At 42.7% G+C, this 72089-nt stretch overlaps 1 protein-coding gene across 2 annotated transcripts; it reads right to left on the bottom strand.

Annotated features, from left to right (window-relative positions):
- Positions 1-11843: 11843 nt before the first annotated feature.
- OLFML3 (olfactomedin like 3) lies at positions 11844-59382 on the bottom strand. Of its 2 annotated transcripts, XM_069761775.1 has the most exons (4): positions 59140-59382; positions 23464-23743; positions 13748-13822; positions 11844-12688 (listed from the first exon to the last, which is right to left on the bottom strand). In XM_069761775.1, the coding sequence occupies exons 1-4, from the start codon at positions 59245-59247 to the stop codon at positions 11901-11903; spliced, it is 1251 nt and encodes a 416-aa protein (XP_069617876.1). In that variant the 5' UTR covers positions 59248-59382; the 3' UTR covers positions 11844-11900. The 2 variants fall into 2 exon arrangements, with proteins under 2 accessions (XP_069617876.1, XP_069617877.1); XM_069761776.1 differs by lacking the exon at positions 13748-13822 and having other exon boundaries at positions 59140-59380.
- Positions 59383-72089: the final 12707 nt, after the last annotated feature.

Raw genomic sequence — 72089 nt, 5'->3', positions numbered from 1 at the left:
TTTGGTTTATTCCTCTACCTTCACACCCTGGTGCATTCCTTTGTTATATGTGAGTGAATATTTTGTATGCCTGGAGTTTTCTGTTAACCCTTGTTTGTGTTGCCCTTTGTATCGTACTGTGTATAATGCACTGTAGTCACTTACAGATTGGAGGCCTCCGCGATATCCACATCCTTTGATCAAGGAACAGCCACACACAAATAAGGGGACACTCGCTTCTTAACAGTGATTTCAATTTTACTTAACATTCTGAGTTTAATTGATGACAAACCAAAGTACGTTTCCATGTTCTTTGTTTGTTCAGCTTGAATTATCACTTAATTTACAGTAATCGTTCCTTCAGCCCCTGGCATCTTCCATTCGGCCCCACAGTATTTTCAAGACCCGTCTCCCTCACACATTTTCCCAGTGGACTTCAACTTGTTGAAATGGTATAAGGCACTCATCTTCGTGCCTAGTTTGTGCCATAGGCCCCGGACATTACAGAAATGCTTTCTGAAGAAATTTGCAGATTTTCTTATTCTGTCAGAAAAATACTTAATCCTCGTGCTTCATCCCTCTGCCTTGAACTTTCATGAACAGTATATCTGATCTAATCAGGAATTGCTCCCCTTTTGTATTACCTTTTCACCTCCCATGCTGGGTTGGTCCCTAACAAATTAACTGTATCTTAATTTGTGCACTACTTCTTCCAACAAAAGTGACCACTGATGCATGTTTCCATTCCTGAGTCTAACCTCTAAGCCCTATACTAAATCTTATGTCCTAAACCTTACTGTATACTTTCTCTATACACTACACATTGCTCAAGTTATACAATATGTAAAAATAAGAAATGTTTAATGTGGCTTGTTAATAACTGATGTCATGGATCTTGCAGAATAAGGCTACTTTCACACTGGCGTCGGAATCTCCCCGTCGCAATGCGTCGGGCAGAGATTCCGACGCTAGCGTTTGACGCACTGCACAACGGGGGCAGCGGATGCATTTCTCCGGCGCATCCGCTGCCCCATTGTGAGGTGCGGGGAGGTGGGGGCGGAGTTCCGGCTGCGCATGCACGGTCGGAAAAAGCGGTCTGTCAGGAGCAAAAAACGTTACATGTAACGTTTTTTGCTCCCGGCGGTCCGCCACAACACGGCGCAACCGTCGCACGACGGTTGCGACGTGTGGCAAAGCGTCGCAATGCGTCGCTAATGTTAATCTATGGGGCAAAAACGCATCCTGCAAACAACTTTGCAGGATGCGTTTTTTGCCATAAACGACGCATTGCGACGTCTGGCAAAAAATGCCAGTGTGAAAGTAGCCTAAGCCAACTGATTAGAGAATATCTCTTGTACTTCTTAAAATAAAAAAGACCACTAGGTTTACAGAGGTTACCTTCCATGTCAGGAAAACCTAGTCAAGACATATACTTTGGTCCCTCTGTACCCAGTAGGGAACCACTCAAAAAATTGAAAATACGTCTGCAAGACTGCAACCATAAATGTTCTGTGCCTTCCTTCGTGATTTTCAACCATCAAGCATGTTGTTCCACTGTTGTAAAAACAGAAAGTTATTGCAATGTTATAGGAATGTGATAGCCCTTGCGCACAATAAGACCACAGAATATAATACATATAATTATCATATAGAAATGAATCTGTTTATTAATAACTCAATGAAAGTAATCCAGAGAGAAGCAGACTGAATAATTGGCTTTGAACACATTGTATATTTAGGACAATTCTTTACACTCAAGCTGTAGACACACAAAGGACTGAACTGCAAAGTTTTCATTTAGCAGCATGACTTCTTTCACACATCACATAAACTGGTACTTCACAGCTTTTATAGGTCACAATAGAAATAAACCTACAATTAGGAGTGACGGCAGCAGAGAATAAATCAGCAAAGGTCATCATCAGTGCATACGAGAAAGCTGGAAAAGAAGAGGAGCTCACAAGGCGTGTAATGAAGTTAGATTTATCAGTGTCGAGGTATAACATATCTTCTATTTTAGATAACTATATCTCTATATGGTTTTTAGGACAAAGTGTGCTTATACTATCTCAGGAGTCCCCAATATTGTCTTAGTATGACAATCTCCTAGTAGAAAAGCTTAGTACACGCAAAGCCAAACTACCAAGCTCGATAGTAATGTCCTCTAATTAATCGAAACATGTTCATCCATTCCAGTGATGACCCTATCTATCAGGGATTGAAGCCTTGTGGTCACCAATGAATACTATTATATCCAGAAATCTATATACCGTAGATGCCTAAATAACATAAATATGAATATATTGCATAAAGAATTTTTACCTGTTATGAGTATAAGACTATATTAGAATCCAGAGCTACATTCACAGTTCAGCAGGTTGCCTTTGCATTATTAGTTTTTAATATTATTGTACAGTACCGGAAGTCCTAAAATCACAGAGCAAGATAACAGACTGAACAAGCAAGGAAGCTGCTAGATTTCAGCTTTGAAGTCTGCACAATTGTGAAGGTCCCAATGTTTTATAGAACAGACTTTGGCTGGGTTGAGATGGCCGTACTAAAGCTGGACATGGAGCAGTCGTGACTCCATGTGTCAACTTGCACGGTAGACGAGTTCATGAACTGCCTGCTATTTACATGGCATAAGGCCATGTGCACACATTCAGTATTTGGTCAGTATTTTACCTCAGTATTTGTAAGCCAAAACCAGGAGTGGGTGATAAATACAGAAGTGGAGCATATGTTTCTATTATACTTTTCCTCTGATTGTTCCACTCCTGGTTTTGGCTTACAAATACTGAGGTAAAATACTGACCAAATACTGAACACGTGAACGTAGCCTAATACTGAATGCTGACTTTTTTTTTCTCCTTGCACACCATTGGTCCGTGTGGACGTTTGACCATGTGCACTGACAGTCTGGGTATAATATGTCTGTGTGCAGTATGTGGTGACACTGGCAGCGCACAGACATACGATATGTTTTGGACTCATTCAAATGAATATACATATCACTTGTACCCATGATATTTTATGTACAAGTTCACATGTCAATTTTATTTCCCTGACTGAAACCATAAAAAAGAAACATGTCCGTTTTTTATCCTATTTGCAGATTGATCTTGCCCATTCAAGTGAATGTGTCCATTAAAAAAAAAAAAAAGATGGCATATCGATGCCCTAAGTCTGTCTGCCAAGTGCTGTGTTTTTTTTAACTGTTTGGTAGCTTGGAAATTATTTTTTTGTGAAAAAAGAAAACAGATGCCACACTGATGGTAAAAACAGACCAAAAAAATGGATGAAAATCAGAAGTAGTACGGATGAGAAGCAGTACGTACTCTCTTCTGCGGACATTTGAATGAGGACTTGGGTCTAGAAGACAAGTAAAGCAATATATTTACAAAGTTATTTACTATGTCCTAGATTAATATAATACATAAAAAGGAAAGATCAGAGCAGATTTTGAGAGGTTGAACATCTTAGGCCCAAAAATTAATTCTTATGGTTGACATTTTAAGACAATTTTCTAATGGTGATGCAGGAGTTTAGAAGAGCATGGATGTCTTTTTTTCAGAAGTAAGGTAACTGTCTACCTCTGTCGGGTAGTTAGCATTTCTGTTTGTTTTTTAAGGGGGTTTCTGTGGGACTTCTTGTGCAAATTGGGGATAGGGCAATTGGACATTCAGTATTGCAAGATATGATTGGGCCAAGGTTGTCTCATGTGAGCAATTGTGGGCACAAGGGTGATGTAGTGGATGAGCTGTCAATCAGGGAGAAAAGGGTGGCACAGTTCAGAGAGGAAAAAATCCAAATGTATTGCCCCTATCCAAATGCACTCCCAGCCTGATTTGCATATGGTGTTTAAAGGCAATCTGTCTTCAGGTTCTTTGCTATTTCATCTGAATGCCGCATGATGTAGGTGCAGAGAGTCTGATTCCAGGGATTTATCACTAGATCAATAGCTTGCAGTATTTTCAATACAATCAGTGTTTTATCAGCAGGACATTATCACTGCCGGATTAGGTGTGACATGCCAGCTCGTTAGGCTAATTTGTGTAACCACACCCCCACCACTGATTGGCAGCTTGTGGACAATGCATAGTGCACATAAAAAACTGCCAATTAGTGGTGTGAGTGAAGTTATACAAGGCTCAGCACTCAGAGCACTGCTACATCTACAGCAGAGAAAACAGGGATCCTATCCAAAATACACCAAGCAATTCAGTAAGTGACACATCGCTGGAATCAGAATCTCAGGTCCTAGATTGTGCTGCTCTCAGATTTCATAGCACATCGGAACTCTGCAAGACAAAGGTATCATTTTAGTGATGGATAAGTGTCTATACAACCATACTGTTTCCATATGTAAAACATGCTGATGGGTTCCCTTTAAATTTATATTACTAGAAGCTCTATGACCCCATTAAAATTGCTCACTAGAATAATATTTATTTATGTTTTCTGAGAATAAAAATCCCATCTGTACATGTAATGGGTTTGTGTTTTCTATGAGCCCCATTCAAATGAAATAGAGTCAGAGAAATCTCTGCAGAAAATGACATGAGTGAATATACTGATAGGATCAAAGACCACATCTGAGGCCTCGGTTTAAGGAGTTATCTCTATTCAGAAAACTTTTGCTATATGTATTACTAGTTCGCCCGTGCAAAATTTTTGCACATTAATTGTTGGGGGTGCAGGCAAATTCAGGAAAATCAAGCTGGTCAAATGTAAATGTATTTAATGAGATGATGAACACAGAGAGATATGTGTTTCACTGATATATTATACATATACTGTATATATATATATATATATATATATATATATATATGTGTTTTCGCGAATATTTGGCTGGCGACAAAATCTCGCCATACGGATGTCACACTGATTCTTACATGCGAGAAAATCGCATCCTCGCACTGCACACGGATGACACACGGATCACTGTTCAGGGGACATTTCTATGATTGTCGTCCGTGTAAAATGGACCAATTTTTTTTTTATACATTGTGTGTGACTCCAGCCTAAAGGAGATCCCCCAACATTAAACATAATGGTAGTTTACTTACTGATCAGAATTTTTTTCCCCTCCACAGCAGCACTGCCATCTAGCTGCAGTGTAGGGAAGTGCAACACAGCCCTATGTATGTGAACGGAGCAGCTCCCTGTACAGCAGTGCCACTTTGAGAGTAAAAATGATGAAGGAGAATTGACCCCGTAACTGAGCGTATTTACACCATTGTATACTAATTGGGAATATCTTTTTAAAAAAAAAAGTAATATCTGAAGATTATTTTACCTTTTTTTTCCCTACGGTTGGATTTTTGTTTTTATTTTTTGCAAGGTTGTTTCCACCATTCTCTCCCATCGGGAAACGATGTTCAGTCTGAGTTATGTCAACGCTCAGTTTTTTACTTGTAACTAGAGGTGCATCCAGGTCACCAATAAGCTGCAGTCTTAGAAGGAAGATAGACTTTTCAATGACTGTCCAGTAATATGGAAAATCTGATGGTTCAGAACCTGTCCTGTCCCTTTTAGGCTGCATTCATTTATATCTTCAGTTTTAAAGCTGAAGTCTTAAACAGGTAAAGTTTAACTTTTATTCTACTTCCACATATGTAGCAAATATTTTATATGTACCTGCCTAAAATTGGATGGGCAAGAAGTTTGGCAAGATGGAAAGCCCCCAAGGCAAATGTTAGGATTTGTTTCAGCTTTGTATTGGTATGCTTGGGGGTAGTGTGGTGCCACCTGTAGGTCATTTTTCCTAACTGCAGTTTAATGAAAATCAATGTTTAAAATGTATTTTGTGATAACATCGTGGATGTGTGATTTGTTTGGTTATTTTCTTGCTGAAGGGGGCAAGTTTACCTTTCAAATGGTGTATCATTTGTGTGTGTCGATGCAGTATACAAAAAAATCACCGAAAAAGAGTGTTTTGAAATAATATAGAAGGATTTGCTGTTAATAAAATAAACCAAGCATTACTTACCCTCTCTGGGTCCACTGCTGCTCCAGTCTGTTGTTTGGCTGCAGCGGTGAAGTCATCTCAATATCACTGCAGCCAATCCTTCAGCTCAGCGGATCTGCTAATGTAGATAGAACGAGCCACTGAACTGACTGTCTGCAGCGTTATCAACATGATATTACAGGTACAGCCAAAAAATAGAAACCAGTCCAGCAGTAGAGACCCATGAAGGATAAATAAAGAACAGTTTGGGTTTTATCAACTAACTGCATATAGGGAAAGTTTTCTCAAAAGGAACTATGCCTTTAAGGCCGGCGTCACACACAGCGTAAAACAATACGGTCCGTATATTACGGCCGTAATACGCTGAAAAGTCCCGAAAAAAGTGGTCCGTAGCTCCTCCGTAGGCAGGGTGTGTCAGCGTTTTTTGCGCATGGCATCCTCCGTATGTAATCCGTATGGCATCCGTACTGCGTGGTTTTCTCGCAGGCTAGCAAAACCAACATACCGCTATAGAAGTGATCCATGTGTCCCAAAAAGAAAAGAAAATATATATATACTGTCTATACATATATATATATATATATATATATATATATATATATATATATATATGTGTGTCAGTAGACACATATATTAGAGAGAAAAGCCGGTAATTCAGAGCGGTGTACAGTAAAATCACACTGACAGCTTACAGTAGAATAGGTAGAATAAATGTGTACACATAGAATAGGTATATATATATATATGTCAGTGAGACACATATATGTATATATATTAATATTTATTCCAGCGCTAGACAGCTTGAAAGCCGGTAATTCAATTACCGGCTTTTTCCTTCTCCTTCCTAAAACCCGACATGATTTGAGACATGGTTTACATACAGTAAACCATGTCTTCTCTCCATTTTTTTTGCAGATTCCACACTACTAATGTCAGTAGTGTGTATCTGCAAAATTTGGCCGTTCTAGCTCTTAAAATAAAGGGTTAAATGGCGGAAAAAATTGGCGTGGGCTCCCGCGCAATTTTCTCCGCCAGAGTAGTAAAGCCAGTGACTGAGGGCAGATATTAATAGTCTGGAGAGGGTCCATGGTTATTGGCCCTCCCCTGGCTAAAAATATCTGCCCCCAGCCACCCCAGAAAAGGCACATCTGGAAGATGCGCCTATTCTGGCACTTGGCCACTCTCTTCCCATTCCCGTGTAGCGGTGGGATATGGGGTAATGAAGGGTTAATGCCACCTTGCTCCCTGGCTTTCTAGGTAATTTCCCACGATCTATGAACAGCCAGCAGAGGGCGCCTCACCGCAAATGATGCTAAATATAGATCATTGATCTATTTTTAGCCTCATTCCCTGGGGTTTTGCAGCGAGGAGCAGCGTGCATTAGCACAGCTCCTTGCTGCAAAATGTTTTAACCCCTTCAGAAGGATTTACATCGTTGGACGTTACAGATCTGCGGAGGGTAAGTATATTGTTGGTTTATTATGTTTTTTTACTCACAGAACGAGGGTCTTCAGTGACTGGATTGGGCGTTGAATAAAATACTGCAACAACCATTGTTTTTATTTCATTAAAATAATTTTAAATAATGTGTTTGTGTTTTATTTAACCCTTTACTAGTATTGGATTAATAATGGATAGGTGTCATAATTGACGCCTCTCCATTATTAATTAGGCTTAATGTCACCTTACAATAGCAAGGTGGCATTAACCCTTCATTACCCCATATCCCACCGCTACACGGGAATGGGAAGAGAGTGGCCAAGTGCCAGAATAGGCGCATCTTCCAGATGTGCCTTTTCTGGCGTGGCTGGGGGCAGATATTTTTAGCTAGGGGGGGGGGCCAATAACCATGGATCCTCTCCAGGCTATTAATATCTGCCCTCAGTCACTGGCTTTACTACTCTGGCGGAGAAAATTGCGCGGGAGCCCACGCCAATTTTTTCCGCCATTTAACCCTTTATTTTAAGAGCTAGAACGGCCAAATTTTGCAGATACACACTACTGACATTAGTAGTGTGGAATCTGCAAAAAAAATGGAGAGAAGACATGGTTTACTGTATGTAAACCATGTCTCAAATCATGTCGGGTTTTAGGAAGGAGAAGGAAAAAGCCGGTAATTGAATTACCGGCTTTCAAGCTGTCTAGCGCTGGAATAAATATTAATATATATACATATATGTGTCTCACTGACATATATATATATATATACCTATTCTATGTGTACACATTTATTCTACCTATTCTACTGTAAGCTGTCAGTGTGATTTTACTGTACACCGCTCTGAATTACCGGCTTTTCTCTCTAACAGCGCAGCGTATTTCTCGCAAGTCACACTGCTTGTCCGTGTGTAATCCGTATTTTTCACGCTTCCATAGACTTTCATTGGCGTATTTCTTGCGCAGTACGGTGACAAACGCAGCATGCTGCGATTTTGTACGGCCGTAGAAAGCCGTATAATACTGATCAGTAAAATACGGCAAATAGGAGCAGGGGCATAGAGAATAATTGTGCCGTATTTTTTGCGAGTTTTACGGACGTAGATTCTGCGCTCTTACGTCCGTAAAACTCGCATGTGTGACGGCGGCCTAATAGTTGTTCAGTCACGAATAACTTCACCATTTATCATCTGTCTAAAACACACATACAGTATTAATCTCAGATGGATTTGTGGTAAATATCATTTTCTCATTCAGTTTGTCAAGAGCAATGTAATATTCTCCGAAATAACAGTCCATACTATTACACACAACTCATGTTATAATCAGGGAAAGATCTCCAGGAGTTCTTATTAGCCCACGGTCACACGTTCAGTATTTGGTCAGTATTTTACCTCAGTATTTGTAAGCCAAAACCAGGAGTGGGTGATAAATACAGAAGTGGTGCAAATGTTTCTATTATACTTTTCCTCTAATTGTTCCACTCCTGGTTTTGGCTTACAGTTACTGAGGTAAAAAACTGATCAAATACTGCTAGTGTGAACATGGCCTGACCGTGAATCTACTGGAGATCGCAAATACTCCATACAGCTGTGTCCACAATTACCTTCTTTCGAATTTGGTTAAAGAGTTATTCCAATCTTCATAGATGGATATTGTCAAATAGCGCGTGAAAGAGGCAGTTTTGCAATTTAACCCCTTAGTAACTGGGCCAAATTTTTTTTACATCTGACCAGTGTCACTTTATGTGGTAATAACTATGGAACGCTTCGATGTAACCCAGTGATTTTGAGATTTTTTTTTTACTTGGCACATTATAATGTATAATGATAGTAAATTTAGGTTGGTATGTTTTGTGCTCATTTTTAAAAAAAATATCAAAAATTTGACAAAAATGTAAAAAAAAGTGCAATTTTCAAACTTTGAATGATTATCCCTTTAATCCAGATAGTCATACCATAGAAAAACATTAATAAATAACATGTCCCACATGTCTGCTTTACATCAGCACCATTTGTAAAATGTTAATTTATTTTGTCAGCATTTTAGGATGGTTAAAAATGTAGAAGTAATTTTTCATTTTTTCAAGGAAATTTACAACTTTTTTTAAAAAAACCTATACAGGTTTGAAGTGACTTTGGGGGTCCTACATATTGGAAAAAAAAAGCATACCATTTTAAAAGCAGCACCCCCTGACATATTAAAAACTGCTGTCGGGTAGTTTATTAACCCTTCGGGTGATTTTCAGGAATTAATGCAAAGAGGCACAACAGAAATTGAAAATTGTATTTTTACCACTTAAATGTCGCTAACTTCTGAGCATGCCGCTATAGCCGGCAGACTCTAAGGCCGCTATATGGCCTGAATTGCCATGACAACCATCAGGACCACACAATCGTGACCTCTGGGTGCCGATGACGTTAAATCGGAAGCACCCACACTCATGGCGGATAGGGATGGTGCCAACACTGATCGTGGCTAATGCAGCAAGTTGTCAGCTATAGTGTACAGCCGACAGCTGCTGGATTGTCACCTGTATGGGTAGGCTATTCTCTCATATCTCAGGTCAGTAAATAGACGTATTGGCGGTCATTAAGAGGTTTAAACAGCAGTGAATTGCAAAATTGCTTGTATTTACAAGCAGTGACAATATCAATTTATGAACATGGGAATGATCCTTTAAGCACTTAAATTTCTCACAAACAAATTTAATATAATGTCATTACATGCACATCAATCCGTTCACATGCTGCAGTCCACAGCAGAACCACTAGGTGGCCACAAATATACTGAAGCATATACTGTACACCACATGCACATAGCACTGCAAATCGTGTTTTTCACTGCTTGTCATCTTGGGATAAAAAACCTAGGACCAAAAGGTAAGAAAAGGTATATATGTCCCAAATATAACAAGATACTCTTTTATGACCCACAAAAACCTCCTGTATTGAGCCGTATCAAAAATGAATATTTCTTATGATTGCTATAATAATATGCTGTGCAATTAGCAGTCACATGCTGTAGTTCATACAGAAATTCTAATATTGCTGCGTTAGTTATATCCAATGGACGATTGCTTAAACGTAGCCTAAATTAAAAGATATTGTTTATGTTCCTTTAGATTTACCATGCTTTAACATAAGAGTCTACTTTTAACATCATGCCATGTATAGATCCAAAATTCAAAACAGATTAAGTATTTAAAATATCTTCCAAGTGGTCGGAGCTGGTTTATCTGATGCAGACTTTCAAATCCTACGCATTGACATATATTGAAACGAGACCATTCTCTCCACTCCCTATAGGAATTCGCTAGTGAGGTCAACGAATATTAGTATGCAATAAACTCATATGCCCCCTCTAGTGGTGGTTAAAGGTAGAGAGCATCTTATATTTTATTTCAATGTGAATACAGGGGGTTTGAATCTCCGCTTAAGAGAAACACAGCTTCACTGCTATCAATATAAATCTAGAAATGAAGAATACAGTTCTAGCAAGGAAACTGCATTTTTACCTTAGCGAAGATAATGCTGGGACATCACTGCTCAAAAAAGTGTAATTCAATACCTACCTTGACATTGGTCAATGGCTTCTGTTATCAATATGCTGCGTGGTGGGTCATGATAACCTTTGTTACATCTGTATGTGACCATTGTCACTATTTACACCATTTTCCAGATAGCATACAGTAGTGAGACTGGAACTAAAGATGAAGGGAAGGATCTTCGATGGATCGGCTTAGAGTTGAATTTCCTGAAATTTGCAGATCCTTGCAAATTAAAAAAAACTCTGCCATTTGATTCGCAAGCATTGACCCCCCAAAAATGCCCCACACCATTTCATGTGGTTTCTAGAGACTCAGGAGGCAGGCTATTAGCACTCATCATGACCTTGTGGGTTTCCCCATAATATCCTGCAGTTATCTAGGGCAGCCAGTCAGGAGGTTATCACAGGCAGTATATAAGATGGGGCCAGCCTAGCAGAACCATTTTATTCTTATACAATGTAGGGATAGGAGGTCAGAGTGCACAACTCTTTCCTCCTAGGAATAGAAAAAAATATCTTTATGTATTCGATGCAAATCAAATTAGAGGTGAACATTTGCCAAACTTGGCAAAATTAATTTTTCAAATGATCTGCTAACCTCTACCTGGAACTCATTGCAAAACAGTCAGACAATACTCTATGGCGACATACAGAACAATCACCACTGATATTGAACACTGGATCTACATTATTTTAGATAACTCAATTTTTTAGATTAAAATATACGACTATTACACTGAGATAGGAGAAGTGGTGACTGATTCCGTTTCAGCATGTATGAATTGAAATTATACTGTTAGAATAAGCAGGCAAGAAAACAAATGAGACGTCAGGAAGAAAGTGAACTTTTCCTCAGTGAGGTGCTGCAACGCCAAGGAGAAGAGTATTATGTGAAAGACCCAAATTATAACGATTCCTTTAATATGAAAATTGATACATGAAATCATGATGACTGTCAACTCTAATACAGTTCATCCCTAGGCTTCATGTTGAGTTTATATAAGATTTGATATCCTTCATCCCAAGCATAGATTTGTTTTTCCTTGGGGTTGTATTTCATGCTGGAATGAGATCCATGCCGTTTGGGAAAGTAAACAATTGGAACATTTTCACTGGATATGGTGCCACTGACGTCAAAGACACACTGAATACGAGAGCGGCTCGGGAGCTTAGTGTTGTATACTACATATAGAGTGCCGCACACCACAAAAGCACTTTCTGCATTTTCTATTGGGCATGGAGTATCCCACATCTGCTCAATGCCAAGGTTGGCTGGATCTAGTTTGGCTAAGCAGATGTTCTTTTCATTCTCTTTGGTGGCGTAGATGACCCAGAGACCTTCTTCATCGGCCACTATATCTATGTAGTTAAATTTGGACAGTCCGTATACTGGCACTTGATCTTCAATGGGCAGGACGGCGCTGTCAACCACCGTTCTGGCAGTCAGGTTGAATTTTATAACCTGGAATTCCTCATCTTGCCGTATATAGTACAAATTTCCCCCATAAACAATGTGTCCTGTACCAATCCACGGATAAGGTAGCTTGATCCGAGGGACTTTACGTGTTGACGATGTAAGAGTGAATTCCTTCATGCGGGAAAATACAAACACAGTGTCATTGCCTGCTCCATCAAAGACATAGACCTTCTCGGAATTTCCAACTGGGTCCTTTGTCCAGAGGCCAGCGCTGCCCCCAAATCGCTTGAGTATTTTCATGGCATTCACTTGAGAAATAGTGTCACTGCAATCTACATAAGTAAAGAGGTTATAGGAGTAAAAACAAAAACGACAACAAAACAAGCAAGTTTATCAAGTAAAATCAGCAAAAAAAAAACATTAGTCACCAAGAATTCCTGCAAGATCAGACTACACAGCGAGGTTGTAGTCTGTAACCATGGAATCTGCATTTGAGCTTTGCAAATAAAACCGTAGGATATTTTAGTCTAGGCAAAATGCCAAATTGCTTCAGATTTTACATACTGAAAACATATAGATTTAAGAATAAATATTAATTACGGTACATTATTGAGACTTCGAAAGCACCTGACACCAGGTCAAAAGTGACCGGCTTTGTTCTTACTTTATTCTCACTGCTTCCGTGAGTATTCTGGTTTTTCTGTGAATTTGCCGTATGGTTCCAGAGGTATCGCCATTTTTCATTTAGTGCTACTTTTTCTGATCTTTACAATGAGGAGTGGCTCTACCAAATCCCCGGGGGCGTACATATAGGCTGTGAGTTTAGCGCCAAGTAAAAGGCCCATATTCCTGGAACCATAGGGCAGATTTAAAAAAAAAAGAGAACTGAATACTCACGGGAGCAGCGAAAATACAATGAGCCCCTGTCACATGCAGGGACATCGCTTTTCTCTGCAAGCGTATTCAATGATTGACAGTCTTCTCTGTATGACTATGCATGTAGATATAGCTGTCAATCATTAGTAGGACCGCCCACTGGACTCAAAGGCATAAAAGCACCAGGATCTTCAGTGAATAAAAGTTATACTGATTTTTTTCCCCACAAATTTATATATCAATCAGCTCAGCATCTCCTCCTCTACATTATGCTGTCCATAGGACAGATGTACAGCAGTGCAGAGTTTTCAGTGATTGACAGATCAATCCATGATATTTCTATCAATATCAATTTTTTATGTCAATATATAATATTTACCAACAGGTCAATGGAATTTTGCTATTGCAATGCATATCAATGTGATTGCATTTAAACTGCATAAAACCAAAATATGAACAAATTGTAAAGGAAATTTTACAAAAAAAGTGAAATGGGGTTAATGGAACCCACTTACATGACTTCCGGATGATGGGAGGACTCTGCATCACATCTGCTTCCTCAGTCTCTGCAACCTCAGCCTTTGGACAACCTATTATAACATGAGAGGTAGGTTCCACTAACCCCTGTGAATTTACAGTACACATGCAGTAATAGCCATAGGTGAATTCATATAAGTGTACTCTTTGTTTCTACCACATGCAGGTAGTGCACCCAGTGGTTCTTAAGGCAACCTGTCACCTCGAGAAACGCTATTGGTAATCTGCAGGTAAATAGTATTCAAATCTTTCCTGGCAGGCTTACTAGGACAGTGGCTACATGGAGAAAGTAAAATATTTTTCTTCTTTCAGCCGCTGGTGCAGGGAGTGGGTACAGTTACTGCTCACCAGACTAGTATCACCACTCACCATGCAGGGCAGCCTGCGAATCACTGGGGCCTAGAAGCTAAAATGTCCTTTCTAAATTTCCATTTTTACACCCTAGTCACTTTTGTAATTACCTTTGTTATAAAACTGCATTCCTCGAGGGCTGCAAACAGGTCATGTTTTCAGGATTTCCTTGTACTGCACAGGTGATAATTTAATCACCTACACAAATAATGAGTTGGTGATTAAATTATCACCTGTGCAGTACAAGGAAATCCTGAAAACATGACCTGTTTGCAGCCCTCGAGGAATGCAGTTTGACACCCCTGCCCTACACTTTTCCCTATCTTGTAATCCCTAAATATGTTATTGCACTTCCTGTGATGTTTTCCGAGGGCAGTGAGGCAAGAAACTGTAGTAGGTAATTACAGTGTGGCCCCCTGATGATGTTTTGTTCCAGGAGGGGTGATAGACGCTGCCAAGAAGTAAGTGCAGCACCAGCCTTTTGTAATGTCTCATTTGAGACTGCTCTCACAAGAAAGTCACGGGAAGTGCAGAAAAAGAACACATTTAGGGATTACCAGGATAGAGAGTAGTGTAGGGTATTGTGTAATAAAGCTAAGTTGTTTGGGTTTAAAAACATACCACCCCTTTAAAGGGAATCTGTCAGTAGGATCAATCCTCCTAAACCGTCTATATGGGCATGTAGTTTATAGGAAGCTGAATAAAATGATACCATGATATATGTGATATGATATCTTATTCTAGAAAAATCCATGTTTTTCTTATTTCCAAATGAGCTGCTCAGGACCATGGGCCGGTCATTGGTCTCCCTGAAAATCTGCCTCCAGAGATTATTTTATATGAAAGGGGGAATTACTAGGGTGAAACGCGTAACTAACGCAAAACAGCAGAACTGAACTTGTCTCATAACAATCACGTTAGCAGCTGCAGCTCTCACAGCTCTGCTGTTTTGCAACACTAGCTGCATATGAGATGGAAGCTGAAGCATTGAGAGGAACCTGCAGAGGTGTCATTATCACACACAGCTCTGCGGTGAGATCAGGAGAGCAGAGAACGGCCATTCATGTAAAATAGTCTCTGGAGACAGATTTTCATACAGATCAGTTTCCAGCCCATAGACCTGAACAGCTCATCTACATATAAGAAAACTTGGATTTCTCTTGAAAAAAGGATACGTGCCCACAATCAAGAATAGCAGCGTTCTAGTTTACAAGCACAGTGGATGGGATTTATAGAAATCCCATGCCCACTGTGCATCTATTTGATGCTGCGTAAACTCACCTGCGTTTACCAGCCGCAGCATGTTAATTTCTGTTGTGGAGACAGTAGTTTACACCACAGAAATCTCCACAATAGAAATGTAATGGATGCGATAACTCAGCATTGTTCAGTCAACACATGAGGAATTACCTGCATGATTAGAACACAGCGTTTTCCTGATCATGGAAATGTACAATAGATTACAGAACAATGTATCATTTTTTTCAGCCTCTTATGACCTACATGCCCATATAGATGGCTTTGGAGGTTGATCCTACTGACAAAGGCCATGTAAGATAGGTCCTTGGTACCTTAAATAGCCTTAGAAGAGTTCCAAGAATATTGTACACATTGCATACCAAGTCATTCTTTTTAATAAACTCGTTTCTAAGTGATCCCAAACTGGTAGCCGAGAAGCCACTTTTTGATAATCTTTGCATATTTTTGTGCATTAGTAGCAGTATCTGTGCTATAGATTATTCATGTATTCAGGGTACATCTGCCATTGCAACTTTCTTACACAGAAACACTAGTGTGGCAGAGTGTTCTGTTTCAGATTAGTTGTGGTTAGCTACATGTCTCAGTTTCCATCAACGGTTATCTTTTGAGGAACCATCTACAGCGAGAGAAAGGGGACCATGAAATTTTTCAATAGTTTTCTATCGCTACACTGCAGATTATCCATAGGTAAGGTGTTTTTTTAACTGCCTCATCTTGTCCATTAAAGATGAACAATTTTACGTGTGTTGCGCTGGCCCCGAGTCCATTCTGGTTCTTCATGGCAGCTATTCTTCATTTTTCAAACGTTTCCAGATTGAAATCTTCGGTGCCTCTGAAGCTTGCTAGGCCCAGCAATAAGAGGATATCACGTAAGGACTAGTCACTAGGCCTCACGCAATGTCATTGCATGCATTGTGACAGACTGGTATCAGGGCAGCGCAAATCGAATTGCTCATCTCTACTGTCTATGCTACGTTATAAAATGTCTCATGTTTTATCCTGTAAATTCTAGCTATATGCATCCCTATAAAAAAAAACAACACACGTTTCCAACTAAACACTTCAAAAATAAAAATCATTTGCAAAAGAGGAAGGGAAGTTAAGTTATTTGCATGAATGATGCAGCTCTTTTTTTTTGTTCCTTACCCTCATTCCTCCCTTGCTCAAGGGTATGGGTTTGGTTTGGGTGGCACATATATAGTATATAATACATTTGCAAACACAAGTACAGTATATTATATTTATTATACAATTGTGCTCAAAAGTCTACATACCCTTGGCAGAATTTTTGCTTTCTTGGCCTTTTTTTCAGAGAATATGAATGATTTCACCAAAACTTTTTCTCCACTCATGATTAGTGGTTGGGTGAATCCATTTATTGTCAAACTACTGTTTTTCTCTTTTTAAATCATAATGACAGCCCAAAATATCCAAAGGACCCTGATCAAAAGTTCACATACCCTGGTTATTTTGGCCTGATAACATGCACAGAAGTTGACACAAATGAATGGCTACTAAAGGTAATATTCTCACCTGTGACCTGTTTGCTTGTAATCAGTGTGTGTGCATAAAAGCTGAGTGAGTTTCTGGAAATCCAGACAGACTCTTGCATCTTTCATCCAGCCACTGATGTTTCTCGATTGTAAGTCATGGGGAAAGCAAAAGAATTGTCACGGGAAAAGGTAGTTGAACTGTATAAAATGGGAAAGGGATACAAAAAGATATTCAAGGAATTGATCATGCCTGTCAGCAGTGTGTGATTAACAAATGGAAAATGAGGGCCTCTGTAAAAACAAAACCATGATCAGGTAGACCAACAAAAATGTTCTCCACAACTGCCAGGAAAATTGTTCGGGATGCAAAGAAAAACCAACAAATACCATCAGCTGAAATACAATACTCTCTGAAAACTAGCGGTGTGGTTTCAAGATGCACAATAAAAAGGCATATGAAGAAAAAATGGGCTGCATGGTCGAGTCGCCAGAAGAAAGCCATTACTGTGCAAATGCCACAAAGTATCTTGCCTACAATATGCAAAACAGCACAGAAACAAGCCTTAAAGGGCCACTGTCACCCCCTCCAGCCGTTATAAACTAAAAGAGCCACCTTGTGCAGCAGTAATGCTGCACTCTAACAAGGTGGCTCTTTTAGTTTTTGGTGCATGTATTCCCAAAATAAAGCGTTTTATTACTTCTCCAAAATACCTGTCTTTATCCAGGGAGGCAGGTCCTCACCCCCCTGCTTGAAATGCCACACTGCCGTCACTCAAATATTCAGGGACTCCGGGTGCCACCCCCTCCGTGCTGTTTTCGCTTGAAATCCGGCGCCTGCGCTGTGTAGTACTGTGTGGGGCAGGCGCAGTGAGCTCTGGCCGTCTGACGTCACAGCCAGGCTTGCAGACTGCGCCTGTGCGGCCGCCCTGCCTATGAATCCCAGCCCAGCACTGTGCATAATGCATAACACACTGCGGGGCTGGGATTCCCAAGGTGGGTGGCCACACTGTCCGCACACGTGCAGTCTGCAAGCCTGGCTGTGACGTCAGACGGCCAGAGCTCTTTGCGCCTGCTCCACACAGTAGTACACAGCGCGGAGGGTGCGAAAACAGCGCGGAGGGGGCGGCGCCCGGAGCCCCTGAATATTTGAGTGACGGCAGTGTGCTGTTTCAAGCAGAGGGGTGAGGACCTGCCTCCCTGGATAAAGACAGGTATTTTGGAGAAGTAATAAAACGCTTTATTTGGGGAATACATGCACCAAAAACTAAAAGAGCCACCTTGTTAGAATGCAGCATTACTGCTGCACAAGGTGGCTCTTTTAGTTTATAACGGCTGGAGGGGGTGACAGTGGCCCTTTAAGCCTTCTGGAACAAGGTAATTTGGAGTGATGAGACCAAAATTGAACCTTTTGGCCATAACCATAAACTTTACATTTGGAGAGAAGTCAACAAGGCCTATGATGAAAGGAACACCATTCTTACTGTAAAGAATGGAGGTAGATTGTTGATTTTGGGGATGTGTGAGCTACAAAGGCACAAGAAAATTAGCCAAAGATGAATGCAGCACATTATCAGCAAATACTGGAGGCAAATTTGCATTCATCAGCCTGGAAGTTGCGCATGTGACATACTTGGACGTTAAAACACAAGGCCAAGTTGACCTGTCATTGGCTACAGCAGAAGAAAGTGAAGGTTCTTGAGTGGCCATCTCTCTTGACCTCCATATCATTGATCCACTCTGGGGAGATCTCAAGCATGCAGTTCATGCTAAACCATCCAGGAATTTACAGTAACTGGTGGCTTTTTGCCAAGAAGAGTAGGCAGCTTTACCATCTGAGAAAATAAAGAACCTCTTCCACAACTACCACAAAAGACAACAAGCTGTCATTGATGTTAGAGGTGGCAATACACAGTATTAAGAAATGGGGTATGTGAACTTTTGATCAGGGTCATTTGGATGCTTTGGGTTGTCATTATGATTTAAAAAGAGAAAACACAGTAGTTTAACAATAAATGGCTTCACCCAACCACTAACCATGAGTGGAGAAAAGGTTTTGGTGTTATCATTCATATTCTCTGAAAAAAGGTCAGTAAGAAAAAATTCTGCCGGGGTATGTAAACTTTTGAGCACCACTATATATATATGACCTCTTTTTAATAACTCAGGTGTGTTACAAAAGTGACGTGCACCTCTGCATGTCTCACTACAAATCTTTCTCCAGTGTGTGACGGGAGTAAGATTTGTGGCATAAGACATATCACAGCTCATCAATTAAAGGAGCTTGCATTGCCAGCCTCTTGTCCCACATTAACTCTGCCCATTTTGGCAGAGTGGCTGAAACTGCTGTAAAAATGTCAAAAGTTACAAAATAGTTGCGGAACTTAGCATTATGCTAAATTATTATGACTTTTTAAAGTCCCTTATGTCAGATTTCTTGTACAAATACTTTGAAGTCTAGGGACCAGAGTGTTAAAAAATACAAATTAATAGCAAAATTCGGCATAGTATCATTGGTATTTGGAAATTAGGAGACTCTTCACAAATTGAAGTGACTGTGAATAGTGATGAGCGATTATACTCATTGGTCGGGTTTTCCAGAACATGCTCGAGTGGTCTCCGAGTATTTGTGAATGCTCGTAGATTTAGTTTTTATTGACGCAGCTGCATGATTTGCAGCTGCAAGACAGCTTGAACATATGTGGGGATTCCCTAGCAACCAGGCAACCCCCACATGTACTCAGGCTGGCTGGCAGCCATAAATCATGCAGCGGTGTCTTCCTTGACAAAATCTAAATCTCCAAGCACTCACAAATACTCGGAGCCCACCCGAGCATGCTCGGGAAAACCCAAGCAAGGAGTATACTCGCTCATCACTAACTGTGAATTAACCCCTTAACGTCCAATGACAGAATCCCCGGTGGAAGATTCCCTATAATGAGGCAGATGGAGGCACTGTGAACGCCAAAGGATCCGGCAGTGTCTGTCTTTTTTTTAGGCGGGCATGAAAACGCGGTCCACCATAGTTTTGTGCATGCACCTCTGAAAGGAAGGACAATGCTGAACAGAGGCCAGATGAAGTCCAGAGTAACTCTGCTGCCTTATTATAGTGAATGGATACCTCAGGGGTTTCATCTGTCATGTCACTCGAAGATTTAGATGGAAAGCCCAAAGTAAGTGCTCAGCGTAGAGCGCCAGATAAATGTTATCCCAAATGTTGTGAAAAATTTATCCAATAAAAGTTTCAACTCAATCCACAAAAAAGCAAGCCCTCACTCAGGTCCGTCATCTGTTAATGGAAATATAGGGGACTTCCACATTACTGGTAGCACAAAGGCTATGGAAAAACAAAATGGGTCATTGCCCCCAAAAATAAATTCTGCGCTACCAAATCCAAATGCTCCCCTTCCTTCTGAGCCCCAGTGTGCATAAATCACCTTTAGCTTTCACATTTGGCAGGGGTATAATTTCCAAAATGGGATTACTTGAGGGGGATTCTGCTTTCTAGCACTTATGGGCTCTGTATATGGAGTCCACAAACTATTCTAGGAAAATCTGCGCTCTTAAAGGCAAATAGTACTCCATCCCTACCGAGACTTTCCATATGACTAAGTAGTACTGTCCAGGGGTTGAAGGTGCTCATCAAACATCTAGATGAGTCCCTTGAGGGGTCTAGTTTCCAAAATGGGGTTACTTGTTGGGGGGTTCCACTGTCTAGGCACAATAGGGGCTCTCCAAATGCGACATGGCGTCCTCTCTCGATTCCAGACAATTTTACGTTCAAAACCTCATGTGGTGCTCTATCCCTTCTGAGCCCTGCCATGCACCTAAAGAGTGGTCTTCCTCCACACATGGGGTATCGGCATGCTCAGGAGAAATTGCACAACAAAGATTGTGGTTCATTTTCTCCTGATACCCTGAGAAAATAAAAAAATTGTGCCCGAAGTAAAATTTTTGCAAAAAAAGTTAAATGTTCAATTTTTCCTTCCACATTGCTTCAGTTCTTGTGAAGCACCAGAAGGGTTAATAAACTTCTTGAATGTGGTTTTGAACACCTTGAGGGGTTCAGTTTTTAGAATGTAATTTCTGTGTATTTTCTGTCATATAGGCCCCCAAAGTCACTTCAAATATGAGGTGGTCCCTAAAAAAATGGTTTTGTAAATTTTGTTGGAAAAATGAGAAATTGCTGGTTAACTTTTAACCCTAAGGGTGCATGTCCACTGTCCAGATTCACGGCGCTTTGGACGGAGCGGAAAACCCGTTCCGCCCAACTTCGGTACACTCGGTGATTCCGGATGTGTTCATTGCACACATCCGGAATCTCCGCACCCTATACATAGGGCCCTGTTCTTTACCTTGCGGCGACGGAGCATCGCCACAAGGTAAACAGACGTGCTGTGTTCTAAAAAGACGCACCGCATGTCTGGAAACGCAGGGCCGCCAGATGCGTGTTCGCATGCATAGTGGAGATGGGATTTCATAAAATGTCCTCCACTATGCTGTAACATCTGGACGCTGCGGGTTGAAAGCTGCGGTTGTATGCAGCGTTAAATCCGCAGCTAATCTGGATGTAATCTGGACAGTGGACACGCCCCCTTATAGCTTCCTAATTAAAAAAATTATGTTTCAAAAGTTGTGCTGATGTAAAGTAGACATGCGGGAAATGTTATTTATTAACTATTTTGTGACATAACGCTTTGATTTAGGGGGATAAAAATAAAAAATTCGAAAATTGTGAAATTTTCCAAATTTTTGCCAGAATTCAATTTTTTCACAAATAAATGCAAGTCATATCAAATAAATTTTTACAGCTATCGCAAAGTACAATATGTCATGAAAAAAACAGTCTGACAGTCACCGAGATCCGTTGAAGCATTCCAGAGTAATAACCGCATAAGGTGACAGTGGTCAGATTTCAAAATTAAGGCCTGATCATTAACCAAGAAAGTGGCTTGGTCCTTAAGGGGTTAAGTATGGTTGATTGCCACGTGAGCATGTTTACAGTAGGTGAAAAATAACTACTATTACCGTATATACTTGAGTATAAGCTAACCCGAGTATAAGCCGACCCCCCTAATTTTGCCACAAAAAACTGGGAAAACTTAATGACTCGAGTATAAGCCTAGGGTGGGAAATGCAGCAGCTACCGGTAAATGTCAAAAGTAAAAATAGATACCAATAAAAGTAAAATTAATTGAGACATCAGTAGGTTAAGTGTTTTTGAATATCCATATTGAATCAGGAGCCCCATATAATGCTCCATAAAGTTTATGATGGGCCCCATAAGATGCTCCATATTAAAATATGCCCCATATAATCCTGCACGAATGTTGATTATGACCCCATAAGATGCTCCATACAGACATTTGCCCCATACAATGCTGCACAAATGTTGATTATAGCCCCATAAGATGCTCCATAAAGATATTTGCCCCACATAGTGCTGTACAAACGTTGATTATGGCCCTATAAGATTCCCCATACAGACACTTGCCCCATTTAGTGCTGCACAAAGGTTATGGCCCCATATAGTGCTGCACAAACGTTATGGCCCCATAGATGCTCCATACAGACACTTGCCCCATATAGTGCTGCACAACCTTTATGGCCCCATATAGTGCTGCATAAATGTTATGGCCCCATAGATGCTCCATACAAACACTTGCCCCATATAGTGCTGCACAAACGTTATGGCCCCATATAGTGCTGCACAAATGTTATGGCCCCATATAGTGCTGCACAAAGGTTATGGCCCCATACAGTGCTGCACAAATGTTATGGCCCCATATAGTGCTGCACAAACGTTATGGCCCCATAGATGCTCCATACAGACACTTGCCCCATTTGCTGTTGCTGCGATAAAAAAATAAATCACATACTCACCTCTCCATCGCTCAGGCCCCCGGCACTTTCAATAATCACCTGCTCCTTGTTCCGGCAACACTCCATCTTCAGCGTCTTCAGTACTGACGTTCAGGCAGAGGGTGCGCACTATCCAGGTCACCGCGCCCTCTGACCTGAGCATCACTGCTGAAGACAGAGCGGCACCCGGAACGGGGAGCAGGTGAATATCGCGCAGCGCTCCCCCTCCCCGTTATACTCACCTGCTCCTGGCGCTGTGCAGTCCCTGCTTCCCCGACGCCGCAGCTTCATCCTGTACTGAGCGGTCACTGTTACCACTCATTACAGTAATGAATATGCGGCTCCACTTCTATTGGGAGGTGGAGCCGCATATTCATTACTGTAATGAGCGGTACCATGTGACCGCTCAGTACAGGAAGAAGCTGCCGGCGCTGGGGAAGCCAGGGACCTGCAAGGACCGCGCCAGGAGCAGGTTAGTATAATTAGACAGCCCCTGCTCCCCCTCCCCTGCCGACCCTGGGTATGACTCGAGTATAAGCCGAGAGGGGGACTTTCAGCCCAAAAAAGTGGGCTGAAAATCTCAGCTTATACTCGAGTATATACGGTATATCCATGAAGATCGGGTTAGATATCAGTGGGCAGCTATTGCCACTTTTTTCAAGGTCATGGTTTCCTTTTTGCAGTAAATATATACAAACATTGCACCAAAATTCTGCAAGGAAAACTCTTACCTGTTAGCTTTTCATATTTTTCTTTCTTCTTTTTTTTCTCAAGGTGAAGCTCTGTCAATTTTTCATCTATTTCTACACAAGATGGAGCGGGGTTCTGAGTCTCCAAGTAGTCTACCTCTCTTTCGAGCCTGTCAACACGTACATTTGTGTTTTCCATCTCATTCCTTACTGTATCCTTCTCCTTCTCTATGTTCTCCAACATCTTGAGGACCTGGTTTTTGAAGTCACGGAGTTCTGCGCTGTATCGACTGCTTTGATCGTGCCATTGCACAATTCTTTCCTAAAGCCATAGAAGATATTATTTAGAGCAATAAGGAGATTATAATCCATATCTATCTAATCTATGTTACTATATCATACAATTAGGTTCTGTAGAAGGACGTAGATCTGGGGATTTATTATGATGGAATATAGGTTGAACTGGATGGACAAATGTCTTTTTTCGGCCTTACTAACTATGTTACTATGTTACTATGTTACTAATCGGTAGCAATAGTTAAAATCTTAATCAAGTAAAAAGCATACATTGAAATATTCAGAAAGGTCCAGACATTTTCTTTTAGACCTGAACAAAAGGAATTATAGAATATTACAGAGGAAAAAATAGCCTGACGCTTGCTTACGACCATTGTGTCAATCAGCTAAGACTACACTGCCCCCTGGCAAGAAGGAAGCCAGTAGGAAAAGGAGTTGTGTGCTCCTAAACAATTATCTTGAGGCAAACCCTTTAAGGATTGCAAGTTATACTAAAATATATTATTATTCCATTTTATTCTTTAATAAGCTGAACAGGATGGCAATCACTGACATGTGTATCACAAACTCTAGAGTGCTGACCGAGTTTCATACCCAAATGAAATATAAAACTGAACAAAACTTAGCATTGTCCGCTGAACAAAGAACATTGTAATCAGTTAGTTCTACAACTGTATGTGTTAAAAAAAATTATTGTGCTGACATAATCTTATAATTTTGCCCCTGCTATGTATTGTGTAATTGCTGTGTTTGACTGTGCAGCGACATGGTCTGTTCAAACCACATCTGGCCACGGGAGAAAGCATAAGTCACTTATGTTAAGCAAGTACACAGACGAAACAGCAGGAGCTCGCAGCTGCTGATTTCTGAGGTAACACATTTTCCTGACTGTTTATTACAATAGTGAGTGTTACTGCCGTGTTTCCATCACTCTGAGCTCATCATAAATGAAATCAGTAATGTAGGAGCTCCAGCGGCTTCTTAGCTTATATGTCACTCACTTGAATTATGATGAGCTCACAGGCCTGGAGTATTCTGCAAGAATACTGACTCCTGTGATAAACAGAGAAATGTGTTACCTTAAAAACTGACAGCTGTGATCCTCTGCTGTTTCTTCTGTGTACTCACTTATCATAAGTGGCTTCCCTGACGAGGGGCTGTGGTATATGCCAACCACGAACTGGAACAACCCTACATGGTCAAACACAGCCATTACTTAGCACATAGCAGAAACACATTTTTAAAATTATCTCAGCCCAGGAACAGTTTGGAAACACATTCAAGACTGAGTCTTTGACGTGCATTCCTTATCTATCCTAAATTGAAAGGGTAGTTGATCTTCACAACATTAGATATGTCACAGTGACATTTTTGATCCATGGAGTTCTAGGTATGGAGAACTTCATTGATTGCTAAAACTAGGCGGCAGAAGCATTTAGTTGAGTCTGCTCTCTGAAAATGTACGGTAGATAAGTCTATAAACAACAAGGCTGCATGGTAGCTCAGAAGGAAGCACATTAGCCTTGGAATGCTGGGGCCCTCCAAGGAATGCATTTGCAAGATATTTTTGTGTTCTTCTCATGTTTACATGGGTTCCCTCCCACACTCTGAAAACATACTGATAGGAAATTTATACTGTGAGCCCCAATGTGGACAGTGATGATAATGTTGGTAAAATACTGTGGAATGAATGGCACTAAATATGTGAGTAAAATTAATAGACTTTCTAGTGAGCTTGTCTTTTTGTGGTGCAGTGCTTAAACAGGTACTTCTGTTTCTTCACGTTAGTGAGGCGTCACTTCTGACATTACAAATAAGCAATGAGGGGCATTCCCAAAGAAACACAGAGGTTTTGATCCCTTAATGGATTAGTTAATAGTAGCAAAAAAGGGAACTTAAAACATAACATTTATTAATAATCTTAAAATGTAGACACAACAAACATAGAAATAGGGACCTTTCAGTAGCATCAACACCTGCACTATTAGGAGTCAAAATGTCTATACAAAACTACCAATACCAGTACCACTGGCAATGTAGTGACACAGACAGATTGAGGCATCCAAGGCATAACAACATGTCAGTACCACTGACCCACAGCTACTTGTGCCCCCCAAAAATAGAGATCCAAGTAATGATAATTGAAACAATCTCACCCAAGTCTGGTAGATGATAGAACCTCAGGCATCTGTTGAAGAACCCCTTGTAGATTGTGAGCCCTCGTGGGCAGGGTCCTCTCTCCTCCTGTACCAGTTGTGACTTGTATTTTTCAAGATTATTGTACTTGTTTTATTATGTATACCCCTCCTCACATGTAAAGCGCCATGGAATAAATGGCGCTATAATAATAAATAATAATAATAATAATAATATAGAGCTGTACGCACCAAACGTCTGGACAAATGGGGACCGCCTCCCAAAGCGTTTCATCCCTCCAAGACTCATCAGGGGATATGGCAGTCGGGATGGGGAGACTCCACCATGATAGGTACAACTAAAGAGCCACTCAATGTTTTAATTTACCTCACTTTTGACATGTCAAACGTTTTGGGACAATGCAGTTACACTTTAAGGAAGCAGAATAGACTGAAAAAAGAAAATGTTTAGATCATTACAATGAATAACAAAAGACTGACCTTCACTTCCAAACAAAAAACATGGTCAGTCTTTTGTTATTTATATATAGACTTTATGACTGTGCACTCCACCCATTATCCCGTGGTGGTTTTAAATACATCAGGATCCTATCAACCTATATAAATTCAGCCTAGGAGAGGATTCACATCAGGGTAGGTCCCCAGCAAATGGAGATCGCCTTGTCATTGGCTGCTGGGCATGCATGAATTGGCAAAATTATGTGCTAAGCATCTTCATTTTTCCTATTTTCTAGAGCAGTAATGCAATTCATATTTCATATATTTCATGTTTACATGCTATAGCGCTACAAAGTACAACTTTATTTGCTAGATCTTTACAATGATACTCCTATTTTTTGTGATGGTTTGGAATCTTATTTTCTCTCTTTTTCTATTAAAGTTGTGCTCATTTTGCATCCAGAGTTGAAGGTGAGTGACAGAAGCTTTAAGAGTTTGTACATGACAACACTAAAACATTTGACTTAGGTTATGTTAACCTAAATACAACTATAATTACACGGAGAGCTCTTATATATTTGCTTTTACAGTTCTTTGCTTCAAGACGAACTATAAAAATAGAGAGTTCTTTTAAATGATTATGTCTGTAATTACTGAGTCTTTCAGAAACCTCAGTTGTATGATTTTGCTCTCTGAAGATGAACCATTGCTGTGTGGACATTAGCTCTTTGAGGCTTTTTTTTTATGAAGAACATACTGATCTTTGATGTGGCTGCACATATATTTGTTCTTTGAAAATAATTAAAGGGCTTGAAAGGGGAAAAAAAGGTTATCCTTCCAGCCAACAGCAAGAAACACTCAAAGGTCCCTATCAAGTAACTCCAAACAGTAGTACTCATAGTGTAAATAACAAATAAAACGTAAGATTACAAAAAAAATAATAAAAAATAAATAAAATAAATGTAACAAGCTCAGGAAACGTCCAGCTCTGTTAGTGCTTACTATTTGTTGTATACACAGCACTTGCTCATCATTGTGTATACAGCGATCGTGATGGCAGACACGGCAAAAAATGGTTCCTGCCTTAGCTATTGGAAGTTCAGCTGCTCCACTTCTCCCGCACATGAACAATTGTGAATTTCGAATGTCACTACAGAGCAGAACTCGGACCGCGCAATACATTTAAAGTCTATGGATGGCCTGCAAGTAATTAAATAATAAAAATAATGGCACAACGTAGCTTTGTATATTCAAAATGTCCAGTACTTCAATATTGTGATAAAATTGTCAGCATGTGGCCCACAATTATGTACTATGTGTTCCTTGGACTGTGAACAATATTTTCTGGATTTCATCCTTTAAAGGAAAACTGTCAGCAGTTTTGAGATACAGCCATCACCTTTTAGGGCTTATATACAGCATTCTATAATGCTGTATATAAGCCCCCAATCCGACCTGGAAGAACTGAAAAATAAGTTTTAGTGTACTCACCTGCGGGTCGGTCCAGTCTGATGGGAGTCGCTGGTCTTGGTCCGGCACCTCCCATCTTCTTAGGATTCCCTCCTGCTTGCTATTTATATATATTCCAAATATAAGAAAGAAGATGAGGGCACTCACCGGTCTTCTTGAAATACAAAACTTTTATTGGCAACACATCCAGATAAAATTCATGGCCGGGAACGACAGAGCCGAAGCTCTGGTGAGCAGGGGAGAACAAGGACGACGGCCGTTTCGCGCTGTGCTTGCGCTTCTACGTTTTGTATTTCAAGAAGACCGGTGAGTGCCCTCATCTTCTTTCTTATATTTGGACTACACAGCTGGTTTTTCTTCTGTTTTTGAGGAGCACCCGAGGTAAGAAATATCATGGCTGTTTTTACCGCTGCCGAGCACCTAGTATGAGGTAGCAGTCTGGTCATAACCTCCGTACTGGAGACTGTGCCGCCCTGCTTGTATTATTTCTATTTATATATATGTTTGTTGCACTTCATTTTTTCAGGGCGCAGCCAGGCCCAGTGCTTTTGGCCTTGTAAGCTAGGGTGTCTGCCCTCATGGGATGCATCTAGATAGTGCTGGGCAGCCTACCTGATCTAATACTATGGGCGTCACTAATAGGCTATAAACTAGATACTGTGCATTACCTGTGTGTGATCAGCGCCCTATACAAGCCTCTTTTGTGCAATTATATACTAAGCAATCACCCACTCCATGAGTTGGTAGTATTTTTTGAGTGGTTGTCTCATCAGTATTTTGCACCTGTATTCCCGCCATCTTTATCACATGGGCTTGCTGCATCCTGGGAATGCACTAGTTCAGATACCTGGACAGGTAAGCCCTGCAGTCCCTTTGTGCTGTATTAATGTCCTGTGAATTCACCTCTTTTATCACTTCAAATGCTAAGTCGCTTTCTCTGAAACTTGTTAGTTAAGTCAAGTCTCTTCTCAGACTTTCTTTAGGAAGAGTTGACCTTGTAGCTATGGATGCAACTTTCACATCTCATGATGATTGGGCTAGCAGGCATTATTAGATCTTTTGTCAAATTTCGGTTCAGCAGTTCCTTTATATTTTCTGGATGTCTATGCCACATTTGTATACAGTCATTATGTCCATGTGTACATAGTCATTGTGTCCTTGTGTACATAGTTTCATCTGTTCCTTTCGTACTACAAGGGGAGACCCGAGGTGGTAGTCAGGACCGAGCTCACCCACTAAACACAGTCTATATACACCCCAGCCCCTTGTACATCTAATATGGGATGGATAGGCTCTTTTCCCCAGGTGCAGTTACCTTCTCTCCTCGTGCCACAGCAGTCCAGATAATAGATGATCCAGGGACATGCTGTACTCCAACGGGGAAAATAACTTTTATTGAACAATAGTGGAATGAAGTAAAGGCAAGAGTACAATACTGGTTTTCCTATTCTTTCCCTGTTCCGCTCTCCAACTACACCCACAGCAATTGCAGCAGTCCAAGTCCAGAGGAATTCCACACGCCGAGCATATCCCTACAGAAGTGGGTACCTTTCTGCCAATCTTAAGGCCTGTATTACAAGTCTCACTCTGAGTGTTCAGTCCTTAATTCAGAGCAGCAGTTTCCTCCTGTCTTGGAGACCTGACAATGCCCTGTGTTCTTCAGGATCTGCTCTGTCCGAAGTCCCAGGCAGTTCTGGACTCTCTGGAGTTAAAACCTGCAGCTTCTTGTATCCTCACTGCTGCTGCACGTCCAGCCCCCAACATTAACTGCTTACTGTCCCTGAACTAGCAACAGTAGTTAAAGGGAAAACTCCCCACATAACAGGGATAACAAGGCATAATAGATAAACATTGCAAACATTACAATAGGAAACATACACTATATATATGGGAACACTAGTGACTAGAGTTGAGCGACCTTGACCTTTTTAGAGTCGAGCCGGGTTTCGCGAAACCCAACTATCTCAAAAGTCGGGTCGAGTGAAATCGGCCGATTATGACGTAAAGTCGGGATCGACCGAAACACGAAACCCAATGCAAGTCAATGGGGCAGCATAGTCGGCAGTGAGTGGGGGCCAGGAAAACACCTAGAGTGCCCATTTTAATGTCAAAACCATCCATTCTTCTTAATGAAGCTTGTCAAGCGTAATTTACCTTATAATAATTGGAAGGCATTTGAAATTGGGGGTCATTTGGCTAAAGTTGTGGTGGGTAGGGCTGGTTCAAGTAATTAGTGGGCCCAGGAAATCTGGACCACGTCACAGCAGTGGAGCAGGGAGAGGTAAGTATTTCAACTTTGCAAGTGCTGTGAACCTGAGCAAGCAGGGGGGGCCCACTCGTTGGTATTGGCACTGGCACAGGGCCCCTCAAAGTACAGCGGTGTGTTTGCACAGCGGGGGCGCCTCCCACCGGCAGCAACACTTTTGCGCACTATGAGAGGCCCTGTGCCAGTGACGTCGCCAACTAGTATTCTTCCCCCCACCTGATGAAGGAACCTGCACTTTCATCTGCACCTTCCTCTTTGTCCCCGTGTAAGGTGGTATGGTATGCGGGAAGAGCAACCTGACTTTCAGCAGGGTCACAATGTTGTTGTGTAGCGTGCACGGGGAATGTTGCGTTATGGGTCAATGTACCAGCAGACTCATCTATCACTGGCTGGGCAATGGGCAGGATGAGGAGGAAACACAGATATAGGCCCAAAGAATAAAGTTGGCTAAATGCAGTTCAAAATTGGTAACACAGGAATAACCAGGGGGCATTGCAGTGGAGGACAACTGGAATGAGAGGCAGACACCGATAGTAGGCCCCAACCCAACTAGTAGGCCAAATGCAGTCTAACATTAACAACTACTTAACGAGCGCCTGAAAATGGAATTTCAGGACAGGAAACCAGGAAAACAGCAAGGAGCGGCAGACACTGTTAGTAGTCCCCAAACCAACTAGTACGCCAAATGCAGTTGTTCCATTTAACCACAATTTAACGAGAGCCTGAAGATAGAAGCTCAGGAAAGGCAACCTGGAGAACACCTTGGAGTGGAACACACCATCTCTCTCCACCCCATACCCATTTTGTAGGCCTAATGCAGTGTAGTTTTCTACAACTACTAAACGAGAGTCGGAAGACCGAAGCAATGGCAAGGAAACCTGGGGAACACCTTGGAGTGTAACACACCATCTCTCTCCACCCGATACCCATTTTGTAGGCCTAATGCAGTGTAGTTTTCTACAACTACTAAACGAGAGTCGGAAGATCGAAGCAAAACGAGGAAACCTGGAGAACACCTTGGAGTGTAACACACCATCTCTCTCCACCCCATAGCCAATTTGGAGGCCTAATGCAGCGTAGTTTCCAACAACTACTAAACGAGAGCATTAAGATCGAAGCTCTGGAAAGGCAACCTGGAGAACACCTTGGAGTGTAACACACCATCTCTCTCCACCCGATACCCATTTTGTAGGCCTAATGCAGTGTAGTTTTCTACAACTACTAAACGAGAGTCGGAAGACCGAAGCAATGGCAAGGAAACCTGGGGAACACCTTGGAGTGTAACACACCATCTCTCTCCACCCGATACCCATTTTGTAGGCCTAATGCAGTGTAGTTTTCTACAACTACTAAATGAGAGTCGGAAGACCGAAGCAATGGCAAGGAAACCTGGGGAACACCTTGGAGTGTAACACACCATCTCTCTCCACCCGATACCCAATTTGTAGGCCTAATGCAGTGTAGTTTTCTACAACTACTAAACGAGATTCGGAAGACCGAAGCAATGGCAAGGAAACCTGGGGAACACCTTGGAGTGTAACACACCATCTCTCTCCACCCGATACCCATTTTGTAGGCCTAATGCAGTGTAGTTTTCTACAACTACTAAACGAGAGTCGGAAGACCGAAGCAATGGCAAGGAAACCTGGGGAACACCTTGGAGTGTAACACACCATCTCTCTCCACCCGATACCCAATTTGTAGGCCTAATGCAGTGTAGTTTTCTACAACTACTAAACGAGAGTCGGAAGACCGAAGCAATGGCAAGGAAACCTGGGGAACACCTTGGAGTGTAACACACCATCTCTCTCCACCCGATACCCATTTTGTAGGCCTAATGCAGTGTAGTTTTCTACAACTACTAAACGAGAGTCGGAAGACCGAAGCAATGGCAAGGAAACCTGGGGAACACCTTGGAGTGTAACACACCATCTCTCTCCACCCCATACCCAATTTGTAGGCCTAATGCAGCCTACTTTCCGACAACTACTAAACGAGAGCATGAAGATCGAAGCTCAGGAAAGGCAACCTGGGGAACACCTTGGAGTGTAACACACCCTCTCTCTACACCACGGAAGGGCTGATTCTTAGGAAGGAAGGCTGTCAGAAAGAAGCAGGGCGCGTGCGAGGGTGATTATATTCTTATTAGGTATATACTCACCCTCGGACGCGCCCTGCTTCTTTATTTGTAATGAATGTTTATTTGCAATGTGGTTTTGACTTACTCTATTTTTTTGGTAAATAATGATTTTATTATTTTCATTGTTTTGCATCTTCTTGGCAATAATATAAAGAAGACGCGACAGGACAACACTCGGTGGATGCCATATCTGTGTTTTAAATTGAAAAAAACTTTCAGTTAACTACTTGCAGGAGAAAGTTATTGTAGCTGGTGGCCATTTTTAGTACTGTACCAGATTTTTATTGTATGTGTTTGTTTTTAATGTTAAAATGTCTGCATTTGATATCTCTCCAGTATTTTCTTTTTTATAAGCAAAATACTTATTTTTATATTTTCTGATGTTGGTTCAAGGGGTATACGGGCAGCAGTAGACAGGTCAGTGGAGGCCTAGTGGAAGGAGGGACCGCAGACAGGCTTTGAAGGCCTAACATAATAAATTGGGCTGGCTGTAGGCAATTTAAAATTGGTTCCAGGGGAACACGGGCAGCAGTGGCCTGGTCAGTGTAGTAGTAGTGGAAAGAACGGGCCGCAGACAGGCTTCGAAGGCCTAACATAACAAAAATTGGGATGTAGGCAATTTACAATTGGTTCCAGGGGAACACGGACAGCAGTAGACAGGTCAGTGGAGGCCTAGTGGAAGGAGGGACTGCAGACAGGCTTCGAAGCCCTAACATAATAAATTGGGCTGGCTGTAGGCAATTTAAAATTGGTTCCAGGGGAACCCGGGCAGCAGTAGACAGGTCAGTGGAGGCCTAGTGGAAGGAGGGACCGCAGACAGGCTTCGAAGCCCTAACATAATAAATTGGGCTGGCTGTAGGCAATTTAAAATTGGTTCCAGGGGAACACGGGCGGCAGTAGCCAGGTCAGTGTAGTAGTAGTGGAAAGAACGGGCCGCAGACAGGCTTCGAAGGCCTAACATAACAAAAATTGGGCTGTAGGCAATTTAAAATTGGTTCCAGGGGAACACGGGCGGCAGTAGACAGGTCAGTGGAGGCCTAGTGGAAGGAGGGACCGCAGACAGGCTTCGAAGCCCTAACATAATAAATTGGGCTGGCTGTAGGCAATTTAAAATTGGTTCCAGGGGAACACGGGCAGCAGTAGACAGGTCAGTGGAGGCCTAGTGGAAGGAGTGACCGCAGACAGGCTTCGAAGGCCTAACATAAGAAAAATGTCAATACAATGGTATTGACAGTGCCAGGCATTGAAGGATGTCAGCGCATAGACTAAACATTGGTGGAGCTGTGAGAGAAAATTTTGCAAGTGGTAGAGCACTGTTTGACCTGGGGGGGGGGACTGTCTTGTGGCCGGCGGTACAGGCCCAGGGCCCCTCATATTACAACGGTGTGTCTGACGTTGGGTGCGCACCACCACCGCCAGACACTTTATTGTGCTATGAGGGACCTAGTGGCAGTGCCGTCGACCAAAAGCGGGCACACCCACCTCTTCAGACAAACAGTACTCTCACGGGTGCTGGCGCCAAGTGGCGATACCACGGCCCCGTGTGGGGACTTTGGCTATTTAGGGAGGTGTTAACATGTCGGATGCTGGACAATCAGGTGCTGCAAATTACGAGATTGGAAAAGTCGTTCAGAATAGTCCACAGGCAAGACCTTTACATAGGAAAGCTAGGTGTCAGCCGGGCAAGGTGGGGCAAAAGATTTCGAAATCCAGTTGTGGTTCATTTTAATGAAGGTTAGATCATCTACATTTTGGGTAGCCAGACGAGTCCTTTTTTCTGTTAGTATTGAACCTGCAGCACTGAATACTCTTTCTGATAGGACACTAGCTGCCGGGCAAGCAAGCTCCTGCAATGCATATTCTGCCAATTCTGGCCAGGTGTCTAATTTTGATGCCCAGTAATCAAATGGGAATGACGGTTGAGGGAGAACGTCGATAAGGGATGAAAAATAGTTAGTAACCATACTGGACAAATGTTGTCTCCTGTCACTTTGAATTGATGCTGCAGTACCTGTCCTGTCTGCGGTCATAGCAAAATCACTCCACAACCTGGTCAGAAAACCCCTCTGGCCAACGCCACTTCTGATTTCTGCCCCTCTAACACCTCTGGTCTGCTGGCCCCTGCAGCTCGTGTTAGAACGATCACGGGCGCTGTGTGCAGGGAATGCCAGAAGCAAACGGTCAATAAGAGTTGATTGTTTGGTTGCTAATATTAGTTCCAAGTTCTCATGTGGCATTATATTTTGCAATTTGCCTTTATAGCGAGGATCAAGGAGGCAGGCCAACCAGTAATCGTCATCGTTCATCATTTTTGTTATGCGTGTGTCCCTTTTGAGGATACGTAAGGCATAATCCGCCATGTGGCCCAAAGTTCCAGTTCTCAAATCTGTGGTTGTGCTTGGTTGAGGGGCAGTTTCAGGCAAATCCACGTCACTTGTGTCCCTCCAAAAACCAGAACCCGGCCTTGCCGCGCCAACAATTTCCACTGGCCCCGGAAAAGCTTCCTCATTAAAAATATAATCATCCCCATCATCCTCCTCGTCCTCCTCCTCCTGTTCGCCCGCTACCTCGTCCTGTACACTGCCCTGGCCAGACAATGGCTGACTGTCATCAAGGCTTTCCTCTTCCTCAGCTGCAGACGCCTGATCCTTTATGTGCGTCAAACTTTGCATCAGCAGACGCATTAGGGGGGTGCTCATGCTTATTATGGCGTTGTTTGCACTAACCAGCCGTGTGCATTCCTCAAAACACTGAAGGACTTGACACATGTCTTGAATCTTCGACCACTGCACACCTGACAACTCCATGTCTGCCATCCTACTGCCTGCCCGTGTATGTGTATCCTCCCACAAAAACATAACAGCCCGCCTCTGTTCACACAGTCTCTGAAGCATGTGCAGTGTTGAGTTCCACCTTGTTGCAACGTCTATGATTAGGCGATGCTGGGGAAGGTTCAAAGAACGCTGATTGGTCTGCATACGGCTGGAGTGTACGGGCGAACGGCGGATATGTGAGCAAAGTCCACGCACTTTGAGGAGCAGGTCGGATAACCCCGGATAACTTTTCAGGAAGCACTGCACCACCAGGTTTAAGGTGTGAGCCAGGCAAGGAATGTGTTTCAGTTGGGAAAGGGAGATGGCAGCCATGAAATTCCTTCCGTTATCACTCACTACCTTGCCTGCCTCAAGATCTACAGTGCCCAGCCACGACTGCGTTTCTTTCTGCAAGAACTCGGACAGAACTTCAGCGATGTGTCTGTTGTCGCCCAAACACTTCATAGCCAATACAGCCTGCTGACGTTTGCCAGTAGCTGCCCCATAATGGGAGACCTGGTGTGCAACAGTGGCAGCTGCGGATGGAGTGGTTGTGCGACTGCGGTCTGTGGACGAGGTCTCGCTTCTGCAGGAGGACGAGGAGGAGGAGGAGAGGGTGCGAACGGCTACAGCCAACTGTTTCCTAGACCGTGGGCTAGGCAGAACTGTCCCAAACTTGCTGTCCCCTGTGGACCCTGCATCCACCACATTTACCCAGTGTGCCGTGATGGACACGTAACGTCCCTGGCCATGCCTACTGGTCCATGCATCTGTTGTCAGGTGCACCTTTGTGCTCACAGATTGCCTGAGTGCGTGGACGATGCGCTCTTTAACATGCTGGTGGAGGGCTGGGATGGCTTTTCTGGAAAAAAAGTGTCGACTGGGTAGCTCGTAGCGTGGTACAGCGTAGTCCATCAGGGCTTTGAAAGCTTCGCTTTCAACTAACCGGTAGGGCATCATCTCTAACGAGATTAGTCTAGCTATGTGGGCGTTCAAACCCTGTGTACGCGGATGCGAGGCTAAGTACTTCCTTTTTCTAACCATAGTCTCATGTAGGGTGAGCTGGACTGGAGAGCTGGAGATCGTGGAACTAGCGGGGGTGCCGGTGGACATGGCAGACTGAGAGACGGTGGGAGATGGTATTGTTGCCGCCGGTGCCCTAGATGCAGTGTTTCCTACTACGAAACTGGTGATTCCCTGACCCTGACTGCTTTGGCCTGGCAAAGAAACCTGCACAGATACTGCAGGTGGTGCAGAAAATGGTGGCCCTACACTGCCGGAAGGGATGTTGCGTTGCTGACTAGCTTCATTGGCCGAGGGTGCTACAACCTTAAGGGACGTTTGGTAGTTAGTCCAGGCTTGCAAATGCATGGTGGTTAAATGTCTATGCATGCAACTTGTATTGAGACTTTTCAGATTCTGCCCTCTGCTTAAGGTAGTTGAACATTTTTGACAGATGACTTTGCGCTGATCAATTGGATGTTGTTTAAAAAAATGCCAGACTGCACTCTTTCTAGCATCGGATACCTTTTCAGGCATTGCAGACTGAGCTTTAACCGGATGGCCACGCTGTCCTCCAACAGGTTTTGACTTTGCCACGCGTTTTGGGCAAGATACGGGCCCGGCAGATGGAACCTGTTGCGATGTTGATGTCTGCTGCGGCCCCTCCTCCTCCGCTTCAGAACTGCTGCCGCCTGCACCCTGTTCCCCCAATGGCTGCCAATCGGGGTCAAGAACTGGGTCATCTATTACCTCTTCTTGTAGCTCGTGTGCAACTTCGTCTGTGTCACCGTGTCGGTCGGTGGTATAGCGTTCGTGATGGGGCAACATAGTGTCATCATGGTCTGATTCTTGATCAGCACCCTGCGAGGGCAATGTTGTGGTCTGAGTCAAAGGACCAGCATAGTAGTCTGGCTGTGGCTGTGCATCAGTGCACTCCATGTCAGATTCAACTTGTAATGGGCATGGACTGTTAACTGCTTCACTTTCTAAGCCAGGGACGGTATGTGTAAAGAGCTCCATGGAGTAACCCGTTGTGTCGCCTGCTGCATTCTTCTCTGTTGTTGTTTTTGCTGAAGAGGACAAGGAAGCGACTTGTCCCTGACCGTGAACATCCACTAACGACGCGCTGCTTTTACTTTTACCAGTTTCACGAGAGGAGGCAAAAGAGCTAGAGGCTGAGTCAGCAAGATAAGCCAAAACTTGCTCTTGCTGCTCCGGCTTTAAAAGCGGTTTTCCTACTCCCAGAAAAGGGAGCGTTCGAGGCCTTGTGTAGCCAGACGACGAACCTGGCTCCACAGCTCCAGACTTAGGTGCAATATTTTTTTTCCCACGACCACCTGATGCTCCACCACTACCACTACCCTCATTATCAGCTGACAATGAACGCCCCCGGCCACGACCTCTTCCACCAGACTTCCTCATTTTTTTAAAAACGTTACCAAACTAACGGTATTTGTTGCTGTCACACAACTTACACGGTGAGCTATAACTTCAGTATGATTTAGCTACCCCTTTACAGGTGGGTGAGACCACAACGAAAATCAGGCACAATGTTACACACTCTGTTGTTGGTGGCAACAAATGAGAGAGATGCCACACACGCAGGACTGTCACTGAAGCGCAAATGTAAATATTAATCTCCCACTGATTTGTTTTGTTTTTTTTAACAGGGAGACTTTAGAAAAAAAAAAATAATAAAAAAAAATGATTTTTAAGGAAGAATTTATAAACCAAATAAAATGAAATGATTGTTTCAGGGAGAATTTAGAAAACAAATTAAAAAAAAATAGGCTTTCTATGGCCCACTGAGTGAGAGAGGACGCACACAGGAGTCAGGAGTGGCACACAAGCCCAGAGGCCAATATTTATCTCCCACTGATTGATTTAGTGATTTTTTCAGGTAGATTTTGGAACCCAAATCAAGCAAAAAAATAAATAGGCTTTCTATGGCCCACAATTGGAGAGAGAGAGAGAGATGGCACACCCAGGAGTCAAGACTGGCACACAAGCAGAAAGGGCAATATTAATCTCCCACTGATTTGATTTTTTTTTTTTTTCAGGGAGACTTTAGAAAAAAAAATACAAAAAAATGAATTTTTCAGGAAGAATTTAGAAACAAAATAAAATAAAATGATTGTTTCAGGGAGAATTTAGAAAACCAAAAAAAAAAATAAGCTTTGTAGGGCCCACTGAGTGAGAGAGGACGCACACAGGAGTCAGGAGTGGCACACAAGCCCAGAGGCCAATATTTATCTCCCACTGATTGATTTATTGATTTTTTCAGGTAGAATTTAGAACCCAAATCAACCCAAAAAATAAATAGGCTTTCTATGGCCCACTATTTGTGAGAGAGATGGCACGCTCAGGACTGGCACACAAGCCCAGAGGCCAATATTAATCTCCCACTTTTTTTTTTTTTTTTTCCAGGGAAAATTTATAAACCCAATAAAAAAAATAATAAATAGGCTTTCTATGGCCCATTATCTGAGAGAGAGAGATGGCACGCTTAGGACTGGCACACAAGCCCAAAGGCCAATATTAATCTCCCACTGATTGATTTATTGATTTTTTCAGGTAGAATTTAGAACCCAAATCAACCCAAAAAATAAATAGGCTTTCTATGGCCCACTATTTGTGAGAGAGATGGCACGCTCAGGACTGGCACACAAGCCCAGAGGCCAATATTAATCTCCCACTTTTTTTTTTTTTCCAGGGAAAATTTATAAACCCAATAAAAAAAATAATAAATAGGCTTTCTATGGCCCACTATCTGAGAGAGAGAGATGGCACGCTTAGGACTGGCACACAAGCCCAAAGGCCAATATTAATCTCCCACTGATTGATTTATTGATTTTTTCAGGTAGAATTTAGAACCCAAATCAAGCAAAAAAATTAATAGGCTTTCTATGGCCCACTGAGTGAGAGATGGCACACACAGGAGTCAGGAGTGGCACACAAGCCCTGAGGCCAATATTTTTCTCCCACTGATTGATGTTGTGATTTTTTCAGGTAGATTTTGGAACCCAAATCAAGCAAAAAAATAAATAGGCTTTCTATGGCCCACTGAGTGAGAGATGGCACACACAGGAGTAAGGAGTGGCACACAAGCCCTGAGGCCAATATTTTTCTCCCACTGATTGATGTAGTGATTTTTTCAGGTAGATTTTAGAACCCAAATCAAGCAAAAAAATAAATAGGCTTTCTATGGCCCACTGAGTGAGAGATGACACAGACAGGGATGGCACTCTAGCAGAAATGCCAATCTTAATCTCCCACAAAAAAAAAAAAAAAGGAACTGTCCTTCAATTACTATCTCCCTGCAGTAATCTCAGCCAGGTATGGCAGGCAGCAATAAGGAGTGGACTGATGCACAAATTAAATAAAAAGTGTGGACAAACAAACAAGATAGCTGTGCAGAAAGGAAGGAACAAGAGGATTTGTGCTTTGAAAAAAGCAGTTGGTTTGCACAGCGGCGTACACACAGCAATGCAGCTATCAGGGAGCCTTCTAGGGCAGCCCAATGAGCTACAGCGCTGAGGAAAAAAAAAATGTAGCTTCCACTATCCCTGCACACCGAAGGTGGTGTTGGGCAGTGGAAATCGCTACAGCACAAGCGGTTTGGTGGTTAATGGACCCTGCCTAACGCTATCCCTGCTTCTGACGAAGCGGCAGCAACCTCTCCCTAAGCTCAGATCAGCAGCAGTAACATGGCGGTCGGCGGGAACGCCCCTTTATAGCCCCTGTGACGCCGCAGACAGCAAGCCAATCACTGCAATGCCCTTCTCTAAGATGGTGGGGACCAGGACCTATGTCATCACGCTGCCCACACTCTGCGTTTACCTTCATTGGCTGAGAAATGGCGCTTTTCGCGCCATTGAAACGCGACTTTGGCGCGAAAGTCGCGTACCGCATGGCCGACCCCGCACAGGGGTCGGATCGGGTTTCATGAAACCCGACTTTGCCAAAAGTCGGCGACTTTTGAAAATGAACGACCCGTTTCGCTCAACCCTACTAGTGACATAGCATCATGTTACAGGGCAAACAAAGAAATCTCACGACATATGCAGTGCATCATATAACAGTACATAGCATAATAATAAACGAGGCTGACAGCACTCACTTATTGGGGCGCCCGTTCCAAGTCCAGGGAACCTTCCTGGATAGTCCAAGTAATCAAATAGCAGATGAACAGCGCTCCACTCGGGTGTAGTAATTTCAAGAAGAAAAATTTATTCAGCCATAGTGAAGCAACGTTTTGACCATAAACTGGTCTTTTTCAGGCATACAAAACAGTGTATAGGATCGGCTTAAATACAGTAGTGTGATTGCCACACAGTGCACCAATCACCATCAAGTCACAGCCCACAATAAAATATTTACAAAACATAACATATAATAGACATCAGATACATATATATTTATTGCCTTCCAACATTGATATATTCAGCATATAAATAATCTAAATAATAAATCTACAATAGAAGTTTGTGCTTTGTTTATCCTTTAACTAGCAAATCCGCTCTGTGCATTGTAGTTTTCATAGGGATCATCAGCCAATCCATAGAGTCCTATGTAGATTATCCTGAGGTGTCTCAGTCGCAGAGCCAATAGGATTCATTCCCAATAAAAGCGCCAAACAGATCAAAGTCCTATCCATGGTCTTGATACATTGCGACGCACCTTGTGCTACCAATAAAATACCTCCTATCTTATCCAAGTCATACATACGTCATCCAGCTGCATCAACCATCAAGGTTCCCCGCTGGATCGTAAGTCTTGTTGAAGCCATATCACGAGAGCGCAGGCGCACCGCATCCCGGACGAGCCCCCGTCACATGATGGCAACGCGGACACGCCCAGTGACACCATCCACACACGTCACCCGTCAACCGCATCACGTGACAGCGACCCGAGCGGATCACCTAGGTGACACTGGTAAATAGCGCAACCGCATATACAATTATTACTAGATGTAATCCCTCGGCAATAGATCTATGGGAGAATTTATACACAGGACTCTAAAGGTCAGCGAGAACCTCATCCTACTGATTTAGTGATTTAGCAGCACAAAAATAATCAACCAATTTAAAAAAATAAAAAAAAAAATAGAAAATTTAATGAGACAGTCGGGAGGCAAAAGGAGGAAAACCAAATGTAACATATCCATGTTTTATAATACTTTTATATGGTCATCATCCAAATCTTCAGGCATCTCAAACCATTTGTCCACCGGCTGTCCCACCAAATTCCTATATCTATGTAAAGGAAACTGATAAAAATGGTTTATTGCTATTTGACAGTAATCATCCAAGGAGGATGGTTAGTTCACTACCTTGGAGTCAGTTGTTAAGAGTTCATTCGGAAGATAGTGTCTGATGATGATAGAGTTTATCAATGGTTAGATGAAATGTGTTCTAAGTTTGTAGCGAGGGGATACCCTAGAGAAGAAGTGGACAGGTATAAAGTGAGGGCCCTAAACTCCTCACCTGAGAGTATTCGGAATATGACATTTATAAAACAATCAAGTGAACGTATCCTGTTTGTGTCCATCTATAACTCAGCAAGTAATCAGATTGGTAGGATCTTAGAAAAAATTAGGCTTTTTTACAACGTGGTTTGCCATTGGTTGCGGGTTATAGAGCATATCCTATGATGTCGTTTAGGAGGGGACGTAATTTGAGAGATAAATTGGTTAAATCTGACATTGGCACATCAAAAGTCTCTATTCAACGGACTTTGAGCACAGCCAGACATGGGAATTTTCCATGTTTAGACTGTGCCTGTTGCAATAATATGTTGAAGGGTGAATTTTTTTATCACCCTCACACTGGTAAAAAGATCTTTCTAAAGGAGAGATATACTTGTGCGTCAAGCTACGTTGTATATAAGATTACGTGCCCTTGTGGTTTGACATATGTGGGTGACACTACCATGGAGGTGAGGGCCCGTATCAGCAAGCACAAGAGCCCTATTAGGATGGGACTTACTGAATTGCCGCTCCCAAAACATTTTATGGAGAATAGACATGAGGTAAACCAAATAAGATTTAGGGTCACTGACAGTGCTCCAACTTTAAGGAGAGGAGGGGATAGATTACAGATGCTTAAAAGGAAGGAATTGAGGTGGATTTACACACTGGGGTCTGTTGTGGATTCTATTTTTGGGCTCCCTCTGGTGGTTACAGATGGTACTGGGTGACTTGTGTTTTCTGCGGTCTCTGGTGTCCACCTGTTCTATCAGGATATGGGAGTTTCCTATTTAACCTGACTTTCTTGTCATTTCCTCGCCGGCTATCAATGTAATCAGTGTGTCTTGTTACCTCTGCTTCCCGCTTCTGTAATCTTCAGGACAAGCTAAGTTTTTGTTTTTCCTGTTCCACGTTTTGCTTAATTTTTGTCTTAGTCCAGCTTGCAGATATGTGATTCCTTTTTGCTGGTTGCTCTAGTGGGCTGATATTACTCCTCATGTTCCATGAGTTGGCACATGAGTTCAAGTAATTTCAGGATGGTTTTTTGTAGGGTTTTTCGCTGACCGCGCAGTTCACTTTTGTATCCTCTGCTATCTAGCTTTAGCGGGCCTCATTTTGCTGAATCTGTTTTCATAACTACGTATGTGCTTTCCTCTCATTTCACCGTCATTACATGTGGGGGGCTGCTATTTCTGTGGGGTGTTTCTCTGGAGGCAAGAGAGGTCTGTGTTTCTTCTAATAGGGGAAGTTAGTCCTTCGGCTGGCGCGAGACGTCTAGGAATCATCGTAGGCACGTTCCCCGGCTACAGCTAGTTGTGTGTTAGGTTCAGGATCGCGGTCAGCTCAGTTTCCATCACCCTAGAGCTTGTTTTGTTTTTTGTGCTTGTCCTTTTGTGATCCCCTGCCATTGGGATCATGACAGTATAGCCGGCCTGAAAGTGGTAATCGTATTGGCTGAAGTAGGAGGAAAAGTAGTCTGAGGAAGTTTTTTTTTTTTCCCTCAGAGTTTGCTGCCTAGCCTTAATTGCAGCCTGGCTGCGTCTTACCTCCTCTTAATCCCTGAATGGCTCTGACCTCAGCTGTTTATCATGGACGTCCAGAGTTTGGCTTCCAGCCTGAATAATCTTGCTGCTAAGGTTCAAAATATACAAGATTTTGTTGTACATGCTCCTATGTCTGAACCTAGAATTCCTATCCCAGAGTTTTTTTCTGGAGATAGATCTAGTTTTCTGAATTTTAGGAACAATTGCAAGTTGTTTCTTTCTTTAAAATCTCGCTCCTCTGGAGACCCTGCTCAGCAAGTCAAAATTATTATATCTTTCCTGCGGGGTGACCCTCAGAATTGGGCATTTGCATTGGCACCAGGGGATCCTGCGTTGCTCAATGTGGATGCGTTTTTTCTGGCATTGGGTTTGCTCTATGAGGAACCTAACCTAGAGATTCAGGCTGAAAAAGCTTTATTGGCTCTCTCTCAGGGGCAAGATGAAGCAGAAATATATTGTCAGAAATTTTGGAAATGGTCGGTGCTTACTCAGTGGAATGAGTGCGCCCTGGCTGCAAGATTCAGAGATGGCCTTTCTGAGGCCATTAAAGATGTTATGGTGGGGTTCCCTGCGCCTACAGGTCTGAATGAGTCTATGACTATGGCTATTCAGATTGATCGGCGTTTACGGGAGCGCAAACCTGTGCACCATTTGGCGGTGTCTTCTGAACAGGCACCTGAGACAATGCAATGTGATAGAATTCAGTCCAGAAGTGAACGGCAAAACTATAGGCGGAAAAATGGGTTGTGTTTTTATTGTGGTGATTCAGCTCATGTTATATCAGCATGCTCTAAACGCACAAAAAAGGTTGATAAGTCTGTTGCCATTAGTACTTTACAGTCTAAGTTCATTCTGTCTGTGACTCTGATTTGTTCATTATCAGCCATTTCCGTCGATGCCTATGTGGATTCAGGCGCTGCCCTGAGTCTTATGGATTGGTCATTTGCCAACCGCTGTGGGTTTAGTCTGGAGCCTCTGGAAGTCCCTATTCCTTTGAAAGGAATTGACTCTACACCTTTGGCTATGAACAAACCTCAGTACTGGACACAAGTGACCATGCGTATGACTCCCGTTCATCAGGAGGTGATTCGCTTCCTGGTACTGTATAATTTACATGATGTCTTAGTGCTTGGTCTGCCATGGTTACAAACTCATAACCCAGTCTTGGACTGGAAAACGATGTCTGTGTTAAGCTGGGGATGTCAGGGGGTTCATGATGATGCACCTCCGATTTCTATCGCTTCATCTACTCCTTCTGAGGTTCCTGTATTTTTGTCTGATTATCGGGATGTTTTTGAGGAGCCTAAGCTCAATTCGCTTCCTCCTCACAGGGATTGCGATTGTGCTATAGATTTGATTCCTGGCAGTAAATTTCCTAAAGGACGTTTGTTCAATCTGTCAGTGCCAGAGCATACTGCTATGCAGGATTATGTTAAGGAGTCCTTGGAAAAGGGACATATCCGTCCATCTTCGTCCCCTTTGGGAGCAGGGTTTTTTTTCGTGGCCAAAAAAGATGGTTCCTTGAGGCCTTGTATAGATTACCGTCTTTTGAATAAGATTACAGTCAAATATCAGTATCCTTTGCCATTGTTGACTGATTTGTTCGCTCGCATTGAGGGGGCTAGGTGGTTCACTAAGATTGATCTTCGGGGTGCGTATAATCTTGTGCGGATAAAGCAGGGTGATGAGTGGAAAACCGCATTTAATACGCCTGAGGGCCATTTTGAGTATTTGGTGATGCCTTTTGGACTTTCTAATGCTCCTTCTGTCTTCCAGTCCTTTATGCACGATATTTTCCGTGAATATCTGGATAAATTTATGATTGTGTATTTGGATGATGTTTTGGTTTTTTCTGATGACTGGGAGTCCCATGTTCAGCAGGTCAGGAAGGTGTTTCAGGTCCTGCGGGCCAATTCTTTGTTTGTAAAAGGTTCAAAGTGTCTCTTTGGAGTCCAGAAGATTTCTTTTTTGGGGTATATTTTTTCCCCTTCTACTATTGAGATGGATCCCGTCAAGGTTCAGGCTATTTGTGACTGGACGCAGCCTACATCTCTTAAGAGTCTACAGAAGTTCTTGGGCTTTGCTAATTTTTATCGTCGTTTCATAACTAATTTTTCTAGTGTTGTTAAGCCTTTGACGGATTTGACTAAGAAGGGTGCTGATGTTGCTGATTGGTCTCTTGCGGCTGTGGAGGCCTTTCAGGAACTTAAGCGCCGGTTTTCTTCTGCTCCTGTGTTGCGTCAGCCAGATGTTTCGCTTCCTTTTCAGGTTGAGGTTGATGCTTCCGAGATTGGAGCGGGGGTGGTTTTGTCGCAGAGAAGCTCCGATTGCTCAGTGATGAAGCCATGTGCGTTCTTTTCTAGAAAGTTTTCGCCCACTGAGCGGAATTATGATGTTGGTAATCGGGAGCTTTTGGCCATGAAGTGGGCATTTGAGGAGTGGCGTCATTGGCTTGAGGGTGCTAGACATCGTGTGGTGGTCTTGACTGATCACAAAAATCTGATTTACCTTGAGTCTGCCAAGCGTCCGAATCCTAGACAGGCTCGTTGGTCACTGTTTTTCTCCCGTTTCGATTTTGTGGTTTCGTACGTGCCAGGTTCAAAGAATGTGAAGGCGGGTGCTCTTTCTAGGAGTTTTGTGCCTGACTCCCCTGGAAATTCTGAGCCCACTGGTATCCTTAGGGATGGGGTGATTTTGTCGGCTGTCTCCCCAGACTTGCGACGTGCTTTGCAGGAGTTTCAGGTGGATAAACCTGATCGTTGTCCGCCTGAAAGACTGTTTGTTCCGGATAATTGGACCAGTAGAGTCATCTCCGAGGTCCATTCTTCTGTGTTGGCAGGTCATCCTGGAATATTTGGTACTAGAGACTTGGTGGCCAGGTCTTTTTGGTGGCCTTCCTTGTCGAGGGATGTGCGTTCTTTTGTGCAGTCTTGTGAAGTTTGCGCTCGGGCTAAGCCTTGCTGTTCTCGGGCCAGTGGATTGTTGTCACCTTTGCCTATCCCGAAGAGGCCTTGGACGCACATTTCCATGGACTTTATTTCGGATCTCCCTGTCTCTCAAAAAATGTCCGTCATCTGGGTTGTGTGTGACCGCTTTTCTAAGATGGTTCATCTGGTACCCTTGCCTAAGTTACCTTCCTCCTCTGAGTTGGTCCCTCTATTTTTTCAGAACGTGGTTCGTTTGCATGGGATTCCGGAGAACATCGTTTCTGACAGGGGATCCCAGTTTGTGTCTAGATTTTGGCGGACGTTCTGTGCTAAGATGGGCATTGATTTGTCCTTGTCGTCTGCATTCCATCCTCAGACGAATGGCCAGACGGAACGAACTAATCAGACCTTGGAAACTTATTTAAGGTGTTTTGTTTCTGCTGATCAAGATGACTGGGTTATCTTTTTGCCGCTTGCCGAATTTGCCCTTAATAATCGGGCTAGTTCTGCTACCTTGGTTTCTCCTTTCTTTTGTAATTCGGGGTTTCATCCTCGTTTTTCCTCTGGTCAGGTGGAGCCTTCTGATTGTCCTGGAGTGGACATGGTGGTGGATAGATTGCATCAGATTTGGAGTCATGTGGTGGACAATTTGAGGTTGTCCCAGGAGAGGGCTCAGCAGTTTGCTAATCGCCGTCGCCGCGTGGGTCCTCGACTTCATGTTGGGGACTTGGTGTGGTTGTCTTCTCATTTTGTTCCTATGAAGGTCTCTTCTCCTAAGTTCAAGCCTCGGTTCATCGGTCCCTATAGGATCTTGGAAATTCTTAACCCTGTGTCGTTTCGTTTGGATCTCCCGGCATCGTTTGCTATTCGTAATGTGTTCCATCGGTCGTTGTTGCGGAGGTATGAGGTACCTGTTGTTCCTTCGCTTGAACCTCCTGCTCCGGTGCTGGTGGAGGGAGAATTGGAGTATGTTGTGGAAAAGATCTTGGATTCTCGTGTTTCCAGACGGAAACTCCAATATTTGGTCAAGTGGAAGGGTTATGGTCAGGAGGATAATTCTTGGGTGGTTGCCTCTGATGTTCATGCTGCTGATTTGGTCCGTGCATTTCATAGGGCTCATCCTGGTCGCCCTGGTGGTTCTCGTGAGGGTTCGGTGACCCCTCCTCAAGGGGGGGTACTGTTGTGGATTCTGTTTTTGGGCTCCCTCTGGTGGTTACAGATGGTACTGGGTGACTTGTGTTTTCTGCGGTCTCTGGTGTCCACCTGTTCTATCAGGATATGGGAGTTTCCTATTTAACCTGACTTTCTTGTCATTTCCTCGCCGGCTATCAATGTAATCAGTGTGTCTTGTTACCTCTACTTCCCGCTTCTGTAATCTTCAGGACAAGCTAAGTTTTTGTTTTTCCTGTTCCACGTTTTGCTTAATTTTTGTCTTAGTCCAGCTTGCAGATATGTGATTCCTTTTTGCTGGTTGCTCTAGTGGGCTGATATTACTCCTCATGTTCCATGAGTTGGCACATGAGTTCAAGTAATTTCAGGATGGTTTTTTGTAGGATTTTTCGCTGACCGCGCAGTTCACTTTTGTATCCTCTGCTATCTAGCTTTAGCGGGCCTCATTTTGCTGAATCTGTTTTCATAACTACGTATGTGCTTTCCTCTCATTTCACCGTCATTACATGTGGGGGGCTGCTATTTCTGTGGGGTGTTTCTCTGGAGGCAAGAGAGGTCTGTGTTTCTTCTAATAGGGGAAGTTAGTCCTTCGGCTGGCGCGAGACGTCTAGGAATCATCGTAGGCACGTTCCCCGGCTACAGCTAGTTGTGTGTTAGGTTCAGGATCGCGGTCAGCTCAGTTTCCATCACCCTAGAGCTTGTTTTGTTTTTTGTGCTTGTCCTTTTGTGATCCCCTGCCATTGGGATCATGACAGGGGTCTTTACAGCCCAGGGGTCTGAATATAGACTTTAACCTACAGACATGTACCCTCTGAAATGATTATGCACCTTTTTTGGCAGTGTTCCACATTGGTGGTTATGATGTTTTTAATTATGTTAGATACATGTGATTGGATTTTAATATGCATGTTTTGTTCTTTTCTTTTTTTTTTATTCTTTAGGAAATTGGTGGGACAGTCGGTGGACAGATGGATTGAGATGCCTGAAGATTTGGATGATGACCATCTAAAAGTATTATAAGACATGGATATGTTACATTTGGTTTCCCTCCTTTTGCCTCCCGACTGTCTCATTATATTTTCTATTTTTTTATTTTTTTGAAAAAATTGGTTGATTATTTTTGTGCCACTAAATCAGTAGGATGAGGTTCTCGCCGCCCTTTAGAGTCCTGTGTATAAATTCTCCCATAGATCTATTACCGAGGGATTACATCTAGTAATAATTGTAAATGCAGTTGCGCTATTTACCGGCGTCACCTAGGTGATCTGATTGGGTCGCGGTCACGTGATGCGGCTGGCGGGTGAAGTGTGCGCGTGGTGTCACTGGGCGTGTCCTCGTTGCGAACATGTGATGGGGGCTCGTCCGGGATGTGGTGCACCTGCGCTCTCGTGATGCGGCTTTGATGAGATTTGCGATCCGGGGGGGGGAACCTTGATGGTTGATGCAGCTGGATGACGTATGTATGACTTGAATAAGATAGGAGGTATTTTATTGGTAGTACAAGGTGCGTCGCAATGTATCGAGACCATGGATAGGACTTTGATCTGTTTGCCGCTTTTATTGGGAATGAACCCTATTGGCTCTGCGACTGTGACACCTCAGGATAATCTACATAGGACTCTATGGATTGGCTGATGATCCCTATGGAAACTACGATGCACAGAGCGGATTTGCTAGTTAAAGGATAAACAAACCACAAACTTCTATTGTAGATTTATTATTTAGATTATTTAAATGCTGAATATATCAATGTTGGAAGACAATAAATATATATGTATCTGATGTCTATTGTATGTTATGGTTTGTAAATATTTTATTGTGGGCTGTGACTTGATGGTGATTGGTGAACTGTGTGGCATTCACACTATTTAGTCAGTCCTATACACTGTTTTGTATGCTTGAAAAAGACCAGTTTATGGTCGAAATGTTGCTTCACCATGGCTGAATAAATTGTTCCTCTTGAAATTACTACACCCGAGTGGAGCGCTGTTCATCTGCTATTTGGGTGCATAGCATAATATCAGAACAGTACATTACGATAAGGAACATATCACATATTTACATGAGAGGCACAGGGGCAGCACAGAAGGGGAAGAGAGTGCACTTAAAGGGACCTGCCACCTCCTTACACCTTCACTGTGTTGAGATGGTATAACTGCTTGGTTATTACCTTGTTCATATCCAGGATAATGCATTCATCTTTAAATGTTACAGTGAGTTCTTTAGCTGTCGTGCATTTTGCGGATAGTGGTCCTCCTATACCAGGAACATACAAAACATCCTTTACTTGTATAGCTAACTGTTGCCTATTTTATCAGGACAGACTAGGATTCCATGTCCAATTTATTATGCATTTATTTTTCTTCCATCTGCAAGGAAATTTGTTTCCTTGTTACTTGAGTCAAGTTCTTTGAAGAAACTTTTATCACCAGTCATGTGACTTCTAGCTCTTGAGCCCTGCAATGAGTGATTATTTGTCCCTTTAAATGAACTATTGCAATAGTCTGCACATGGGTCAGAGATTGTGTTTTTCAGCTTCTCTTAAGTCCCTTTCAGAGCTAACTTCTGTTGCTCTGCTTTCTTTAAATGTTCATGTTTCTTTCATCTAAAACATGTTCTTGTCTCTGTATTGTAGGGTTTTTTGTTGATAACTTTACTAGCCTTTTCGCTGTCATTCTCTGAAGAATCCTGCACAAATTCCGTTCCCTGATTTTCATCTATTTGTCTGTTTTTAACAAAAGCTAGTGTCAGGTCTACCTTAGGTCTTGTTTCTATTGCATTTAGAATGGCAGTATATGAATCTGGTAAACTACACTGCTCAAAAAAATAAAGGGAACACAAAAATCCCACATCCTAGATATCACTGAATGAAATATTCCAGTTGTAAACCTTTATTCATTACATAGTGCAATGTGTTGAGAACAATAAAACCTAAAAATTATCAACGTAAATCACAACTAATATCCCATGGAGGTCTGGAGTTGGAATGATGCTCAAAATCAAAGTGGAAAATGAAGTTACAGGCTAATTCAATTTCAGTGAAAATGCCTCAAGACAAGGAAATGATGCTCAGTAGTGTGCGTGGCCTCCACGTGCCTGCAGGACCTCCCTAAAAACTCCTGGGCATGGGCCTCATGAGGTGGCAGATGGTCTCCTGAGGGATCTCCTCCCAGACCTGGACTAAAGCATCCGCCAACTCCTGGACAGTCTGTGATGCAACATGACATTGGTGGATAGTGCGAGACATGATGTCCCAGATGTGTTCAATTGGATTCAGGTCTGGGGAACGGGCAGGCCAGTCCATAGCTTCAATGCCTTCATCTTGCAGGAACTGCTGACACACTCCAACCACATGAGGTCTGGCATTGTCCTGCATTAGGAGGAACTCAGGAGCAACCAATCAGCATATGGTCTCACAAGGGGTCTGAGGATTTCATTTCGGTACCTAATGGCAGTCAGGCTACCTCTGGTGAGCACATGGAGAGCTGTGTGGCCCTCCAAATAAATACCACCCCACGCCATTACTGACCCACTGCCAAACCAGTCATGCTGAAGGATGTTGCAGGCAGCAGATTGCTCTCCACGGCGTCTCCAGACTCTGTCACGTCTGTCACATGTGCTCAGTGTGAACCTGCTTTCATCTGTGAACAGCACAGGGTGCCAGTGGCGAATTTGCCAATCCTGGTGTTTTGTGGTAAATGCCAAGCGTCCTGCACAATGTGGGGCTGTGAGCACAAGCCCCATCTGTGGACTTCGGGCACTCAGACCATCCTCATGGAGTCAGTTTCTAACCATTTGTACAGATACATGCACATTTGTGGCCTGCTGGAGGTCATTTTGCAGGGCTCTGGCAGTGCTCCTTCTGTTCCTCCTTGCACAAAGGCTGAGGTAGCGGTCCTGCTGCTGGGTTGTTGCCCTCTTACGCCCCCCCCCTCCATGTCTCCTGGTGTACTGGCCTGTCTCATGGTAGTGCCTCCAGCCTCTGGACACTACGCTGACAGACACAGCAAACCTTCTTGCCACAGCTCGCATTGATGTGTCATCCTGGATGAGCTGCACTACCTGAGCCACTTGTGTCGGTTGTAGAGTCCGTCTCATGCTCCCACGAGTGTGAAAGCACAACCAGCATTCAAAAGTGTCCAAAACATCAGCCAGAAAGCATTGGTATTGAGATGTGGTCTGTGGTCCCCACCTGCAGAACCACTCCTTTATTGAGTGTGTTGATAATTGCCAATAATTTCCTTCTGTTGTCTATTCCATTTGCAGAACATCATGTAAAATTGATTGTCAAACAGTGTTGCTTCCTAAGTGGACAGTTTGATTTCACAGAAGTTTGATTTACTTTGAATTATATTCTGTTGTTTAAGTGTTCCCTTTATTTTTTTGAGCAGTGTACATAACATCATAGGTGCTTCGTGGCTGTCTTTAATCCCTTTACGACCTTAGAGGTATCCACACATCCTGGTTGACCAGTACTCAGTGCACAGAGGCTGATTATGAACACAGCTGATTATGAAAGCTGACATCTGGCGCTCAGTGCCAGGTGCTGTGCCCACACCTATCCTGGAACTTTAACCCCCTAAATGCTGCGAACGCTGTGATCTCAGCATTTAACAAGCAGGCAAAGGGAAGAAAACCCCTTTGCCCTTGGATTGGTGCCCCCTCGACGTAAGCACAGGGACCCAATCGTTGCCATTGTGTTGATCTATCTAGTGCATGATCTAACTAACTTGTGTATGCAGCATTGCCAGGTTTAAGGTATAGCAATGCTCCTGCATTGCTATGCCTTATAACAGCGATTAGACTGCAGAAACTGAAAGTCTCATAGTGGGATTAAGTAAAAAAAAGTTTTTAAAAAAGTGAAAAAAAAGTTAAAGTTTTAAAAATCACTAAATAAATATATATAGTACCCACAAATAAATATTATTATGAAAAAAAAATACAATAAACAAACACATATTTGGTATTGCCGCGTACGGAATGACCCGGCCTATAAAACTGTCCCACTAGTTAACCCCTGAGTGAACACCGTAAAAAATAAAAAATAAAAACGAGGCAAAAAACAATGCTTTTTCATCATACCGAAGAACAAAAAAATTAAATAAAACGCAATAAAAAAGAATGTAACTAAAAATGGTATAGCTGAAAGCATCATCTTATCCTGCATAAAACAAGCTGGCATATAGCTCCAGCAGCTGAAAAATAAAGTGATGCAAAAATAATTATTTTTTTCTATAAAAGTTTTTATTGTGTAAAAGCACCAACACTTAAAAAAAGTATATAAATGTGTTATCACTGAAATCGTACTGACCCAAAGAATATAGCTGTCTTATCAATTTTGCTACACGTTGAACAGCATTAATAAAAAAAAGGAAAAAAAAGTGATTCTTGAATTATTGGATTTTGTTTATTCTGTCTCTCAATAATTGGAATAGAAAGCGATCAAAAAATGTCATGAGCTCAAAAATGGTACCTATAAAAACGTCAACTGGATTATTTTTTTGCTAGTGAATGGGTAAAAGAGGGTAATTGTCAAGGGAGTTGTTTTTACAATTTAAGGACTTTTGTGTGTGTTTATTATTTTTCACTACGGGAAAAGTAATGGGGATGTCTGTCAGACACCTCTCCATTACTAAACCCCTACTTGATGTCAGCAGACATTACACAGCTGACATAAATCCCAAAATCATTACCTGATTGCCACTGCACCAGGGCAGAGCCGAGGCTAACCACCAGAAAAACATTCAAGTAACTCATTGATAAATTTCCAAGGTTGAGTGAAGCAAGGATTAAGGAAGAAGTCAAATTGATACAGTTCTTCAAGATGTGGAGTTCATCCATTTGCTGCAGGGCAAGGAGAAGACTGCATTCACATTAGTGGTAACTACTTTTATGGGAAACTCAAAGAGCACATACCAAGACTAAAACCCTGCTTTAAAGTAGTGTACCTTTCTGTGCTGCCTGAGCCTGCACCACATGTTCCTTCACGATAGGCATGACCGCTGCGATATGATCCTGCATATTGGCCACGTGTTCTATTACGCTTTTATATGACGTAGGTTCCTGCTCCCATGTCTCTTTGACTATGTCCATCAGAACCCTAGGATGACTGCCATACAGCAGCTCAAAGGGTGAAAATCCCGTGGAAGTTTGCGGTACCTCGCAAATGGCGATCATCAAGTGGGGCAAGAACATTGCCCTACTTGATCCCAATCCCAATCCCTTCCATCCTTGCAAACTACCCTCTTCAACATGGTCTTGAGGGTTTTGTTAAAGAGCTTGTCTAATCCGTCGCTATGGGGGTGGCACACCGACTTGCGCAACTGCTTCATCCTTCATCATTGCACAGTTCAAAACTCCAAACACATTGCTGTGGACAATGGCACCAATGTGTCGTTTGGGTGCGCCAGCCTCCGGGAAGTCCCTGGTTCTGTGTTGACTACACACAGACCTGGGTTGCATAGAGCCACCTGCTCTGCAGCTTGCCAAACTCCAACACTCACACACCCAAGGCAAAACTGACAGACGTAAATTGAATCGTGGCCATTGAGCCACTTCCAAAACCCGGAGTGGAGAGAGGGATTTGCCCTACCATCAAACCTGTAAATCCATCTAAAAATAAAAGCCTTTTTATGGGTTTTCCAAAAAATCTGGCTGAGTCACTTCTTGGACCCAATACATTCTTTCTTTTATTTTGCCATGTGACTCACAGGCGTCCTGCAGTGAACACAAGGCACTCCAGCTGGTTTAATAGAACTCTGTCCGCATCATGGGGGACACATATCGACCCTTGCATATGACCCCTCTCACTGCCTCACACTATCCATGCAATAAGTACGGTTCTAATACATTATCTATGTAGTAAACTTTGATCTATTCCCGTATCTAAGTAGTAAGCTTAGTAATCTTAGTTCTATTTTTATATCCATGTAGTAAGCCTGGTTTTTTTCCCATATCTATGTAGTAAGCTTTTCTTTGTTAATTTATGTATGCAAGTAAGCTTGGTACTGTTACTTTATCTAGGTATTAACGTTGGTTCTGTTACTGTATATACAAGTGCATCTCACAAAATTAGAATATTATCAAAAAGTTAATTTATTTCAGTTCTTTTTAAAATAATTTTTTCAAGCTGGTGTTAAAAAGCATTCTAATTTACTGAGATAATGACTTTTGGGTTTTCATTGGCTGTAAGCCAAAATCATCAACATTAACAGAAATAAACACTTTAAATAGATCACTGTTTGCAATGACTCTATCTAATATACGAGTTTCACTTTTTGTATTGAAGTACTGAAATTAATTAACTTTTTGATTACATTCTAATTTAGTGAGATGCACCTGCATGTAATATACTTGTTTCTATTACCATATTTACGTGGCAAGATTAGTTCTGATACTATATGTATATAGCAAGCTTGGTTCTTTTACATTTCTATGTACTAGGCCTTGAGCGTTTTTGATCTATTAAATCTTTTCTAAATTGAATTTTTTTCCCAGTTGGTTATAACAAGATTTCTATTTAGAATGTTGCTGTGCGTCTGAGATAACTAATGATAAATTATAATGTGTTAATGAAGGCACTGAATTACCCTGCAGCAGGGCCGTGCTGGCCATCTGGCACTTCTGGCAAATGCCAGAAGGGCCGGTGCCAGTAGTGGGCCGCTGCAAGCTTCCCCCTTCCCCCCGCCAGTGCCGCCGCCTCCACCGCCGCATTCAACTATACCGGCATCTATGACACCGGTACAGTTGAATGCAATGATGGAGGAGAGAGCGTCCGCTGACGCTCCCTCTCCCATCATTCCCTGCTCTGCCTCTGACACTGCGGGTGCGCGATGACATCATATCATCGTGCACCTGCTGTGTCCCGGGCAGACTGCAGCCGCCAAGACAGGAGCAGGGAGCAGCGCGGGCAAGAGGAGAGGTGAGGAGAGTGTTTTTTTTTGTTTGTTTTTTACTCGACTGTGGGGCCATTCTTGGGGGGGAGGAGAGATGAGATGTGGGCTGTGCTTGTCTGTCATTGCCTCAGTTACAGTTGTGTGGGCTGTGCTGTATATACTACTATGTGGGCTGTGCTGTTTATACTACTCTGTGGGCTGTGCTGTATATACTACTCTGTAGACTGTGCTGTATATACTACTCTGTGGGCTGTGCTGTATATACTACTGTGTGGGCTGTGCTGTATATACTACTGTGTGGGATGTGCTGTATATACTACTGTGTGGGCTGTGCTGTATATACTAATATGCGGGCTGTGCTGTATACTACTACGCAGGCTGTGCTGTATACTACTACGCGGGCTTTGCTGTATGCTACTACGCGGGCTGAGCTGTATACTACTACGCGGGCTGTGCTGTATACTACTACGCAGGCTGTGCTGTATACTACTAGGTGGGTTGTGCTATATTATGCAGGCTATGCTATGTTATGCAGGCTGTGCTATATACTATGCTGGCTTTGATATATACTATGGGGGGTATATTATATTCTATGGGGGAGGCCGTGTTATATACTATGTGGCCGTGTTATATACTATTGCGGGGGTATATTATATTCTATGGGGGAGACTGTGTTATATACTATGGGGGTATATTATATTCTATGGGGGAGGCTGTCTTATATACTATGGGGGGCTGCATTATATTCTATGGGGAGGTGGGCTGTATTCTATTCGGGGCTACATTATATTCTATGGGTGGCTGTATTATATTTATATTCTATGAGGGGTGATTGCATCATACTCTATGAGGGGGCTGCATTAAACTATGAGGGGGGCTGTATTATATTCAATGGGGGTTACATTATACTCTGGGGTGGCTGCATTATACTCTGAGGTGGCTGCATTATACTCTGGGGTGGCTGCATTATACTCTGAGGTGGCTGAATTATACTCTGGGGTGGCTGCATTATACTCTGTAGGGTAGTGGCTGCATTATACTGTATGTGGGCTGCATTATACTGTATCGAGGACTATGGGGAATACGTTATACTATATGAAGAACTATAGGGTGTATAAAACTATGGGAAGTGAATTGTACTACATGGATGACTATGGCGGCGCATTATACTATATGGAGCACTATGAGGAGTGTATTATGCTATATGGAGGACTATGAGGAGTGTATTATACTATGTGGAGGACTGAGCAGTGTATTTTAAAATATGGAGGACTATAGGGAGTGTATTCTACCATATGGAGGACTTTGGTGCACATTATAATATATGGAGGACTATGGGGTGTATTTTACTAAACAAGTAAAATGCTGCATATTCAGATTGTTTTTGCCGGAACAAAAATCCTTGTTCTCAGCAGCACATTGCTGGTGTAAACTGTAGATGTGCTGCTAATAACATAACATTGTATAGTGATCTGTTAGTGATCTATTAGTGATGGTTCTGTCCCATCATTATTTCTCAGATGGTGGAAAGAGGCCGGGAAACAAGCGTTGAATAGCTTCAGTATTGTTGATCAAACTCATTTAGCGGCCTGAACTCAGCGCTTGTAAACACAACTGAAATGCTTTTGTGTGATGTGCAATATGTTAGCATTTGGGGCCACTTAAGCTTTGCCTAGGGCCCCACTTTGCCTAACACCGGCCCTGCCTACAAGTGTACAAAGATATTATACAGTCACCATGTGACAAGTGGGCCTGTGTAACTTTAAATGCCAGGGCTGAATTTTAGTCCCAGTCGGCCCTGGCTCAGACATTCACTGAAAAAGAACTCTATGCAATTATCAATTCTCCACAGCTGGCACAATGCAAACATGTAACATCCCCATGACATTTGCCTAACCAAGATTTATCCATCAGACTCTTATTATGGAGATGTGTGATTCATCACTCCACAGAGCACGTTTCTACTGCTCCAGGATCCAGGGACGACATCGCTTCATCCATCACTTGCCATTGTGCTTGGTGATGTAAGGCTTGTATGCAGCTGTTAAGACATGGAAACCCATGCTATGAAGCTCGCAGGATCACAGTTTTTGTACTGATGTTAATATCAGAGTAGGTGCAGTGATTAAGTCAGCAGAGAGGTGCCAACTTTTTTGTGTCACAGCACTTGGTGTGGTGACTCGCTCTGTAACTTTACATGGTCTATCTACTATTACATGAACTGAATTGTGATAGTGGCATCCGATCACAATAGTACACTCAAATTCAGATAGTTCTTTCACAGATGTTAGTAAAGGCAGACTGCATGACTAGAGGCTTGATTTTATAATCCTTTGGCAATGAAAGTGAATGAAAAAACCTGAATTCAGTGACTGAGACATGAGCTCCATTACATTTGTATAATCTCTGTGTTTTGGGTGCAACAGTGACGTCCATCATATCAACAGAGCACACCACCGGCCAAGTCAATCAGTGGTTCTGCTGGTGTAGACGGCACAAGCTACTAAGATCATTGATTAGCTGCAGCGGTGATGTGCACTGTGGATTTGATGTCACACCACTGTAGCCAAAGTATGAAACTGTTTGGGGACCACTTTTCTTAAAGTAGAAACCTCATTAACCTGTTATTCATCTACACTTTGCTAAAATGTTCTATACAGAGATATTCCTATGGTTCAGATTTTGAAACCCACAGTGTGTCAATTCCTCGTCCAGAAGACATTGGCGGATTTTATCCTTTGCGACACAAAAAAAGGTGAAATTTGTAGCAAATCTTCTCCAGAAAAACTTGTAACAGTTTTTTTTTTGTTGATAGGCAGCTAGAGCTAGAGCAACTCATCTACATGTGAACGTACCCTTATATTTGAATCTTTTTACTCTGTAACTTTTATAACAGAAGAAACCAAACATACGGATGGTTTGACCAAGGCGTAGGATTTACACATGTGGTGGATCTTAGTAATATGCACGTTCGTCAGTATAATGAAGAAGCATGTGTGGAGAGGTGTGTACAGAGGAGAAATGAGCGAGCGATGTAACTTGAAGGACATTTACATCCTTGCCATATATCCTGTCTCGCAAGAAACGTTCTGCTTCTTCCTTTTTTAAGAATTGCATTAAATATACTTGTTTCTAGTTTAATGGTGCAAAGAAATGTACTCATCTTCACAGAGGCTTGACAGTTGTTCTGGAGCTTCCTCAGATGTGATCCTTATGTTTCATGTGTTAGGAAGTTATTTTTCTGTCTGGTATTATTGAGCATCACAGCTAGTGGCCATCTGCTGGGTTAACTATTTACATAACCAGGGGAAATTCAGCAATTTTCCTCTATTTTTTTTAGATTACAAGAAGTCACTTTTTCTCTCGACCGGTGGTCTTCAACCTGTCGCTCCCTAACTATAAAAACATATCTTGGTACCGTGTTAGCCAGTAGATAGAAAAATATTTAGAATTGAGAGTCCTCAGTGGTTGATACCTTTTTAATGGCTAACTGAAAAGATGGTAACAAATGGCAAGCATTCGAGACTACTCAGGTCTCTTCATCAGGCAGGACTAAAACAAATTCTGAAGAATCACATATTTAAGCACAACATAGCACAGGAAAAAAAATCTTATCCATGGTTTTTCCCTGTTTTTTTTCTGTGCTATGTCGTGCATAAATATGTGGTTCTTCAGAATTTGTTTTAGTCTTTGCCTGATGAAGAGACCTGTGTAGTCTCGAAAGCTTGCCATTTGTTACCATCTTTTCAGTTAGCCATTAAAAGGTATCAACCACTGAGGACTCTCAATTCTAAATATTTTTCTAACTTTAAAAACTGCAAGCTACATCGTCTAGAAAGCTCTTGACATACTGGAAATTATAGATGTGAACAGGTTGGAGATAACTGCTCTACACCAACGGAAGTGAACTTGAAACTGCATGAGCTAAAAAAAAACTACTATACAGTATGCAAAAAGTTTAGACATTACAGTTCTGTATATTTTATGAAATATATAAAGCTTCCATTCCGTTGCATAACACGTACTATAATACTATATAATTAAGAAAGAACAGCCCACAAACCAACATCTTCTGTAAGTTAGTAACAAAATACTATTTAAACCTATTTTAAAGACTGTCTCATCTCACTTACCTCTAAAACTCCCATCCTTGATTGCATATACTCCAAAAACGAATTCTGAACTTGGGAGTTAACTCCAGCGAGAACAGAAAGAAGGACACAGGCCACAATCCCAGCCATCTTTGGCTTCCCTCTTGGTTGATTTGTAAAGGATTCTTATTCCAGCAGACTTTCTCTTACCGATTGTGAGAAGACTTTGGGCACTGTTGTGTTCTCCTGCACGGGTTCCAGCTCACAACTTTGGAATGCCTGGCTACTTTTCCTTGTGGGAGGGATTTCTGACACAGCAAAGCTCCATTCTCCACATCTAATGAGATCCAGATGCAAAACAATTGCCAAGCATTCTCAAGAACCTTTTCTTTACAAGCTGTAGTAAAAAAAAAAAAACAGGCGATTCTGAAATATATTTTCCACTATGTGTGCATTATGCACAAGTGAGAAATTAAATCAATACAAATTAGAATAAAATGTGTACTGAGATATATTACACTCTTAGGGCAGTCTCACACGTCCAGATAATTCCAGTACCGGAAAAATCGGTACCGGAATTATCCGTGTTTGTGTGCCCGTGCGTTTCTGTGGCACATCAGTGTGGTACACGTGCGGCACATGTGTGCCGCCCATGTGCCCACTGGGTACCACACGCACCGTGCGGGAGACAGCGCTAAAGTTTAGCGCTGTCCCCTGCATCTGGTGCTGAAGCCGCGATTCATATCTTCCCTGCAGCAGCGTTTGCTGTAGAGAATATATGAATAATCGTGTTTAAAATAAAGTTCCATATGCCCCCCGCCCTCCCACCCCCTGTGCGCCCCCCTGCTGTTATTAAAATACTCGCCTGGCTCCCTCGCTGGCTGGCGCTGCTTCCTGTCCTGGCCGCACCTTGTACTGTATGAGCGGTCACGTGGGGCTGCTCATTTACAGTAATGAATATGCGGCTCCACCCCTATGGGAGGTGGAGCCGCATATTCATGATTGTAATGGGCGGCCCCACGTGACCGCTCATACAGTAGAAGGTGCGGCCAGGACAGGAAGCAGCGCCAGCCAGCGAGGGAACTGGGTGAGTATTTTAATAACAGCGGGGGGGAACGCACAGGGGATGGGAGGGGGGTGGGCACATGGAGCTTTATTTTAAACACGATTATTCATATCTTCTCTACAGCAAACGCTGCTGCAGGGAAGATATGAATCGCGGCTTCAGCACCAGTGGGGGGGACAGCGCTTACAGTAGCGCTGTCTCCTGCACATCTCACGGACTGCACACGGACAACGCCCATGTGCGGTACGTGTTTTACATGGACCCATTGACTTTAATGGGTCCATGTAATCCGTGCGCTCCCACGAACACTGACATGTCTCCGTGTTTGACACACGGAGACACGGTCCGCAAAAAATCAATGACATCTGCACAGATGCATTGATTTTAATGTGTCTACGTGTGTCAGTGTCTCCGGTACGTGAGGAAACTGTCACCTCACGTACCGGAGCCACTGACGTGTGAAACCGGCCTTAGAAATTATGTCTCAAATAGAGTTGCAAAAGTAATGAAAAGGTTAAGGCTGGAACTACATGGTGATTTTGGCTGTAAACACCCAGTCACCTGCGTTTGCGATGTCCTGCGATGTAACAGCAGCCCATAGTGATCTTTGGCCACGCGAACTGTATTGCGGTCATAGTCACAATGTAGCCTCAGTCTAAAAATGTTCCTAAAATTCCCAATTATATTAGTTTCTAAGAGCATTTTTATCTCCCTTTTTCAATAGAAGTCTATGGGAAATAATTTAGAAAATTAAAATAAAGGAGTTTGTTTTCATTTATTTTTAATTAGTTAAACTACAAGTACACAATCCTGAATCAATCTCTGTAATTTCTCTACTAATGGGTGCTTTTTAGTGTAAAATAGATTTTTGTGCCGGTGCCCCTAAATCCCTAATGACACAATATTGGAGCTATAAATAATGGAAACATAAACTACATTGATCTGCATGAATGAAAAATAGTGTGCCCCTAATTAAAGTTATATGGAAGACAATTCTCCTGAAACCAAACTGGGAATATTTGCTGCCATGTTTAGCGCTGTGTGAGTTCTGGCAACACGAAGAGGAAAGGTCATTGTGGCTATTAATATCAGGCAACTTTCCCATCGGTACTGCAGATGTGAAGGATAGAAAAAAAAATGCGGTTTTAAAGAAAAAGCTTAAATGCAAGAAATATACATCATGTTTAAATGTAAATTTGGAGGCAAGTTATATATAAGCTATTAATATGAGATAACCACAACACATTTGCGGTTGAGATTAAACATTAAATTATCATATTTATTAAGTTATTCATTCCATATAGAAACTGCATTTTTGGGAAACTTTGCAGGAACAGTAAGCTTAAGTTAGAGAGTGGGAATAAGTGCAGATAAATACTAGTTCCTGTCCAAATATCACAATTATTCAGAAATAAAATAATCAGTGTGTTTTAAAGCATAATATGGAGCAGTGTGTATTACTTTGGTAATATTTTTATCAAAAACTTGTCAGCAGGATAGTGTATAGTAACCTACAGACAGTGTCAGGTCACCATCTTGGAGGAGGATTTTTTTTCTCTACAAAGATGGCGCCACTGGTACCTGCGCAGTAGCGGCTATTGGATCACCGATGGCTGCTACTGCTCAGGCACAGCCGGCACCAGGGGCCTAATTGCCACGGTCGCCGCTGCGACTGGGCCCAGCAGGGGCCCCGGTGGAACAGATGCACGCCAAAATCTGTTGCCGTGCAGGAGATTCCTCCCACATGGCAACAGACAGACCTGCCCTCTAAGCAGTAGCGTAGCTACCAGGGGGGCAGAGGGGGTGGTGGCCCAGGGCCCTGCGCTCTGAGGAGGCCCACACGGAGCTACGCTACTGTAACTGTATCAGCGTGCACAGCACGCCGATACAGTTACATTCTGTGGCAGAGCAGGGAGACAGGATCTCCCTGTTCTGCCGCCCAGCCGCTGTGCGGCCCCTGAGGGGGTGGTGGGCAGTCCTGTGCCAGCAGTGGCCCTCGCCTGTCATCGCAGGGTCAGCTTGATGAGAGAGGGAGCGTTACGCTCCATCTCCCATCATCCCCCTGTCAACGTCTGAACTCACCAACGCCGACACTATCAGGGAGTAGCGATGATCTCAGTACCCAGCGCCTGCTTCAGGAGATGAGCGGGCGCTCAGAGCACCGCGAGAACAAGGAGGAGAAAGGCGAGTATTGTTTTTTTTATCTGGTGCATTATATTATACAGGCTGCCTAATGGAGGTGCATTATACTATACAGGCTGCCTAATGGGGGTGCATTATACTATACAGGCTGCCTAATGTGGGTGCATTATACTATACAGGCTGCCTAATGATGTGCATTATACTATACAGGCTGCCTAATGGGGGTGCATTATACTATACAGACTGCCTAATGGGGGTGCATTATACTATACAGGCTGCCTAATGAGGTGTATTATAATGTATTGGCTGCCTAATGGGGGTGCATTATACTATACAGGCTGCCTAATGTGGGTGCATTATACTATACAGGCTGCCTAATGATGTGCATTATACTATACAGGCTGCCTAATGGGCGTGCATTATACTATACAGACTGCCTAATGGGGGTGCATTATACTATACAGGCTGCCTAATGAGGTGTATTATAATGTATTGGCTGCCTAATGGGGGTGCATTATACTATACAGGCTATCTAATGGAGGTGCATTATACTATACAAACTGCCTAATGGGGGTGCATTATACTATACAGATTGCTCAATGGGGTGAAATATACTTTACAGACTGCCTAATGGGAGTGCATAATACTATACAGGCTGCCTAATGGGGGTGCAATATACAGTACTGGCTGCCTAATGGGGGTGCAAAATAATTTACAGACTGCCTAATGGGGGTGCATTATACTATACAGGCAGCCTAATGGGGGTGCATTATACTATACAGACTGCCTAATGGGGGTGCATTGTACAGTACTGGCTGCCTAATTGGGCAGCATTATACTGTACTGGCTGCCTATGGGGAGTGCATTATTCTGTACAGGCCTATGGGGAGTGCATTATACTATACAGGCCTATGGGGAATGTATTATGCTATACAGGCCTATAAGGAGTGCATTATACTATACAGGTCTATAGGGAGTGCATTATACTATACAGTTCTATAGGGAGTGCATTATACTATTCAGACCTATGGGGAGTGCATTATACTATACAGGCCTATGGGGAGTTCATTACACTATGCAAGCCTATGAGGAGTGCATTATACTATACAGGCCAATGGGGAGTGCATTATACTATACAGGCCTATGGGGAGTGCATTATACTATACTGGCCTATGGGGAGAGCATTATACTATACTGGCCTATGGGGAGTGCATTATACTATACAGGCCTATGGGGAGTGCACTATACTATATAGGCCTGTGGGGTGTGCATTATAATATACTGGCCTATGGGGAGTGCATTATACTATGGAGTCCTACGGGGAATGCATTATACTATACAGGCTTATGGGGAGTGTATTTTACTATATTGAGGACTATTTGGCACATTAAACTATATTGCGGCTATCTAGGGGGCCATCATACAGTGTGGAGATTACAGCCCCTGATGAGTAAAATAGTTTATTTTCTTTTATACATTACAGAACAACGGCAGTACAGGAGACAAATATATTCCAGGATGGGGCACCAGATAAATACGCCACTGAGGTCAGACTATACAACATTGCAACAAAGCTATAGTGTGCAAAATGAATAGGGAAAATGTGAATTTGGGTGGAAAATATTTTGGCATGGTAACCTGACAGTGTCTAAAGGTTACTGTGAGCAATCCTGCTGACAGGTTCCCTTTAAAATGTAAGGGTACCGTCACACTATACGATTTACCTACGATCACGACCAGCGATATGACCTGGCCGTGATCGTAGGTAAATCGTAGTGTGGTCGCTGGGGAGCTGTCACACAGACAGCTCTCCAGCGACCAACGATGCCAAGGTACCCGGGTAACCAGGGTAAACATCGGGTTACTAAGCGCAGGGCCGCGCTTAGTAACCCGATGTTTACCCTGGTTACAAGCGTAAAACTAAAAAAGAAAAAACAGCACATACTTACATTCTGGTGTCCGTCAGGTCCCTTGCCGTCTGCTTCCCGCACTCACTGACTGCCGGCCGTAAAGTGAAAGTGAAAGCACGTCACCGCTGTGCTCTGCTTTCACTTTACGGCCGGCAGTCACAGTGCGGGAAGCAGACGGCAAGGGACCTGACGGACACCAGAATGTAAGTATGTGCTGTTTGTTTTTTTTTAGTTTTACGCTTGTAACCAGGGTAAACATCGGGTTACTAAGCGCGGCCCTGCGCTTAGTAACCCGATGTTTACCCTGGTTACAAGTGAACGCATCGCTGGATCGCATCGCTAGATCGGTGTCACACACACCGATCTAGCGATGACAGCGGGAGATCCAGCGATGAAACAAAGTTCCAAACGATCTGCTACGACGTACGATTCTCAGCAGGATCCCTGATCGCTGCTGCGTGTCAGACACAGCGATATCGTAACGATATCGCTGGAACGTCACGAATCGTACCGTCGTAGCGATCGAAATGGCAGTGTGTGACGGTACCCTAACTGTACTTTATACAAAAGTTGCATAAATTAATAGCAATGTATCTTATCTGAGAAATCAGCCTCTTTGCCCACTTATCAGAAACTTGTTCCTGTCCTTCTGTCTCCTTAACTAACCATCCTCTGTGAAAAAACAGCTCAGGGTAGTCTTACAAAGAGAAGACAGGCTGCGGGTGTCATGTGACAGCTCATTATCTTTTATGGTGAGGGGAGGGAGAGGAGGACTGAAAAACAGTGAAGGGAATCAAAGGCAGACACAAAAAACATCATGCAGAGCTCAATTACAAGTCTCATATCAGAGCTGACTTACAGTGGGTACGGAAAGTATTCAGACCCCTTTAAATTTTTCATTCTGTTTCATTGCAGCCATTTGGTAAATTCCCAAAAGTTTTTTCTCATTAAAGTACACTCTGCACCCCATTCTTCATTGAAAAAAACAGAAATGTAGTAATTTTTGCAATTTATTAAAAAAATACTTTGCTCAGTATTGAGTAAAAGCACCTTTTTGAGCTAGTGCAGCCATGAGTCTTCTTGGGAATGATGCAACAAGTTTTTCACACCTGGATTTGGGGATCCTCTGCTATTCTTCGCTGCAGATCCTCTCCAGTTCTGTCATGTTGGATGGTGAATGTTGGTAGACATCAATTTTCAGGTCTCTCCAGAGCTGCTCAATTGGGTTTAGGTCAGGGCTCTGGCTGGGCCAGTCAAGAATGGTCACAGAGTTGTTCTGAAGCCACTCCTTTGTTATTTTAGCTGTGTGCTTAGGGTCATTGTCTTGTTGGAAGATGAGCCTTCAGCCAAATCTGAGGTCCAGAGCACTCTGGAAGAGGTTTTCATTCAGGATATCGCTGTACTTGGCCACCTTCATGTTTCCTTTAATGACAACCAGTCGTCCTGTCCCTGCAGCTGAAAAACACCCCCATAGCATGATGCTGCCACCACCATGTTTCACTTTTGGGATTATATTGGGCAGATGAGCAGTGACTAGTTTTCTCCACACATGTTGCTTAGAATTAGCACTAAAAAGGTCTAGCTTCGTCTCATCAGACCACAGAATCTTATTTCTCATATTCTGGGAGTCCTTCATGTGTTTTTTTAGTAAATATGCAGGCTTTCATATGTCTTGCACTGAGGAGAGGCTTCCGTCGGGCCACTTTGCCATAAATGCCCAACTGGTGGATGGCTGCAGTGATAATTGACTTTGTGGAACTTTCTCCCATCTCCCTACTGCATCTCTGGAGCTCAGCCACAGTGATCTTGGGGTTGTTCTTTACCTCTCTCACCAAGGCTCTTCTCCCACCACGATTGCTCAGTTTGGCTGGACGGCCAGGTCTAGGAAGACTTCTAGTGGTCCCAAACTTCTTCCATTTAAGGATTATGGAGGCCACTGTGCTCTTGGGAACCTTGAGTACTGCAGAAATTCTGTTGTAACCTTGGCTAGATCTGTGCCTTGCCACAATTCTGTCTCTGAGCTCCCTGGCCAGTTCCTTTGACCACATGATTCTCATTTGGTCTGACATGCACTGTGAGCTGTGGGGTCTTATATAGACAGGTTTGTGCCTTTCCAAATCAAGTCCTATCAGTTTAATTAAACACAGCTGGTCCCCAATAAAGGAGTAGAGCTATCTACATGGACAGCATGTGACTTAAATATGAGTGTCTGAGCAAAGGGTGTGAATACTTATGACCATGTGATATTTCAATTTTTCTTATTTATTACATTTGCAAAAATTTCTACATTTCTGTTTTTTTTCAGTCAAGATAGGGTGCAGAGTGTACATTAGTGTGGAAAAAAAATGAACTTTTTTGAATTTACCAAATGGCTGCAATGAAACAAAGAGTGAAAAATTTAAAGGGGTCTGAATACTTTCTGTACCCATTGCATGTCTTTCATATATCACATCACTACACATTATAATACCTTACATTATCACATTACATAGGCAAACATCTTACACTTCACATGACATAAGATGTACACAAGACACAGGACATTATTCAGATTGCAAATCACATTATACACAGCAGTGATGTATTCACGGGGGAGCAGGGCAATATGTCCATCTCCTAACAGATCACCAAGTTGTTTTCTGGCAAAACTGAGATGAGTCTTTATGTTCTTATTGCTGAACAGTGTTTTTCGTCTTGGAGCTCTGCCATGCAGGCCATGTTTGCCCAGTCTGCTTCTCATGGTGGAGTCATGAACATTGACCTTAACTTAGGCAAGCGAGGCATGCAGTTCTTTGGATGTTGCTGTGGGGTCTTTTTTGACCTCTTGGATAAGTTGTCACTGCACTCTTGGAGTAATTTTGGTAGGCCAGCCACTCCTGGAAAGGTTCACCACTGCTCCATGTTTTCGACATTTGTGGATAATGGCTGTCACTGTTGTTCGCTGCAGACCCAAAACTTGAGAAATGGCATTATGATCTTTTCCGGACTGATAGATCTCAATTACTTTGTTTCTCATTTGTGTCAGAATTTCTTTGAAAAGCTGAATGATGTCTAGCTTTTGACCTTCTTTTGGTCTATTTCACTTTGTCAGGCAGGTTCTATTTAAGTGATTTATTGATTGATAACTGGTGCGGTAGTGATCGGGCCTGCATGTGGCTAGGGAATTTAAACTCAGCTTCCAAAACATGTGATAAATCACATTTGATAACTTTTTCACACAGGGCCCTGTAGGTTTGGATTTCTTTTTCCCTTAATAATAAAGACCTTCATTTAAAAACTGCATTTTGTGTTTACTTGTGTTATCTTTGTCTAATTTTTAAACTTGTTTGGTGATCTGAAACATTTAAGTGTGACAAACATCTACTATATAGTTGTCTAAGGTCACTTCCGTCTTTCTGTCCTTCTGTCTGTCACGGATATTAATTGGTTGCGTCCTCTGTCTGTCAAGGAAATCCAAGTCGCTGATTGGTCGCCAAAAAAAAGCCACGACCAGTCAGCGATGGGCACAGTCCGGAAGAAAATGGCCGCTCCTTACTCCCCGCAGTCACTGCCCGGCGCCCGCATACTCCCCTCCAGCCACCGCTAACACAGAGTTAATGCCGGCGGTAACGGACCGCGTTATGCCGCGGGTAACGCACTCCATTACCGCCGCTATTAACCCTGTGTGTCCTCAACTTTTTACTATTGATGCTGCCTATGCAGCATCAATAGTAAAAAATCTAATGTTAAAAATAATTAAAAAACAAATAACCTGCTATACTCACCCTCCGTTGTTCGCCGAGCTGCTCGCGGCTGCCGCCATCTTCTGTTCCCAGCAAAGCATTGTGAAATTACCCAGAAGACTTAGCGACCTCGCAAGACTGCTAAGTCATCTGGGTAATTTCGCAATGCATCCTGGGAATGGAAGATGGCGGCAGCCGCTCGCTCATCGCCTGCACCAGATCCGAAGGTGAGTATGTTACAACTACAAGGGGCCCTCGGATCCGAAGGTGAGTATGTTTATTTTTTATTTTTTAACTTGTGACATACGTGGCTGGGCAATATAGTACGTGACTGGGCAATATACTACGTGGCTGGGCAATATACTACGTTACTGTGCAATATACTATGTCGCTGTGCAATATACTATGTGGCTCTGTGCTGTATACTACATCGCTGTGCAATATACTACGTCGCTGTGCAATATATTACGTGGCTCTGTGCTGTATACCACGTAGCTGGGCAATATACTACGTGGCTGGGCAATATACTACGTGGCTGGGCAATATACTATGTGGCTCTGTGCTGTATACTACGTCACTGTGCAATATACTATGTCGCTGTGCAATATACTACGTGGCTCTGTGCTTTATACTACGTCACTGTGCAATATACTACGTCACTGGGCAATATACTACGTGGCTGGGCAATATACTACTTAGCTGGGCAATATACTACGTGGCTGGGCAATATACTACGTCACTGGGCAATATACTATGTGACTGGGCAATATACTACGTGGCTGGGCAATATACTACATGGCTCTGTGCTGTATACTACGTCGCTGTGTAATATACTACGTCACTGGGCAATATACTACGTAGCTGGGCAATATACTAAGTGGCTGGGCAATATACTACATCACTGGGCAATATACTACGTGGCTGGGCAACACTACGTGGCTCTGTGCTGTATACTACGTCGCTGTGCAATATACTACGTCACTGGGCAATATACTAAGTAGCTGGGCAATATACTAAGTAGCTGGGCAATATACTATGTGGCTGGCCAATATACTACGTCAGTGGGCAATATACTACGTGGCTGCGCAATATACTACGTAGCTGGGCAATATACTACGTCACTGGGCAATATACTACGTGGCTGCGCAATATACTACGTGGCTGGGCAATATACAGGTCCTTCTCAAAAAATTAGCATATAGTGTTAAATTTCATTATTTACCATAATGTAATGATTACAATTAAACTTTCATATATTATAGATTCATTATCCACCAACTGAAATTTGTCAGGTCTTTTATTGTTTTAATACTGATGATTTTGGCATACAACTCCTGATAACCCAAAAAACCTGTCTCAATAAATTAGCATATCAAGAAAAGGTTCTCTAAACGACCTATTACCCTAATCTTCTGAATCAACTAATTAACTCTAAACACATGCAAAAGATACCTGAGGCTTTTATAAACTCCCTGCCTGGTTCATTACTCAAAACCCCCATCATGGGTAAGACTAGCGACCTGACAGATGTCAAGAAGGCCATCATTGACACCCTCAAGCAAGAGGGTAAGACCCAGAAAGAAATTTCTCAACAAATAGGCTGTTCCCAGAGTGCTGTATCAAGGCACCTCAATGGTAAGTCTGTTGGAAGGAAACAATGTGGCAGAAAACGCTGTACAACGAGAAGAGGAGACCGGACCCTGAGGAAGATTGTGGAGAAGGACCGATTCCAGACCTTGGGGAACCTGAGGAAGCAGTGGACTGAGTCTGGTGTGGAAACATCCAGAGCCACCGTGCACAGGCGTGTGCAGGAAATGGGCTACAGGTGCCGCATTCCCCAGGTAAAGCCACTTTTGAACCATAAACAGCGGCAGAGGCGCCTGACCTGGGCTACAGAGAAGCAGCACTGGACTATTGCTAAGTGGTCCCAAGTACTTTTTTCTGATGAAAGCAAATTTTGCATGTCATTCGGAAATCAAGGTGCCAGAGTCTGGAGGAAGACTGGGGAGAAAGAAATGCCAAAATGCCTGAAGTCCAGTGTCAAGTACCCACAGTCAGTGATGGTGTAGGGTGCCATGTCAGCTGCTGGTGTTGGTCCACTGTGTTTCCTCAAGGGCAGGGTCAATGCAGCTAGCTATCAGGAGATTTTGGAGCACTTCATGCTTCCATCGGCTGAAATGCTTTATGGAGATGAAGATTTCATTTTTCAGCACGACCTGGCACCTGCTCACAGTGCCAAAACCACTGGTAAATGGTTTACTGACCATGGTATTACTGTGCTCAATTGGCCTGCCAACTCTCCTGACCTGAACCCCATAGAGAATCTGTGGGATATTGTGAAGAGAAAGTTGAGAGACGCAAGACCCAACACTCTGGATGAGCTTAAGGCCGCTATTGAAGCATCCTGGGCCTCCATAACATCTCAGCAGTGTCACAGGCTGATTGCCTCCATGCCACGCCGCATTGAAGCAGTCATTTCTGCCAAAGGATTCCCGACCAAGTATTGAGTGCATAACTGAACATTATTATTTGTTGGTTTTTTTGTTTGTTATTAAAAAACACTTTTATTTGATTGGATGGGTGAAATATGCTAATTTATTGAGACAGGTTTTTTTGGGTTATCAGGAGTTGTATGCCAAAATCATCAGTATTGAAACAATAAAAGACCTGACAAATTTCAGTTGGTGGATAATGAATCTATAATATATGAAAGTTTAATTGTAATCATTACATTATGGTAAATAATGAAATTTAACACTATATGCTAATTTTTTGAGAAGGACCTGTACTACATGGCTGGGCAATATACTACGTGGACATGCATATTCTAGAATACCCGATGCATTAGAATCGGGCCACCATCTAGTGCAAAATAAAAGGAAATCAGGAAGGGGGCAAACAGTTTTTCATACAACTGTACATGTTAGTTAAAACAGATATACTTCTGTATAATTACTATTCTACTCTCCATATACATTTGAAAACTTTTTTTGGCAACTTCACCAAGTTGTCAAACGTATGTCACACTGCCATAGAAGAGAAACAAGGAGGGTGGAAATAAGGAAGAATGCTGTCATCGGTTCTAGAAAGTCCAATTGCCGGTAAGTAATTATCATTTTCCCTTCCCCATGACAGCTCCATGGAAAAAAATTATAGCGGTATCCCCTAGGGTGGGACCATTGCTTGCAGAACTTTCCTCCCAAAAGCAAGATCTGCAGAACCCAAGTCTAACCTTCAGTGCCTGAAAAAGGTGGATGAGGAAGACCACATAGCTGCCCTACAAATCTGCTTGAGAGAGCTGTTGGGCCTCACTGCCCAAGGTGTACTGTAGATATAGCCCTGGTGGAGCGCGTGTTTAAGTTTTCAAGAGACACCAGGTCGCTTGAGGTGTATGACAGGGAAATTCCTGTTTTGACCCATCTGGATAGAGACTCTTTGGTTGCTGCCTGGCCTCTGCCAGCACACTGAAAGAGAATGAATAGGGAGATAGATTTCCTGAAATTAGCTGCTGACTATGCACTGCAAAAGGCATCTCCTGAAATCTAAGTATGTGGAACTCCTTTTTATTTTCATCTTTGGTGTTGCTGCAGAATGAGGGTAATATTATTTATTGGGCCCTGCTGAGGACACCTTAGGGAGGAAGGCCGGGTCAGGTCTTAAAATTACTATATCTGGGAGGAAGCTTGTAAAAGGTTTGTTCACCGAAAGATCCTGCAACTCCTCAATCCTTCTGGCTAATGTAAGAGCTAGCAAGAGAGATGTTTAAAAGGTTAGCAGTCTGATTGGGCATTCTGGCAATAGTTCAAATGAGGACCTCATCAGGGCCGGCCGGATTATATTGAAGTCACAAGTTGGGCAGTTGGGCTGGACAAACCTACTGCTTTAATACATTTTATTTTATTTGCTCTCCTGCAGTTAAAGAGGTCTCCCAGGGCTGCAACTTGGACTTTAACCCCTTGGTCGATGCTCATAGCAAGTGAGTATTTCTGCTACACACAGGCGATCTGATCATCGCCTTTGTGCAGCAGAGGCGATCAAAGTATTGCAGCTTCTATTGAAGCATGCAAAAAGTAAAAAAAAATAAAGAAAAATATTTTTAAAAAATAAATAAAAGTTCAAATTACCCTCCTTTTTCCCCATTAAGTCCTCTCT

This window comes from Ranitomeya imitator, chromosome 3, assembly GCF_032444005.1.
Source record: "Ranitomeya imitator isolate aRanImi1 chromosome 3, aRanImi1.pri, whole genome shotgun sequence".
NCBI lineage: Eukaryota > Metazoa > Chordata > Amphibia > Anura > Dendrobatidae > Ranitomeya > Ranitomeya imitator.
This window is presented reverse-complemented; position numbering and strand designations above follow the sequence as displayed.

What these genes read in the sequence shown, in the direction of transcription:
- OLFML3 (XM_069761775.1), bottom strand. Translation starts at nt 59,247, where the DNA reads ATGGCTGGGATTGTGGCCTGTGTCCTTCTTTCTGTTCTCGCTGGAGTT. An exon ending in CAAGGATGGGAGTTTTAGAG is followed by an intron (nt 23,744 to 59,139) that starts GTAAGTGAGATG and finishes CTATGGCTTTAG; the next exon opens with GAAAGAATTGTGCAATGGCA. An exon ending in AAAATATGAAAAGCTAACAG is followed by an intron (nt 13,823 to 23,463) that starts GTAAGAGTTTTC and finishes ATGTTATAATAG; the next exon opens with GTTGTCCAAAGGCTGAGGTT.